General features: G+C 37.2%; 9 protein-coding genes across 12 annotated transcripts in view; 2 read left to right on the plus strand and 7 right to left on the minus strand.

The window, feature by feature from the left end:
* The first annotated feature begins 3,428 nt into the window (after positions 1–3,428).
* Positions 3,429–5,555, plus strand: LOC143551405 (peroxidase P7-like). The gene is made up of 4 exons (XM_077041852.1): positions 3,429–3,689; positions 4,252–4,443; positions 4,583–4,748; positions 5,009–5,555. Exons 1-4 carry the CDS (start codon positions 3,480–3,482, stop codon positions 5,401–5,403), a joined length of 963 nt encoding a protein of 320 aa, XP_076897967.1. The 5' UTR covers positions 3,429–3,479; the 3' UTR covers positions 5,404–5,555.
* A 2,255-nt stretch (positions 5,556–7,810) lies between these two features.
* Positions 7,811–10,898, plus strand: LOC143551406 (5-amino-6-(5-phospho-D-ribitylamino)uracil phosphatase, chloroplastic-like). The gene is made up of 11 exons (XM_077041853.1): positions 7,811–7,992; positions 8,082–8,213; positions 8,356–8,424; positions 8,509–8,613; positions 8,778–8,832; positions 9,094–9,167; positions 9,269–9,352; positions 9,448–9,588; positions 9,671–9,736; positions 10,450–10,559; positions 10,650–10,898. Exons 1-11 carry the CDS (start codon positions 7,915–7,917, stop codon positions 10,816–10,818), a joined length of 1,083 nt encoding a protein of 360 aa, XP_076897968.1. The 5' UTR covers positions 7,811–7,914; the 3' UTR covers positions 10,819–10,898.
* A 2,052-nt stretch (positions 10,899–12,950) lies between these two features.
* LOC143551403 (uncharacterized) lies at positions 12,951–15,388 on the minus strand. Its single transcript, XM_077041850.1, has 13 exons — positions 15,236–15,388; positions 15,008–15,172; positions 14,784–14,906; positions 14,636–14,731; positions 14,491–14,559; positions 14,307–14,403; positions 14,118–14,223; positions 13,909–14,044; positions 13,723–13,836; positions 13,503–13,634; positions 13,340–13,420; positions 13,126–13,242; positions 12,951–13,040 (listed from the first exon to the last, which is right to left on the minus strand). The coding sequence occupies exons 1-13, from the start codon at positions 15,338–15,340 to the stop codon at positions 12,951–12,953; spliced, it is 1,431 nt and encodes a 476-aa protein (XP_076897965.1). The 5' UTR covers positions 15,341–15,388.
* Positions 15,389–16,065: 677 nt separating this feature from the next.
* LOC143551391 (mini-chromosome maintenance complex-binding protein-like) lies at positions 16,066–19,566 on the minus strand. Of its 3 annotated transcripts, none has more exons than XM_077041837.1 (14): positions 19,342–19,566; positions 18,789–18,902; positions 18,586–18,693; positions 18,399–18,512; positions 18,234–18,278; positions 18,017–18,121; positions 17,772–17,930; positions 17,608–17,682; positions 17,403–17,516; positions 17,079–17,281; positions 16,845–16,980; positions 16,535–16,759; positions 16,394–16,461; positions 16,066–16,300 (listed from the first exon to the last, which is right to left on the minus strand). In XM_077041837.1, exons 1-14 carry the CDS (start codon positions 19,507–19,509, stop codon positions 16,183–16,185), a joined length of 1,752 nt encoding a protein of 583 aa, XP_076897952.1. In that variant the 5' UTR covers positions 19,510–19,566; the 3' UTR covers positions 16,066–16,182. The 3 variants fall into 3 exon arrangements, with proteins under 3 accessions (XP_076897952.1, XP_076897951.1, XP_076897953.1); XM_077041836.1 differs by having other exon boundaries at positions 18,387–18,512; XM_077041838.1 differs by lacking the exons at positions 18,017–18,121; positions 18,234–18,278.
* A 1,057-nt stretch (positions 19,567–20,623) lies between these two features.
* On the minus strand, positions 20,624–21,628 carry LOC143551393 (uncharacterized). The gene is made up of 3 exons (XM_077041839.1): positions 21,609–21,628; positions 21,109–21,172; positions 20,624–21,028 (listed from the first exon to the last, which is right to left on the minus strand). The coding sequence occupies exons 1-3, from the start codon at positions 21,621–21,623 to the stop codon at positions 20,859–20,861; spliced, it is 249 nt and encodes an 82-aa protein (XP_076897954.1). The 5' UTR covers positions 21,624–21,628; the 3' UTR covers positions 20,624–20,858.
* Positions 21,629–32,673: 11,045 nt separating this feature from the next.
* On the minus strand, positions 32,674–38,191 carry LOC143551407 (potassium transporter 2-like). Of its 2 annotated transcripts, XM_077041854.1 has the most exons (10): positions 37,705–38,191; positions 37,475–37,578; positions 37,107–37,341; positions 36,241–36,486; positions 36,104–36,157; positions 35,772–36,032; positions 35,505–35,557; positions 34,685–34,802; positions 34,344–34,598; positions 32,675–33,998 (listed from the first exon to the last, which is right to left on the minus strand). In XM_077041854.1, exons 2-10 carry the CDS (start codon positions 37,511–37,513, stop codon positions 32,896–32,898), a joined length of 2,364 nt encoding a protein of 787 aa, XP_076897969.1. In that variant the 5' UTR covers positions 37,514–37,578; positions 37,705–38,191; the 3' UTR covers positions 32,675–32,895. The 2 variants fall into 2 exon arrangements, with proteins under 2 accessions (XP_076897970.1, XP_076897969.1); XM_077041855.1 differs by lacking the exon at positions 37,705–38,191 and having other exon boundaries at positions 32,674–33,998; positions 37,107–37,338; positions 37,475–37,690.
* A 21,820-nt stretch (positions 38,192–60,011) lies between these two features.
* LOC143551394 (superoxide dismutase [Mn], mitochondrial-like) lies at positions 60,012–62,594 on the minus strand. Its single transcript, XM_077041840.1, has 6 exons — positions 62,273–62,594; positions 61,086–61,132; positions 60,896–61,021; positions 60,744–60,800; positions 60,549–60,626; positions 60,012–60,282 (listed from the first exon to the last, which is right to left on the minus strand). Exons 1-6 carry the CDS (start codon positions 62,556–62,558, stop codon positions 60,184–60,186), a joined length of 693 nt encoding a protein of 230 aa, XP_076897955.1. The 5' UTR covers positions 62,559–62,594; the 3' UTR covers positions 60,012–60,183.
* A 1,439-nt stretch (positions 62,595–64,033) lies between these two features.
* LOC143551395 (transcription factor RF2b-like) lies at positions 64,034–66,878 on the minus strand. Its single transcript, XM_077041842.1, has 4 exons — positions 66,435–66,878; positions 65,770–65,902; positions 65,592–65,676; positions 64,034–64,641 (listed from the first exon to the last, which is right to left on the minus strand). Exons 1-4 carry the CDS (start codon positions 66,839–66,841, stop codon positions 64,337–64,339), a joined length of 930 nt encoding a protein of 309 aa, XP_076897957.1. The 5' UTR covers positions 66,842–66,878; the 3' UTR covers positions 64,034–64,336.
* Positions 66,879–68,827: 1,949 nt separating this feature from the next.
* The window catches only part of LOC143551396 (chalcone isomerase-like protein 2), a 1,325-nt gene continuing 586 nt past the window's right edge, over positions 68,828–69,566 (minus strand). Inside the window, exons 3-4 of the mRNA XM_077041843.1 lie at positions 69,181–69,407; positions 68,828–69,082 (exon numbers count right to left, since the gene is read on the minus strand). Coding sequence (XP_076897958.1) covers positions 68,918–69,082; positions 69,181–69,407 — 392 coding nt within the window. The 3' untranslated portion in view covers positions 68,828–68,917. The remainder of the gene's footprint in view (positions 69,083–69,180; positions 69,408–69,566) is intronic.

A 69,566-nucleotide genomic window follows, 5' to 3' on the forward strand; every position in this document is an offset into this window, starting at 1 on the left:
ACCCTCCCATATATATATATATATATATATAGAGGATTGATTTTTTTGAGAATCACTTTGAGTTTTAAGAACTCGAAAGAACTCAACGTAACAATTTTATTTCAAATTTTTTTTAAACATGTGTAATACGTAAGTGTAAGTTGTTTTAGACAAAAATCTGCTAAGGATAATGTATCCAAAATCTGTTTTGTGAGGTTTAGTGCTAAAATGATAACAACGATTATATGAACGAAATAGAGATGAACACCGTGATTTGATCACGAGGGAAAAAACCCTTAACCAAGATAGTCTTACTTCGGTCAAAACTTATCAAGGTAATCGTTGGTAAAATAGCTTCGGTCAAGGATTAATAATATAATCTTTGGTCGAATTACTTTAGTCAATGATCAACAAGGTAACTTTTGGTCGATGAGTATGTGGTTATCGTGGTCTCCGGCACAAAAAACCCCCGGACGGTGAAAACTATCACCCTCGATTACATTAATGACAAAAATCAGGTTACAAAGGTGGAGATATGATCAAAGATTACAAAGAATATCTAAGTGTGTGTGTGTATGAACTGCTAGAGAGAGTTCTTGACAGAGTATTTGAGAGTGTAAGCAGTGAATGAATGTGAACAAGTGACCTAACTTTGATCATAATCTCAATATAAATAATAAATAAAAGCTAACTAACTCCTATTTTTATGGCACTACTCCCACTAACTTAGTCTTCACCATTGACCATGTGCTGGAGGTGCCTTGTAGCTTAATTTTAGGTAGACCACGTCTTGGAGCCGTTAATGTTGATTAATATCAACATTCATATGAGAAACAACCATTAACAACACCAAATACCGAGGATCCATGATCCTGACAAAGCTCTGGAACTCTTTAGAAGGATAATTGATCCAAACACGTCTTCAAGAATAGCATATCCTCAGTACTCAGTTATATGTGACACAACAATAAGTCCTAAAAATCCGCCATTATCCCCACTAAACGTGTTACAGCCATTTGACCACCTGCTTGACAAGTTTACTAGCGAGATATCCGGTGGAAGAAGTCTTGGCGTCGTTATACTTATTAAATAACAACCTACACACAAGAAACAATTGTTAATAATACCAAGTACTGAGGACCACTGATCCTGACAGGATCTGTCTAAGGATAACTGATGCAGGAACATATGTCAGGATAACGTATCCACAGCGTCAAATCTCCATGCCCTAACATAAGTGATGTACAAAAAATTACGGTATTTTTTTACACACCGAATCGACTTTTTACATATGTGTAACTAACGTTTAAACTTGTGTAATTATCAAAAATACTTATTCTCTCTGCTGCTTCATTTTTTTAATTAAATTTAATCTTAGCCACATATTTCATATCATTTAATTTAATGTGTGGTTCAAAATTGAGTTCTCAAAGTTCTTAAAACTCACAATGGTTCTCAAAATAACCCTCCCATATATATATATATATATATATATATATATATATATATATATATATATACACATATATATATATATATCGATCAGAACTCTTAAATAACTTAAGAACTATATATATGAGTGTTTTCGGGGTTCATTTTTCTTTCTATACATGCTGGACACTCAAATTTTAAGGACAAACCTACTTTATCTCCCTCGACTATGCTCGCAAAATGGATATCTACAAGCATTAAACATATAGTCTGTAGTTAACAACACAATAAAGCAGTTATATATAATTTATTGCATAACACCATTGTTAGAGAGAGAGATTCAAACGAATCTCAAATTGTCATGTTCTTTTCTATCCACAGGAGATGAGAACTCTATATTTAAGCATGCCCGGTTTAGGTAATCCAAAGATAGATGATCTCTTGGGAAGTTACCGCTCTAGCAACTAAGTATGTATTTAAGCTTGTTGTGATAAAACGGACAATATTGGCTGCTATAAAAGGTCGAATGTTACAATATATATACGCACACACACTCATAAGATAATAATGATTAGTCGAACCTATTTTTGCTCAATGATAGAATTGGTTCATAGTAAAACTTCATATAGATTCGATATACTTTTATCCTTAAACGAATGGTATGTCATTCAATCAAGGTCGAAGCATATGGTTGACAACTTGGTTAAACGTTGATAGGTCATGAAACTCTTTGGCTTTGCATTCAACTACGTTGATCTTTGTAAAAGATACGTTAGATGCAAGTGGTACCAAATTAATGCCAGATAAAAAGGATATTGATTATTGTTTAATTTTTCAGAAGATGAGGATATTTTTTTAGAAAATGTGTAAATTTTTTTAAGTTAATATGTCAAACTCTTAAAGTTAATAAGTTAAAAGGGTTTACCAAAAATTTGTTACCTAAAAGTGCACTTCTTTTTTCAGCGTACAATATGTCAAACTCTTGCCTTTATTCTCTCTTCATTAAGAGCATTCTCAGCCCATTCCCTATATTTGTGTGAGAAGGTTTTGTAAATTATATTGTATGGTTATGATTGGTTGTTAGTAGAGGAGAGAGAAAATGTTATATGGGAAAGTTAAATTTGGGGTTTTACTGTTCATACCGTATAATATTTTAATATTTTTTAAAAGTGGTTATAAGTGAAAGAGAGAAAAAATAATGATAAAGTATAAAAATTAATATTTAATTAAATAGGAGAGAGAAAATCCAGAGATTTTTAGTATAATATTATAATATATATGGATATATGGTAGGGAATGGACTGTGAATGCTTTAACATAATCTAAGTTTTGTTTTTCTTGGAAGATGATTCATGCAACTACTATATTGCTAAAACGTAAAAGTAAAAGTAAAAGAATGAGTTTCATTTTCTTTTCATTAGATAAATATACTAGTTAGGATTTATATTAGATAAAAAATATTAGTTCATGTTAAATCGATATAGTAATATTTAAGATGGACTCTGTTTTTATCAATTTAATATACCCTAAAATACCTAATCAGTGTCAAAAGATATCACACTTTCTATTATCTAGTACGTGTTGTTAAAAACGAGTATTCTAGTACACTGTTCTTTTCATGTGTGATCTAAAATGATTCTTTGAAATTACTGTAATTCATGTGGGCCCCATCTTTGACAAAATGGTAAACACCCACAAACCATATCTTACCTTGAAGTAGAACAAAAGAAAGACACGAATAAAAGATGTATATAATTGTGGCCATTTGTGGGCATGGTGGCCACGCGCGGTTTCCCACTAGATATTCATTCTGTGGACCAAATCAAACCCTTTGACTTTTAATCTTTCAAACCACACCCATTTAATTAGTAATATTATATACTTACACCGTTATACTATTCAACAACGTTGAAATGCCATGCAATCTGGTTATAGCCTATGGGAGTAGGTAACCTGCTCCTCTCCTTGCATGCATCTAGTACTCTATATATACTCATATCATTCATTCACAATTCTCACAACATTTAACATACTATTTCTATTTCATATAGCATACTTAGTGTTTTAAAATGGGGTTTTCTTCTTCTCTTCTACTAAAGTATGCCCTTGTTATGTTTTTTATGGGAGTCGTTTCGGCTCAACTTTCAACCAATTTTTACTCGAGCTCTTGCCCAAAACTTCTTCCGACTGTGAGATCGGCTGTGCAATCAGCTATTTCGAAAGAAGCCCGGATGGGGGCTTCACTCCTACGGTTGCACTTCCATGATTGCTTTGTCAATGTAACACATTTGTTTTCTTAGCTTTTGAAACTTTCTTTAAAATTCCTATACACGTATATATAGGGCACGTTCAATGCGCACCAACTCTTTTAGTTGAACTACAGAAATACTTAGTACTCGTACATGCATACTCTTGATAAAGTTTAGTGAAAGAGAGACGATTATGCAGCTATATAATTGTCTTATGTTTCACGTTTAAAATAGTAGGGGCTTGGGAGATGTACATATGCACTTCTTTACTTAAAAAGTTCTTTTTTTATTCAACGTGTTACAATATATATATTTAGAAATTACAAAGAACACTTCAATATGTAAGAATAAACCGACACTTGGAGCCTAGTTTTCTAGAAAATCATCATTCAATTATTCAAATATGCTACATGGTGAAAATCACATCTTTTATTTCCTTGCAATGCATGTCAAACCTAACTACCAACATTACATCATAATCATGTAGCTATCAGTCTTTTCATAATTTAATCGTCTCACTTTACTTATATTTGATTATAGTTCTGTTAATTAAGTATTATATTTAATTTTAATTACAACATAACATTTTCAGGGATGTGACGGATCAATCCTTCTTGATGATACATCCTCTTTCATCGGTGAGAAACGGGCAGCTCCTAACTTTAGATCCGCTAGAGGGTTTGAAGTCGTGGACAATATAAAGTCGGCTGTCGAAAGTGTATGTCCTGGTGTTGTCTCGTGCGCTGATATACTTGCTATTAGTGCTAGAGACTCGGTTAACATTGTAAGTTCCGTTTCTTATCATAATACTTATCTAGTATTTAGATTGAAAGCTAATCTATACTAACCATCTAAACTACAGTTATAAAACGTTATTTATGTAATACATTACTAATCTAGAGTTTGGAATGAATTTTATGAAGCTTGGGGGACCTACTTGGGGCGTAAAATTGGGACGTCGCGACTCGAGGACCGCAAGCCAGGCTGCAGCCAACAACAGCATTCCTCCGCCCACATCGAACCTCAATGCACTCATCTCTTCCTTCAGCGCCGTTGGCCTTTCGGCTAAGGACATGGTGGCTCTATCAGGTTAACACCTTTCTCTCTCTTATCCATAAATGTATAATTTCAAGCTCTATATATATATTGTTTAATACAAAATTCATATGTTGACAATATTACAAAAGCTCATATTCTATTTTATTTTAAGTTAATTAAAATCATATAACCAGTCTGACCAGTGAACCAGTAAGATGACTGATTCGACATTTTCTTTAAAACTGATTCAATATTTCTCAACATGTACGTTTATTATAACTTGACTATATATATTTTGCAACTTAATACAGGTTCCCACACAATCGGGCAGGCAAGGTGCACCAGTTTCCGAGCCCGAATTTACAACGAAACCAACAACTTGGACGCCTCATTTGGTGCCCAAAGGCGGAACAACTGTCCGAGAGCCAGCGGGTCTGGGGACGACAACTTGGCACCACTTGATGTCCAGACTCCAACAGCCTTCAACAATGACTATTACAAGAACTTAATCAACCGAAAGGGGCTGCTACACTCCGACCAACAGCTGTTTAACGGCGGCTCAGCCGATTCTACCGTCCGACAATACAGCAGCAACCCAAGTCAGTTCAGTGCTGATTTTGCTGCAGCCATGATCAAGATGGGTGACAATAAGCCGTTGACTGGATCCAGTGGTGAGATCAGGAAGAATTGCAGGAGGACTAATTAAGGATTTTAATTAAAGTTTGGTGTGTTTTGTTAAAGAGTTAATTTTATGATTTGAGATAATTGTGTGGATTGAATGTTCAAGCTGTGTTGGTTTTTGATTATTGTACTTTTTTTTTATGTGTCTAATGTTCTAAAATTATATGTATTTTCCCTTATTTAGATATCAGTATCATGCAATAAATAAAAAATAGTTTTAAAATTTTCTATGAGTTTTGTCATAATAAATATAATGTTTTCTTGTTGAGTAGTTAAATGCGTGGCGCACATAATCATTTCTTTTATTGTGTGGCAACAAAAAAGAATGATGAATGTGATTTTTTTTTTTAATTTTTATGTCATTGTATAACCATAGGTTTGAAAAGGTAAACAAGACGTCCGGTTTGAAGAACAAGCCAACTGTTAAACAAAGGTTAAATAAAACGACCGTTAAACTAAAGAAATGATTAATCTACTACTAATCTATTTGGCAAACACTAAATTGCACTAATGAAGTAATGAGTCTCCCCGTAGTTTAGCACCAATTGAAACTAACCTTAATACCAAAATGGTTGAATTTGCAATTTAGCAACGTTTAAGCAAATCACTTGCAACTTAGCAAACTCAAGCATTCAATTATGCGACAATACCTATTATCTTAGTTAAACAAACTCATGATAATCAATTTAAACTCATGCATTCTATTCCGTGTACCTTTGTTAAAAGTTTTATTTTGGGACCATGCAAGAGAACTTAAAGGGGCACCATTTCTAGAAGAGACTAACATTTGCCAATAGGAAATTCTCCTAAGATTAATTACATATTCATCCAATACTACGTTATAAGTTTAAAGTCAATTATCCATAAAATCGACAAAAATAAACGCGGAGTGTGTAAAATAATTCAAGCTACACAACTTTTAATCCAATCCTTCTCGAGGCTGAATAATATTTCTTCTTGAATCAGACTAATTTACATGAAGTATGCAATACTCGCCTGCAATATTAGCTAAGCCAATCTAGTATAGATTTATTAATTTAGAAAACTGGTACAAAACCTCTTTTTAAACTTTAACCAGAGTTTATGCACATGACTAAGTTCTAATAGTACATAGTCATGTGTTGAGTTTGAAGCACATGTCTATGTTCTCTCTTTATAGATAGTCATATAGATATGGTCATATTTAGGGCAAATTTTAGACTCCATCATATGTCGGAGACAAGAGTTTTGAAGCGTGATTTTGTGATGTTTAACCGTCGATATGTAGATGAAGAAGGGGAAATAAGATACACAAGAGCTTGGTCATGTGTAAACACAGCAATGCTTGATGTTGTTGTATAGAGACAAATAAAAAAGAATATACGAGTAGTGGCATTTTGTGAGAAAAAAGCAATTTCATAATTAATAGTTTTTAATATGTGAACTTGATTTTCCATGGAATGCCATGTGTTAGGCCAAAACCTACTGGTCCATGCCTAATTAGGGGTATATTTGCTTGTAAGTATGACGACTAGGTTCTTTTTCAATTTATATAGAGTTCCATATAATTTATTTTGGAATCATAAACAAGCGTAAGAATAAATTGACAAAGGATACAAACACCATGGTTCATTAATTCCTCGTATACCCTTTCATTGATTCTCGATCAAAAGTTGTCTTAACAATAAAAGCGATTTTAATCCAAGTAACAATTCTATTCCATGCACCTTCATCAAAAAATCATTTTCGGGACCAGGAGAAATCTTAAAATGCATTGTTTCTAGAAGTGGCTAAAACTTGACAATAGGTCCTCCAACAGAACTGTCATATGTTTAAATCTGATCACAGACAAACATGTATGTAAGGTGTGTAAAATAATACAACTTAGCAAAATTTAAACCTAAAACCACTTACATAAACAAAAAACTAACTCAGTACATAGATTAATCATCAACAAAAGTAATATGAAATGATACGCTTGATTCGAGATAACCACTCTTCAAGAAAATAATAGACTAAAGAACGTTCTTCCATGTTTTCTCTAGTTCCAACTGCAAGATCATAAATATTAAGAAAACAACTAATAGAAAAAACGAGCATTAAAGACAAGACTAACATTATGAGGAAACAGTTTTGAGTCCAATTTCAAACCCTTAAATTATGTATTATTGATTATTCTTATTATGAATCAGATTGTGAACGTTGAATTAATGTCCTCAAGATCATATCAATATACCCGGATGATATCATAAAACCTCTTTTAAAAGACTAACATAAAACTAAACTTTATGACTAGAACATATTCTATTGAGTTAGTCATATGGTGAGTTTGTAGCACACGTCTATGTTCTCTATTACTCATATCCACATGATCATATTAATGGGACCCTAAACATAATATAATGCAGGCCCCACATGTGATTCGGACTCAAATCCAATCCACCCGTGTTAATTAAATTAATATTTTAATATTAATTAACAAAACCACAATAAAAAAACAAGTGACCAAATTACTAACCACTTCATCATCATCTTCTTGTTCAATTGTTCCGAACACATGGAATCAGCTTCCGGTTTCCGCCTGATTCCAACTTCATTTCTTCCACACCAGCTACCGATTAACCTCAAATTACCGGTTAATTTTCATAAAGTTTCAATCTTTTTTACTTTTTACATGTTCTTTATCTTATTTACTTGTACCCTGACGAATCTTGTGTTTTACAGAGCTTACAACGTTCGAACTTTCTTGACCCACAACGTAATAGAAAGAACGTGATTAGGGGTTGTTATGGGTCCGATGAAATCGGCCCAATTGATGGGTTTCAGCTCACACCCACCAAGATGTTTACACAAGAGGTAAATATATTAATTCAGCATGTGAAAGTTTGAATCTTTTTGGGATGATTGTATTGATTTAGCCGTTTAGGGGTTAATCTTGGAATTGGGGTTTCTAGGGTTTGGTTTTTGATTGTGGGGTTTATGATAATTGTGTTTTTAGGCGATTGGAGCTGAATATGGAGAAGGGTTTGAGACTTTTAGACCGGACGGGCCGTTGAAAGTTGATGTTGTAAGGATTTTGTTTCATCACTATTTTGTGTGAATTTGGTTGTTGAAGTTGAAGGGAATAAGATTTTGGGTTTTTTGTATGTAGGATTTTTTGAATGATAGATTGCAAGAGGGGTTTTTGAAAAGGATTCGGTATGCTATGAAGCCGGATGAAGCTTATGGGCTTATTTTCTCATGGGACAATGTGGTGGTAAGTGTTTGAACATTTGTGCATTTATATGGTATGATGCAAACTGAGTTAAGTGGTGTTTTTATTAATGCAAATGATAGTTTTTTGTTGTATATTGATTTGTGTTATAAAGCTTTAGCATTATTATATCTGGTTTTTAAGATTAGTTTGTTAATGGTGATCAGGCGTGTACTCAAGCTTTGAAGTTAAGTGCTTGGAAAGAACTTGCACATGAAGAAGGTTTGTCATCATATACTCATATTTGATAAATGTCAAGAAAATTTTTGATAAACGATATTAGTAGCAAGTATAGTGTTTTTACTAGTTTGTTAAAAGGCATGCAATATTAATATACATATTGCATATTGATAAACGAGTAAAAGATGCTTGACGATTATTTTACCAAATAAAAAAATTTCTTTCACGCTTTGTTGATATTTGCATTTTTTTTAGATCTTCGTTAAACCTTTTTTTGCTCATTTTGTTTTGCAATTTATGTAGGAAAGCAAATTCCTGATGATGATGATGTGCAAAGGCTTTTGCTTCATGGTGCTCCAGATCATGTTTTGCAAAAGGTTTTATAATTTTTGAAATTCAAGCTTTCCATTTTCATGATAATCACATTTATATTTATGCGAATTTTATAATTTATTTTTATCATTTATTAAACTCTTAGGTGTTACTGTGGGAGAACGAAGCATGTGAATTGGAAAGACTAAAGTCAAAGATTTCTCAGTTATATAGCAACAATCTTCTCAAGGTTATATTTTTATTTGCTTGATTACTTTAATCATCCAGTTTCTGTAATACCCACAAATAAATTACTCAAAAAGTATGTTTTTGTTTGTTAATTAGCTTGCGGAACCAATGGAAGGTTTAAAAGAATGGCTGGATGCGGTATCAACGGCCCGCATTCCTTGTGCTGTTGTTTCAACTCTTGATAGAAGAATTATGGTTGAAATATTGGAAAATTTGGGACTTATGAAGTATTTTCAGGTATGTATGAGCTTCGGTTTATTGTCTTATGAACCGCTGGTAGTTTTAAATGACCAAAATGCCCTTGTACATGCACTTGTAGGCAATTGTAACTGAGGAAGATGGCATGGATTCCATGGCTCATAGATTACTTTCTGCAGCAGTAAAGGTAAGCTTTATTCTCAATGCCAATCTGTAATTATTAGTACAAATATTAAACATGAAAAATCTTTAAATTTTCGTGTAATTCGGTAGTTATTTATCTTAATACAGAAAATCGACAAAAATGAGGGTGGTATTATATAAGGATTTATGTGAACTTGTTTTACTCTTCAAATTAACACTAATGTATAAGAAGTGGTAAATACCACAAGAAACCACTATACTTTCTTATTTTTACAAAATAGCCCCTCTGTAAAGTATTCATATAAAGGTCACTAAACTAATTTTCGTATATTAAAGTTCCTTGATTTTGTCTAAAATGCACTTAGTTGTGATTTTTTTGTTTTTTTAAATAAAACCTTTTAACTCTTTTAAGTTGGTCAAAATTTGATGAACTGAGATTCCAAAGTTTTGGCAAAAAAAAGTTTGTACCAGAAGAATTTTGACCAACTTAAGAGTTAACAAGTCATTATTTTAAAAATATTTTAAAAGTAGGCGTATTTTAGACAAGTTTAGGGACTTCAATATTCAAAAGTTAGTTTAGTGACCTTTATATGATTTTTTACAAATTGAGGGACTCAGTATACCAAAATTGCGTTGAGTAATTTTTATAAAAACTTATCCCAAATTGTTTTTTGACCTATAAATTATGTGATAATTAAAAGTCAATCTGTTTATCTGAACATTTAGTTTTAACAAATTTTGAAATTTGTTTTACAGTTGGATAGAAAACCATCCAAATGCGTGGTGTTTGAAGATGATCCGCGTGGCATAACTGCTGCCCACAACTGCACTATGATGGCGGTTGCACTTATCGGTGCACATCCAGCGTAAGAACTTAATCAACATTAAACCTATTATTATACTAATCTGTAAATAAAGCAAATTTAAAGATTTATTTCTGCAATCAAATTTTGCAGGTACGATCTGGTGCAGGCTGATCTAGCTGTTGGTGGTTTCAATGAATTATCGGTTATTAATCTGCGAAGACTTTTCGCTCACAAGGGTTCGACTTTCATGGAGTTACAAAAGCAAGTTGCAGAGAAAGCACCTGCAAAAAGGAGACTTACAGTTGACACCATCTTTTGATCATACTTAGATTCTTGTTGTAAATCTTTGTAAAGTTAAAAAGGTTTAATCTTCTTACCATTTTTTTTATGCTTGATGTCAGTTGTATATAAACAGGTTACATGGATATAACTAGAAAGCAGTTCTTAAAACCATGGCAATACAACCACTAGGGGTGACTTGTAGTTTGTTAAAAAAGTAAAAAAATATATATATACATAGCTCAAGTATTATCTTCTCATCTAAAATTTGGGTTTTATTATGTGTCATAATTGTTGTAGTTAATTAGAGAGAATTGATTAGGGTTTTGTTTTGTTGACTGCAAGTTTCTTTTTTTTTTTAATCTTTTTTAAAAGGCCAATTTTTATTAAAAAATAAAACAATAAAGGACCGCTTACCATAAACAAGAGGCCTAAAAGTACAAGAAATAAAGATACAACCGAAAACTAACCATGGAACAAACTACAATTGAAAATTAACAAAATTGAACTGGCTCGACTTCTCCTGCTCTGGTCCCAACCTCTTGTTTTGATTGCTCACCCAAAGGAATGACATGGCTTTAATGTCATTAATTAATTTTTCTGTCGAAAAAGCCTTACTGAAAATCCTCTTATTCCTCTCTACGGCAAGGTGCTGCTCTACTCTTTCCACTTGCCTCCCCATGTATAGCGGTTGAGTTCTTTGCCTCACGGTTTGGCTACTAAATCATCCGACAAGTTACCAACACAAGAGCTTGAATCACTTCACATTCCTTCTTGTTGCTCTTGATGGCAAGTGATACTCTATTTTTTGCTTAAGTAAACCGAATTATTCTATAAGTTTACAAGATGTTTCGTGGTAACTTTCAATTTTAAGTAGTCAGGTTGTTTTAAAATGTGACTTGCTGAAGATATTCAAATTTTGATAATTGATATCTGATGCGACTATTGTTAACCCTAGTATTGATGAAATATCTATTGACTTCATTTTAGTGTCGTACACATGATTAACAAGTAACTCCATAGTCCATACATTAATGGTTTAAAAAAAATTCCTTTTAACAAAAAAAAGTTAGCCATAAAGTTAGATAAGCTTACTTGATGAAATTTGATATCTTACCACAAAGCCATATAAGATTGGTTGGTGAAATAGTGATGATTGTTTGATGATAGTTGATAGGTAACCACAAACTAGACAAGTCAACGGCATATTTAATGTCATTGGTGAAATGTTGTTGTGGAATTATTAATCATAATAAAGAAATAACACATGAGTGATGGATAATGATCTTTAAGGACATTTTTCGTCACATCATCAATCACTTTTTTAGTAAAAAAACATGTGTGACAAATAATCTCTCTTCAATCATTATCGTTTTAAAACACATATGAGTTTTATTTTAAAAACATCCATAACCTTATAATCCCTATAATGTCCCCAGTGATTGTGTAGGGGCTTAATCCGCCCATATAATGCTTATAATACTCCATTACAAATGGCACCCAACTTAAAATTAGATAATCATATTACTTTTGAAAAAAAAATAATAACACAACCGGAAAGACCACTCTTATCATTAGGTGGTAATACAGAAGCGACAACAGGAACACAAATGATTAAACACGCAGTTGCTGAATATATAAATGATACAATAATTTTAATGTGGTTAGGTCTCATTGTCTCAATGAGGGACCCGTATCCACATGCTGCGACCAGGTTATTTCATTATGCTCGGAACCACTAATTACAATTACATACATTTGTTTATATACAGGGAACAAGAAACATGTATATAGGCCCTAATTAGAAGCGTCTACTTTGTGCGTCTACCCATTGACATCCATGAATCCAAAACCGACCCAAAGTCTTTAACAAATCCTAACAATGATGATATCATATGTAGAAAGAGTTTTATCATCAAGGAAAGACCAACTTGTTGGTCTGTGGTATTGTTAACAAATCTCCGGATTCACTTTCATGGAACACACGATTTAACAACTCATATTCGCTTCAAACCTTAAAGAATCGACTCTAAACTCTACAATATTGTACTCATACCAATCCTATAGAATTGTTTTCATTGAAAATATCCCATTAAGGGTTACACAAAACACATTGTCATGTGTGCTACAAAAATAATTTATAAACACTAAGATCATGTCTAATGTCTATGCTCAAAACCTGATAGAGAGATTTTGTGACTTTGCAAGTTGTGTTTGTCGTCTTCCTAGTTGAAATCCTGTTAGTATCCATAAGAAGCAGACCTGTTGTAGATTCAAATTAAATGAATCAGAAATAATATTAAAATCCTTATTTATTAAGATGTTAGCAAAGATTCAAAGCACATACAGGTAGTGCATAGAGAGAAATGGTAGTTGTTTTCCCATTCAAACTGCTATATAACAACCTGTACATTCCGGCTGCAATAGCATCTCCAACCCTTTGAACAAGAACATCTATGCATACCTGTTGCATATGTTTGTCAAACACATGTGTGTAAATTGTTTGTGTGTGGTTTTTATTTTTTTATTTATTATTATTATTTTTTTTGGGGGGGGGGTACCTTAGCTTTGTATTTTTCATCCTGTGATACGACAGTGAAAAGCAGTTCTCTTCCTGGTCTGGTTAGAACATATGTTATCACCTGTAAATTGCATACAGTTACAATCACATACAGTAAAAAGTATCCAAATAAAGTTTAAAAGGGGGTCGATAGCAAGTCGAACCTTCCGGAAAGTCTCCAACAACGCAACTGACCAATAAGTTGGCCATATTGCAATAGCTATCAAATTCAAGAAAGAAAACAGTGGTGTTGAACAAAGAGCTATAGTGACCCCTGCAACGGTAAGAATTCGCCCCTATAACCAAAAAAAGGTAACAAAAAGTTAGTTATTGTTAAAATGTTACTGTTGTATAACTAACTTTCAACAGATATATTTAACATACCGTCAAAGTAAGTTGACCCGTAAGGATAAAAACAGCAACAAAACTATTGATTTGTGCAAATGAATGTCTTCTTTCGGTAGGGCTCGTAACAGTTGAGGCAATTATGGTTACTTTCTATAAACACAAATTAATTCAATAAATTTCATTTCAACTTTTTAAAAATAACTAAATAAGACAAATTTATACCTGAAAATAGAAGAATGAAGTGGTCATTGCACTTAGCCACAGAAACAATGAGACATTCAACAAATAAGTTGATGAGCATATAAGCCTTATTCCTTCCAATAAAGCCCAATACCGAGACTTTGTACTTCCGGTTCTTCTGTGAAAGAACACTAGTAATTTAATTATATTATTTAAGATTTTCATGCTATAAAACTTTGCTTTATTATTACCTGAGGGTAGATGATGATTCTTCAGAATTATGAGACACATCCTTGCTTATCTTTTCTGAAAACCGAGCCGCAAGTTCCATCAACAAACTAGCAACCAAAAGCAGGCCTGAAAGTGCAATAAATGCGTACGATAAATGAGCAGAATAACTGCAAACTTATTAGAGATACGAAGAACACAAGTGCACATACATGGGCCCAAACAAGTCATTGTTGTGGCAAACAAGGACCCAAAAAGCTGGCCTAATGTAGAGCCAGCACCGATAAATCCAAACAATCTTGAACCTGACTGAATTGAATCGACCCGTTTATAAGCAAATGGGTCAAATTAGCCACCTGTATAATGCATACATTCTTGATGAATGAAAACACATACCTCATTGTCCATTGCATCAATAACTCTTGCCCATGTTGAAGATATAGATATCAGATTTAGCAAAGCAACCTATAAAAACACTAGTTATTTACTAATTTAAAACTTATATGCATATACTTGTGAACACAAGATAATAGTTTGGTACCCATAAGAAGAATGCAACTCTAACTGAAACGTAAAACCATCCGTGTTCCTCAACGTTGACTTCCTCTTTTACGGTTGATGATGTGGAGAAGAAGCCCTAAAAATGTTATGCGTGTTCAGTGAAAATGTGAGAAATAGTATAATGAAACCGGTTTATTGTGTGTTGTGGTTGGTTCTATTGTTACCCTTGAATTTGCAGGAGATGATAATATCCATAATATGAAAAACAAAACAAAACTTGCACTGAAAAACCTGTGTATCAACACCAAAGCCTGGAATTCAACAAACAAGTAATAGTATAATTATTTGATATAAATTAAGCAAATAATAACATAAACCTCTAGAAGTTAAACAAATTAGGAAATGTATGTACCTTAGGTTTAGAAATGTGAGGTGATGAGAAGATGAGCGTTGTAACAGGAGCTGCGATCAATGTCAATACCAACGATCCGATAAAAAGGCCAGGGAGATTACGTATACCTAACGAAATGGCGCCTTCGTCTCGTAAGGGCAAGACCACAAAATACGCGCTCAGCGCCTGCATCAAATGAATTTTAGTGATTGTAAAAGCGGAAAGATGATGGAATTAGAGGTGACTTACGAAGAAGAAAGAGGAAGTTGCGTAGAAGACGTTGTAGGTCTCATGAGGATGAACTGTAACGAAGATTGATATCACGGAATGTAATCGTTGCCTGCTGATCATCATATCGATCTTCGCGGTGAACAAGGAAGAGGAGACCTGAATCAATTAATGGAGGGAAATTAAGAGTTTTTAAACAAACTGATGGATGGATTTTAAATATTATCAAGGGTTTAGGATCAGTTGGTTGGTTGGTTGTGTGTGGACAAATTTTTTACAAAATTTCTGTTAACATCAAACGTACACACCAACAATATGCATTCAAATTTAATTAATGGAGGGTAATACCATTATAACGGTTTGATATTCATACAATTTTAAAGGTTGGTTAATCTGTTGGGCTATACCAAAAAGCTCGTTGCAAAGGCGTCTGAGGACTCATGGCAAAGTCATCACTAATTTAAAGGTCACGACTTCACTTCAACTACGTCGCTAGAGAGCATTAAAGATTTTCGCTTAGAGGGGTGTAAGAACGTAAGGCAAAGAAAAACTTGCTTCATAGAACGTATAGCGCAGTAGTGCAATAAATTAACAAACAAATTTGTTACTGTTATATTCTAATCTCTTTGAACCTTGGGGAGTTAAATTTTAGGCTAGATACATTTCCAGTATTCAAACAATTATATGTGAACCGAGCTCGAGTTAGAAATATAGCTCAAAACAAGCTAAGCTCAACTTAAGCTCGTGCTCCTTTAAGTTATAAGCAAACCGAGCTCAACCTCAATGAAAGCTTTATAAACCCACTTACAAGAATAGTAACAAGATATATATGTAACAATGAAAGCCTCAAAATGAAATTAAATATTAGGATACAATAAAGCCATTAATTAAAGAGAAGTCATGTACTCTTTAACAATGGCTACATTTCAAGAACCATCAACCACAAAACCTAACCATCATCTACACGCTCATTTAATAAGCCTTTCTTTTCTTAGCCTTTCCATTTCTTTCACCATTTGCCAATGTTCATGTGACAAACATGTCTCACCAAAGCTCACCCCCATTAGCCTCCCCATAGTAAGCCATCTATAAATCGAAATTACATAAACCAATATCATCACCTAAATCCACAATTAACACGTATAAACTCAAAACAAATTAAAAACTAAAGTACTAAACCTGTTAAAATCTTCGGTCCCCAAGCTTCGATCAACCTGTCTTGCTGCAACCATATCATCTTCTACCACCTGTCATTAATATTATTTTAGACGTTTCAAATTAATCAGTAAAAATTAAAATCAACTCTCACGTGTAATATACCTTTTGCATATCAGCCACAATAGAATGTGGCAATGATTTAACTGTAGCCAAATACCATCTCCACGCGTTTAACATTTGTTCATCCACGATTGTAGAACCCACAGACAATGGATGAAACGGGATAACAATATCAGCCGGTAAAATGTTTGATTTGCCTTCAGAAAGAATTAAAATTCGAACATCCGCATCCATCGTCATTTTATAATACTTAAAATCATACTCCAACTGGAAACAAAATAAAATAGTAATTATTTCCAAACTCATCATATAAACAAATACAAGTTTCACAAAAAAATAATAAAATACATACCTTTTGAAACTCCATTAGATCCTTAAGCAACCGTGTGTTTTCAACACCATTACTGTTTAAAGTCCCTGATTGCAACTGTGTCTCGTCTATTGTAAAATGTGAACCCTCTGCACACTGAAGAACCCCGGGCACGAGTCTGCAAATATGATAACACAAAAAAGTTAATTATACATTTATAATAATGGAAAACTAATAACAGTATGAGATAGTATACGCGCTTTTATGTTATGTTACCTGTTTGTTTGGTAATCTTTCACTGGTGCAAGTGAAGCAGTATTAAGATATTCCACGGTGAGAGGAATACATTGACTGAAAGGTATAAGGTTTTTCAACGCATCGTTAATTCGGTTACCGAACACCGATATACTCGACTTGTCAAAACCGGTGAGATTAAGTGATAATTTCCCCACTGCAATCGAGTCTACCCTTAGATGAACCTGTACCAACAATTCTTGTTAAGTTAAAACAAAGTGTATGCGCGTTTGTGTCATTGTGTGTGTGTGTATATATATACACATGCATATACATATAAAGATATAATAGGTTATAACTGATTACCTTTGATAATAGATGTAATAATATAAAATTAGCTGCTAAATCATCACCACCAAGAATTACGGTAAGATGCTGCAAAAGAGACTGGCGTATTTCTTTCATCAAATGAGGTTTTGGCTGCAAGATCACAACGCTTGAATTAATATTACTTATTTGATTATTAAACACTGAAATGAATAAACAAAATCATATAACTAAATTCATCTACCTCCATTGTTGGTGGTCTAATAATCAAATCATCAGGTGAAAGCTTTCGGTGTACAAGACAATGAAGACGAGGAACCTGAAAACATATTTATAATGTATTAGCCCATTAAGTGTAATAAAATATAAAACTCATATATGTTTTTAAACATAGAGATGAGTGTTGACCTTGCTAGGAGGTAGGTTGACTAATTCCTCTTGGTCAAAACAATGTTCCAGTTCATGTTCACCATTTTTATCATTTTTAACATCAGTGTCAAATGTCAGGACACCGATAAACTCAAAGACATCATTTAGCTTCAAGTCAGATTCTGGTGTGTCGTATATCTACAGAATAAGTCAATAAACACTTAATAGAATTTTATATAAAGTATGATGGTTTAACATTAAATTAAAATGAAAAATAAAATTACCTTCACTAAACAGGGAAAATCATTATTATCAAAATCAGGCACCATAATCATACCACAATGAGTACCCTCGGTCATGCTCTCCGGTAGAACAGATCCACATTCTCGCTGTTAAGAATAAATATTTGCATCAAGTTAATTTAAAATCTTAAAACAGAATATAAAATCATCTTATACAAAGTAATCAAATTGATATATGAAAACAAGACTATTAGCTCACCATCTTTTTAGCACTTGGAGACTCGGGTATCTCATTATTCGAGTCCTGTCATTGACCAAACTTATGTCAAACATGTAAAGCTTTAAACTTTTTCATAATGTCTACTTAAAAACATACAAATATAAAAAACTTTTAACATAGATTCTAACATACTTGCATCTCCACCTCATCAGAAACAGAGCAGTCGTCTCTCTGTCGCTTCTCTCGGCTTGCTGGCGAGGTGTATGTATTTGCCTGACCATCAGAAGTAGCATATACCCATGAATTCTGACCAGGAACCTATAATGAAAAAAAAAAGTAAATAATAGTTTTACATCATAAATGCATACATGATAAACCTAACTGGACTTACAGGAACACAGTAAAGTAACCGACGCTCCCAGACGCGCGTGTTAGATGAAGAACCCATGGGAAATTGAGAAACATCTGTAAACTTATTGGTATTCCATGTATCATTGTTCTGCGAAAAAATGAACCCAAATTAATAAGAATTAAATATACTAAAAAAACATATTCATAATCTTAATCAGAGGTTAAATTCAGGAAAAAAAATACCTTGTAAGCACCAACATAGAATTCATTACCCAACATGTCTTGTATCATTCCACGAAATCGAACTAAAGAGTTTGGTTGAACCCATTTAACCGTTGATGGGGTCAGCATTGGGACCTAGAAATATATCAAATGGTGATCAAATAATCAATTAACAAAGAAATTACGTTAATAACCTTCAAAATCAACCCAATTGAATTTAGGGATACAAACGAGCCAATCTGCTCGCGAACTACTCATGATAGGATAGATAAAAAGCTCGAAACAAGGCAGGCTTTATAGAGCCCCAACCTCAAATAAAGCTCATTTAGTTATCAAGCCCGAGCCTTAAGAAGCCTTGTATTTTTTAAAGTTCACAATTTTAGACTTGTATGTATTAATTTCACACTACATAGTCAAGCTCGAGCAGAGCATTGGCTCGTTTAAAGAAATAATGAAAAAATGTATATAAAATAATTAATTAATACAATATGTGGAAAATAAGTTATAAACCCTTACAAAATGAATATAGAGAATTGACATATAAATAATACAAATACAAATTCATAAACCCTACCTGAGTTAATCCGTCGTTGTCAAACAGAAACTCGCGGAACAGATCGGCGACGCCCCAATCGTTGCGGTCGAAAGAAGCCGGGTCTGAACCGGAAGAGACGGCCTTGTCGAAAGTGAACCGGACGGCTCCAAGAGGGTTTGCCAAGCAATCGTACGGGCGTCCCACCATCTTCTGTTATGTCTCGCTGCTTCTCACACACGCACGCATTCGATAGAATTAGAACAGAAGAAGAAGAGGTCCAGAAGAAGTCTGTGCGGGTGGCTGCTTCCCGCGCTAACACTTATGGAGGGCTGCTTTCCCGCCAAAGCCTCTCGTGGTTTCCCGCGAATTTTTCCAAACATTCGTGTATTTTTTTTTTTATTTATTTTATTACCTTTTTTGTAAAAAAAAAAAAAAAAAAAAGTTACCAACTTACCATACTTATCAAAACTTTTGTATAAACAAGCATGTTGAGTGTTGTTGACTGTGGGCTTGGTTATCCATTGTCCGCCAGAGTAAACTATATTCAGTGTTCACGAATAGATAACACAAGCAATCCATGATGTTGCTAGACATTGAAAAATCTGTTGAGTTATATAAGATGACTGAAATACTCTTGATTATTAAAATTTAATATTAAATTAATTGGGAATTTGACCCACACATAACATATTAGAAACCGACCAAAGCCCACTTACCTAAAAAAAATAAATAAATCATTTCTTCTCCTATTAATCGTTCAAGGGTAAACGGTAAACAAAGATAAGTTAGTTTTATCTCATTTACTCTTTTCGAGTTATTACAAAGTGCATTATGACTTTGTTAAACAGTTTTTTGGATGACAAAACGAATTGTTACAAAGGGAATGTTATGAATTCTCTTGTATGCAAGTCAAGTGGCCTCCCGGTGAGCCAGTGGGTAAGTACACGATAAAATATTGTAGGAAAAACATAATTTAATAAGTTTAAACTTCACGTGTATATTAGTATGCTATTTGCAAGTAAAAAAATATATGAAAATTTAAATGGTTAGGCTGAAAAGGTCAAGGTCGGTTTTTGATAACCATAGTTTACAAAGATATAAGAGTTGTTACACGTGATGCTCATGATTAAACTATAACTTTTCTGACTTAGAATATTTTACATGCTTTCAACTACTACGTTGACGGTATTTGGAGATTTGATAACACTAGCTAACTCATTAATTGAAAAAAAAAATCCAGTCGGGATATCAAAGGATTTATAGCTCCCCTCTACTCCCGACCATGGATCATATTTTAGTCAGTGAAAAGTTTTTGGTGCTCTCGTCGTAACATCACATTGAGGGCAAAACACCTCTGGTCTTGTCTAACATTCATAATTCATATAATTGTAAACACAAATCCGTACTGAACATAAGGAAAAACCTAAAACATTACTGTTTTAGGCACCCTTTGAATTAAACTACAAGGTTATAAACACGATTTAACAATCATCATGTAAATTCAAGATGTATATATACTATTGATTTTCCAATCGCAACAACCAAAGTTTATATCTTTAACCAGAAAATAGCCTAGTAAAAAAGTTTCCAGATTTAGCCTTCTCCAAACATGCCACATGAACATATCTTCCAGCCTTGTCCACTTGTCTTGGCTCACCCCTTGTGTCTTTCTTGCACACTTTACATGTCTTGTCTACCCACCCTTCTTCAACATATGCACCATCCACTAACCAAATAACAAAATCAAGATAAGGGTAAAATAGGTAATTCCTAGTTTCATGCTCCTAAAATTATAGGGTAACTTACCTTCAACATATGACTTGAAGAAATCTTTATAAGTCCCTCCAATCTTCCTCCTAAGAGCCCCATACTACAAACACAAACCATTTACAAAAATTAAGACACATTTTATGCGTTAAAAATTACGAGATTTGGCTATTTGGTTTACATAATTTGTTAATCTTAGATATGAATTCATTGGATAATATAGTCATATTGACATGTTTTGGGCTCATTTTGTAACTCATTTGAAGGTCATTTGTCTAGTAGTCAGCACAAGCCATATTTTACCCGACCTATTAGTTAGCAGGGTATTAGTGGAATCCCATGACTTATATTGTAACATACTCTCACGGATACCAAAAAGTGTTTGGGTTCATAAACAACCCGATTCACGAAAACTAATACCCATCCTATTAGTCCAAAAACAAAAAGAACCCATAACGAACCCGACACCCGATTTAAGAAATCTAAAAACCTAAAACCAATAGAAACTAGTCTAACAAATCGGGTCAAGAATAAAGTACCTGTTCTCTGCTCATTCTTTCTATCCAACTGGTACATGGATGGTGTACAACTGGTTTGAATATTATTTTTAGGAAAATAGGCAAAAATAGTTTTTTAGCATAAGTTATGAGTTAGTAACTGTATGTGTTTAATGTAAACCACAATTAATACTAAGTTTAAGTAAGTAATAAAAATAGTACCTATAGAAGTTTTATAGTATTTTAGATACTATCTAATATTGATTCTCTATCTAAAATTTATTAAAAGTTAATATACCGAAAATCTGTAATTAAGGGGGTGTTTGGGATTCCTTATTTTGCCTCCTTATAACTTATAATTAAGTTAATAGGTTACAAAAGTGTAACTTATGAAACTTTTCCTCTCACAATATAAACAATCTCAAACACCTTATTACCTTTCAATAAATTTATAAGTTATAAGATACTGAAAATAAGCAATCTCAAACACCCCATAACTTTTAATTTGTTTGTTATATATTATTTTGGGTGGAGATGATGTAACTGGAAAGGGGAAACTTTTGGTGGTTATGATATTCTTGGGAGACTGTGACCATCCAAAGGTTGCCACGTGTCACTTAGTAACATATGGTTTATGAGATGCTACGTGGCCCTTTGGCTGACTGTTGAAATTGAGAGGAGCAATTTTGCTTGTCCTGTGATGTACTTGAGGATTGGCAAATGCATTGTGACATGTGCATTGAGAGTTGTACTATTCTTACTTTCTGTTGATCGGCTCGGAACAAATTTACACCACTTCAAAAATGTAGATTCTTGTAATCAAATTAATTATAATTAACTAGTTATAATTCATTTACTATAAACAAGTTCCATACAAGCCCGGCTCTGAGAAGCCAAAAAATATTTTAGGCCTAAAGTAAAATGAATATTTTATTAGTTTAAACAATTTAATTTTTAAATAGACATACTTGTTTATGATTTGGATTGTGTACAAAAATTTTGTATAAAAATAGGCTTAAACATGTCATAAATGAGATTAAACCCACAACCTTTTAATTGAGAGACATACTCTTTTGCCACTAAGCAAAAATAGTTATGTAATTGAGTTTAAACAATAAATATACATATTGTTTTTCATAAAAAAACATATAATTTTTTTTAAAAAAAAATTCGAGCCTAACAGGGTGTCAAGGCGGGGGCCGTCAACCACCCAGCCCTCCCTAACGGACGGCCCTGGTTTCATTTTTTGATCGTAATTATAACAATATGTATAAATAACCTGATGATTATCAGAATGAAACATCATTCATTATTATTTATCAATAAAAACTTTGTTGTTTATGATAACAAACTGAACGGTTCGGGTGGGCTATGTGACACGATTTCAATCAACATAAGTTCAAAGCAAAATGGGCTCTCATTTTAAAAAGTACCAATAAGTTTCATGTCTAAACGACATCTAGTCAAAATAGAGTTGGGTTGAAATCAGACGGTTAAGAAAAAAAAGAACTAAAATAGGTTCACCCGTTATACGTTTTGCGGGTGGCTAGTGGTGACGATTATGAGGTGATGTTGGGTTGGTGGTGGCGGCAACAATGATGACAAAGACGATGCGACGGTGGTGTTGGTGGGGTAACAGGTGACAATGGTGGCAGACGTATCAACGGTGGACGACGGATCGGTGGAAACGGCGATTGTGCACAATTGTAAAGAATCAATGACTATGAGTGGTGTTAACATGTTTGAACATTTTTAAGTTAACAAGTTTTATAATAGTAGACCTATGAAGAAACACTAACCGGACCCCGGGCAGATTACGGATAACCTGGGGGTTAGATAGATGTTTCCCACGAGTGGTTAGACCCGGTAAAGATGGTTCTTCTGATAACCTGCAAAACAGACACCGTGAGCTTGTCACTGAGAAGGGGGGGGGGTCCTCCTTGTGACCACCCTCCGGCGTGAGAATCAGACTAGATTGCTCTTTAAATATAAATGTATATTAAGATATTGCTAGAGCAGATATCAGGTATAATATGATGAGATATGTTAAGATATGATAAGATGAGATGGTCATACCATTTGTGGTATTTATAGCCGAAGGTAGGTTTCCAAGGAGGTGTGGCCGGCTGCAATAGTATTCCTGTTCCACCAACAGTGGCCTACGCACGTGCCCTGCTGGTAGTTGGTGGGTAGGCAGCGGCTGATAGTGACCAGGCCTGCTGTATACTATTCCCTTTCCACCAACTGCCGGTTATGCACGTGGTATGACAGGAGTTGGTGAGTAGGCAGCGGCAAATAGTGACATACAGTACAGGAGCATGCCGCTCGCCATACTGTTGTCCATAAACTGTCGTATCTTTAGTCAGATCTTTTGTCCATACCTCGTCAGGTACAGTATAGAAGATCTTCCTGTATCGTACGGACTGGCTTATTTGGGTGGGAGTATTCCCCCTCCCGCCCTTGTGCGGGATTGTTCCCGGCTTTGCTCATTCCTTCAGGTGACACTGAGTGATTGAGAGCTAAGTGCCTTGTGCGTGTAGCCTTGCTGCGCGGGTGGCCTTCCCTGATGGCTTGTATCCGCAGCTGCGGGAACAGGCAGAGTCCTTCACCATTGGGAGGCATTTCCTGCGGGAACAGCTTGCGTACTGCGCGTAAGGACGTCACGTCTCTGAGCATGGTTGGTCCTGCGGATCCAGTTGGTTTCTTCGCAGACGTCCCTCTTCAAGGTGAGTCTTGCGGGTCCAACTGGGCTCTGCTGGGACCTACCTCTTCAAGTCCCCCCAGTCCAATGTTCTTCTCATTAGTGTTTAATAAAATGAGGTGAACTTTTGGACTTAAGCAAAGGGTTTTGAAAAGGGTTTTTTAAGGTTTTCCATGGGGATTCTTCCCGCGGAAGTCCTTGTCACTTGCAGAAATTCCCGAGTTTTCTGCTTGATCTTTGGGTATGATGCGGGTAGGTCTGTAACCTCCTCGCAAGTCAGGAGCGTTGAGTCCCACTTGTGTGGATTCTCCATGAGGTTTTGGTAGTTTTGAACATAGTGATCAATTATGTTAAAACCACCAATTCCATCCTGGAGCTTCAAACAACGTAGTTCTCGACGTTCCCGCTATGCGGGGATGTCATTTCCGTATCCGCAAGCATTGCCCAGAAGATCCTTCTTGGTTTCAATTCCCTGCGGAGTGCAAGGTATGTGAAGGGTTTTGCCTTAACACTGTACCCGCGCTCGTCTTACGGTTACTTTACTTCCAAGGTATTCCTGGCGTGAATTCCCTGCGGGTGCTAGGTATGTGAAGGGTTTTGCCTTTACACTGTACCCACACCCGTCTTACGGTTACTTGGTTGCCAAGTTATTCTTGGCTTCAATTCCCTGCGGGTGCTAGGTATGTGAAGGGTTTTGCCTTAACACTGTACCCGCATCCGTCTTACGGTTACTTGGTTGCCAAGTTATTCTTGGCTTCAATTCCCTGCGGGTGCTAGGTATGTGAAGGGTTTTGCCTTAACACTGTACCCGCATCCGTCTTACGGTTACTTGGTTGCCAAGGTAAGGGGTATTTTCCCGCTTACTTTTGAATCTTTTTGAATTTTTTTGAAATTCGAAGAGTTGGTGAAAGGATAAGAACAGTCCAAACCTCTGAATCGTCGTGCGACGGTTTCTTCTGACTGTGTCAGGACGTGCAGGAAGTTATGGTGACGTGACAGTACATGGTCATTCCAGACGCTTTTTCAGGCGCGTGGGCGCGATTTTTCGGGCGCGTGGCCGCGAAATTAATGGTACGCGTCCTGTCAACAGCTGTTGCCAGCTTGCTTTTTGCCACGTGTCATAGTTTCATTGCACCTTCAATTTCTCTCTCTTCCGCATTAAATTCATCGCATTAATTGCGATTAGTATATAAAGGGGGAGAGGGTTCTTTGTAATCCATACTTTCACTATTCTCTTCATCTTAAGAACGATTTCCGGCGAATACTCATCTTTCAGTCGAGCATTCTCTTGAAATCGTTTTCTTCTTTCTTTTTGCAAGATGTCGTCTCGTGATCTCGAATCTACAGCCGATGACAAGAGTACTGCTGGCGAGTGCCAGTGTGCTCTGCCTGGCGATCTGTATCAGTACATCGTCAGGAAGTTCATGCTCGAGTCTCTCGAGCCTGAGTTTCCTGAACCCCACCAGACGGTGTATGATGCCCCCAGAGGCAAGATCGGGGTTTATGTTGTATTCTTTGTTTATGGGAATCTTAGGTTCCCATTGACAAAGTTTGTTTACCGTGTCCTTGAGAGGCACGGTGTGCACTTGACCGAGGTGCACCCGATGGCGATTGCCAAGATTCGGCACTTCGAGTGGGTGTGACGGATTCTGGGCATTGAGCCCTATGTTGACCGCCTGATGACCTTCTACACTTGGAGGTGCATCCAGGGGTGGTACACGTTGTTAACCCGGATTAAGGGTTTGAAGATTTGCGCAACCGAGCGCAGTCTTCGCTCGTGGAAGCGAGAGTTCTTCTACATCTCCGCTCGCGCCATCCCCCTTGCCATGAAATTTAAGAACGGGCAAGCACTTCCCAGCCTTCACGCCTCCAACTACGAGGAGGCGGAATGGTTTTCGAAGATATCCCGAGTCCAATCTCCGGTTTACCGGTTTGCGGAGTCCGGGATGGTGATGCTGGGGATGAGCCGGGTGTGGAAGGATGCGGATGCGCATAAGATCCCAATCGTCCTCGAATACGGTTCGAACTCTGTTCCTTACGGTATGCTTTGTTTCTTTCTGTTGATTTAGAATCTCTTCTAACTTTTTTCCTGTTTATTTCAGAGGGGAACGACTTGCAGTCGCTCCTGAACCCGCGGGAGGCTGACGGTCCTGCTCGGATGGGTACTCGCGCTCTAGACGAGAACGAGTTGCCCATCCTAGAACAAACGGCGGATCGGTTCGTGGAGGTCTATCCGCTAGGCCACGAGATCCTTAGCGCCAGGCGGCCAGGTAAGGCGCTATTCGACCATCGACCCCTCAATGTTGAAACCTCTGCTGGAATTCCTTTAATCGTATGTTCTGATGAGGAATCCGCAGATGGTCCTCCGTTGGTGCGGAAGAAGAAGGCTGCCGGCGGGAAGGGGAAGGAGAAGGTGGCCTCCACTGCCGATCCGGCGCCTCGGTCTGATTCGGAGACCGAGAGCGAAGAGGTGGCGGGGAATCCCGGTGGTGATAAGACCACCGCTCCGGAGGCTGCGACTGTCACCTCCGGAGAGCCCAAGAAGACGACGGTGAGCGGCGCAAAGAGGCCGGCTCCATCGGGTTCGTCCCCGCCTCTCCGTACCTTTAGGCTCAAGAAAACCCGTAAGTACAAACTTCATTTATCTTTTCACTTCATAGTTTAATATCATTTAACACTTGTCTTCTTTGTGCAGGCGTGGATGTTGACGCATTCCAGGGTGGAGCGCAGAGGAGTACCTCCCCGCCAATGACGGTAGGCCCGGTCAGCCTACATGAGGCGACGACCCAGGCGCCTGCGCCTGCTTCCGCTGGTTCAGTTGCTCACTCCTTTGAGCCGACTGTTCCAGCTGTGATGGCGTCACCGCCGGCTGTGAGTGCTATTTTTACCGCATCTTTCACCGAGCCGGCGGTTACTTTTGCTGCGGATTCCGCGGCAGCGACCGCGGCGGCTTCTACCATGCCTCCGTCATCGGCAACGACGGCCGATCCGTCAGGTATGCATGGGGCTTTTCGCCAACCTCTGCCTCCTTCCCATCTGCCTGACCTCTTGGATGGATTTCCCTTGGGTTCAGGTGATGGGTTTGGCGGCTATCGGCCTGTAATTGACCCTACAGGTGCGTAGGGTTCTTTTGGCCCATTTTATATATATTTTTTCTTTATCATCTTTTCCTAACTGCTTTATGTTTTTTGCAGTGTCGGATTCCAATGAAGTGTATGTTACACGATGGAACATTCGCCGAGGAACAACCCTTCGCACCCCTGTGGAGTGCGTGGAATGGGCTCGTCACGCTGCTCCCAGGGGTGCGTTGGGGGAAGCCATGGCTAGCTACCAGGAGGGTAAGCTAACCAATGAGCTTCGGGTTCTCCTGGCCCGGATGCAGCCGCGCGTCGAGCTGCTTTGTCGTGAAAACGACAAGTTAAAAGCAGCTCGCCTTAAAGAAGTGGCTCAGGCGCGGGCTGTCCGGGAGGAGAACCAAAGGCTTTCCGCAGTGGCTGCGGAAAAGGAGAAGGCCTTCAAGGCCCTCGAGGTTGAAATTCAGGCTTGACTCGAGGCCCGTTCCAAGGCTGCCCAAGCTGTTAATGAACAGCTTCGGCTGGCTAAGGAAACTGCAAGGAACGCAACCGAGAGGGCCACCAAGGCTGAAGCTGTTGCTGAGCCTCTACGCGTGGAGAATGAAGAGCTTAAAGCCAAATTAGAGGCTCTCCAGCAGGCTCATGATGCCTTGGCGATGGAAGACGCCAAAAAGCTCCAGGAGATCTTGGACCAGAGGGGGGGTGCTTGACCATACTGAGCGGAAGCTAAAGGGCGTCGAAGAGGCTGCGGCTAAAGAAGTGTTGCTTGCCAACCTCAACAAGAGTGAAGCCGAACGCGCCCGTAACGAAGCTCAAGCTGCCCTCCAAGAAGCTTTGGTTGCCAAAGAATGGCTTCTTCGAGAAGCGTTGTCTCAGGTATGCTTTTCATTTCTTTACGCTTTTCTTTGTAGATAGAAAATGTTTTGATACTTGTATATTTTCTTGTAGGTTGTGCATCGGGTCTTCTCAGAGACCTCTTATGATGATGCTATGAGCGCAGCCCTCAACGCTTCTCACGAGGATGGGGAAATGGTCGGCTTCCTGCTTGGTCTAGGGTTCGTTGAGAAAGGCATCCCGCCTTCCAACTTCCTTTTGTACAATGTTGATACTGAAGCTGTTTACGACCAAGCAGTGAATCAGTACGCCGCCTTCCCGCATTCGGTGGTGGAGAAGGTGAATCAAGTTGCTGCTGCTGATGATGGGTTAGCTATCCTTAAAGCTTTCCTTGAACTGCCACGATCTACTGATGGTGCTGGTCCAAGTGGAAGTGGCCCTGAAGCTTGATCCTGAAGATCCCTTCCCACTGCTAGGATAGATTTAGCTTGTATAGATTTATTTTCTTGTAGGCGGGTAGTTACCCGGCCATTCATGTAATGAATATTATGAAATATAAATCTTTGTGCGGGTAAGACCGCTACTTTCTCTAGATTCCTTGCTTTATAAACGTTATATGACTTGCATACTTTAGTTTAAATTAGCAATTTTCCAAGTGTAGAATAAGTTAACCTTTGAACGTGGTAGATAATAGGTTGAAGTTTTGCTTCCTCTTTCGTGATTGTGCGGGTAGGACCGTCACTTGCACTTAGTAGGATGGCTAAACTTTACCTACATCTGACCTGCGTGGAGGTTTTCCTCATCTTTTCTGAGGATAAGTTAACCTTTGAACGTGGTAGATAATAGGTGTGAAGTTTTGCTTCCTCTTTCGTGATTGTGCGGGTAGGACCGTCACTTGCACTTAGTAGGATGGCTAAACTTTACCTATATCTGACCTGCGTGTAGGTTTTCTTCATCCTTTTTTGAAATTTCTAAGTGTTTAGGATAAGTTAACCTTTGAACGTGGTAGATAATAGGTTAAAGTTTTGCTTCCTCTTTCGTGATTGTGCGGGTAGGACCGTCACTTGCACTTAGTAGGATGGCTAAACTTTACCTATATCTGACCTGCGTGTAGGTTTTCCTCATCCTTTTGTTAGAAATTCTGTTTTGAGTAACCGTTCGACGCGCGGTTGTTAATAGGTTAGTGTTCAGTTTCCTCTCATGATTCATGCGGATAGACCGGCACTTTCATTTAGTGGGACTGAACTTTTCCCCTTCAACTGACTTGCGTGAAGGCTTGCCGTTTTTTGGGTTTATGCGGGTTTTGCCGCCTTCCCCACGCAACGACTTTCCACGTATTTATGCGGTGAAAACCGGCATATCCGTGTTGAATAAATTAACCGTTCGACGCGCGGTTGTTAATAGGTTAGTGTTCAGTTTCCTCTCATGATTCATGCGGATAGATCGGCACTTTCATTTAGTGGGACTGAACTTTTCCCCTTCAACTGACCTGCGTGAAGGTTTGCCGTTTTTTGGGTTTATGCGGGTTTTGCCGCCTTCCCCATGCAACGACTTTCACACTTGTGTATGCGGTGAAAACCGGCATCAGTGTTGATAATTCGTAAAGTATAAATGTAAAATCATCAGCGTCGATGTTTTAAGGAGAATCATTTCCATTAGAAGTGGCTCTTGGCCTTTTCTTTACAAATTTGGAATTGATCTACATGCAAACTGTGTAATTGAGCTCCCTTCCATGTTGTTGGGATGGGAGTGCCATCGAGCCGATACGCATCTGGTTCGGGATCTCGTTCTTTACGCAGCATGTAGTCTCCACATTGAAGCTGGAATTTTTATTCGTGTTTTCCCCAGCTGGGGTTCTACACGCATCAGCCTGCTCAGCGTTCATTGCGCCACGAGGTGCGCGAGCGTCCCATCTCTGACAAATGCTTCGACCATGTCCTTTACGTCTATGCATTCTTCGGTGTTGTGGCCTTTTGTCCTGTGAAAGTCACAGTATTTACTCCGATCAGCATTGTGACGATGTCGGATTATTTGAGGCTTTGGCCATGGGAGCTCCTCAGTAGCGAATATCTCGGTGACGCTTTTGGTGAGCGGCGTCCATCTGGAGTTCTTGTTTGACTGTACGTTATCCCTTCCGCCTAACCGATGCTGCAAGCCGGATGAGGTGTCAAAGTTTACCCTTGACTGCCAAATGCCTAGCTTCCGTTTTTTGTTTAATCGGGCGGTAAGGACGTTGTCTTCTCTTGTTTTCTGGGTGTAGAGGTTTGTGCTCTGTGGGAGATCTCTACCCAGTTGCTTCTCCGTTTCCGCAAAGCGTTTAGCTGCTGTCATGATGGCATCCCATGTGGATGGCATGCCATCTTTACCCGTTAAGGTGCGGATGAGCTCTGGGTCGTTCGCGCCCTGAATAAAAGCAGCGCGAACAAGATCTTCGCTAATGTTACCCAGACTTAGCTTCTTCGAGTTGAAGCGAGTGATGAAGTCTAGCAAAGATTCATCTTCCTCTCGAATGCATTTGAGGATTGTCCATTGCTCCTCGGTATACTTTCTTTGCTGGCTGAAGTGTTGGCTAAACTTCTGTTGGAAGTCTGCCCAGTCGTAGATGTGGTTGACCGGTAGACGATCGAACCACGCTCTAGCAGCCCCAACAAGTGTCATTTGGAACATGTAACACCACGTAGGTTCCGTCCAACTACTGACGGTTGCCCCCGCTATGAATCTGTTCAAATGATCATCTGGGTCAGATATACCATCATATGTGCCTATGCTGGACATTTGTTTGGCATTTTTTGGGGCAATTGCTTCCGCAATGTCCCTTGCAAATTTGGACGTTCCCGCATTTGCAACGTTTGGTCTGAATGTTTTGGAGAAGTCACGTGGACTTCCCTCTGTGTTTTTTGGTTTGAAGGCTTCTCCAAAATGCCTTCTCGGTTGGGAGTCCGTTTCCTTACGCTTCCCTTTTGCCCTATGGCGAGGGTTTGCGTCGGAGTCGGATTCCTCCGAGTCATCGTCCAAGTATTCTTCGAATTCGTCAGCCTGTTGGACGGAACGCAAGCGTTCGTCCAACTCAGCTTGGAATTCCCTCTGACGTGCCTCCGCCCATGCCTTAACTTCATCGAGTGTTTGGCGGGGGAGTCTTGTTCGTTTCTCTAACTGGGTATCGGTGAATCCCAGTGAGCGATTATTTACTGCACTTGCCCCAGCTTGGGTAACTGGGTTAGTGTTCGTATAATTTACTTCACTCGCCCCGGCTTGGGTAACCGGGGTAGTGTTTGTAAAGACTGTGTAGCCGGTATTCCCCCCAGTAGCTGGGGTTGTGGTTACCGGAATTTCTTTGATCATCTTTCCAAAAGTTTGAAAAAACTGGAGAAAAATGAAGTTCTAGCTTTTATGCACGGATGGCGCCAATGAAGAAACACTAACCGGACCCCGGGCAGATTACGGATAACCTAGGGGTTAGATAGATGTTTCCCACGAGGGGTTAGACCCGGTAAAGATGGTTCTTCTGATAACCTGCAAAACAGACACCGTGAGCTTGTCACTGAGAAGGGGGGGGGGTTCCTCCTTGTGACCACCCTCCGGCGTGAGAATCAGACTAGATTGCTCTTTAAATATAAATGTATATTAAGAGATTGCTAGAGCAGATATCAGGTATAATATGATGAGATATGTTAAGATATGATAAGATGAGATGGTCATACCATTTGTGGTATTTATAGCCGAAGGTAGGTTTCCAAGGAGGTGTGGCCGGCTGCAATAGTATTCCTGTTCCACCAACAGTGGCCTACGCACGTGCCCTGCTGGTAGTTGGTGGGTAGGCAGCGGCTGATAGTGACCAGGCCTGCTGTGTACTATTCCCTTTCCACCAACTGCCGGCTATGCACGTGGTATGACAGGAGTTGGTGAGTAGGCAGCGGCTAATAGTGACATACAGTACAGGAGCATGCCGCTCGCCATACTGTTGTCCATAAGCTGTCGTATCTTTAGTCAGATCTTTTGTCCATACCTCGTCAGGTACAGTACAGAAGATCTTCCCGTATCGTACGGACTGGCTTATTTGGGCGGGAGTATTCCCCCTCCCGCCCTTGTGCAGGATTGTTCCCGGCTTTGCTCATTCCTTCAGGTGACACTGAGTGATTGAGAGCTAAGTGCCTTGTGCGTGTAGCCTTGCTGCGCGGGTGGCCTTCCCTGATGGCTTGTATCCGCAGCTGCGGGAACAGGCAGAGTCCTTCACCATTGGGAGGCATTTCCTGCGGGAACAGCTTGCGTACTGCGCGTAAGGACGTCACGTCTCTGAGCATGGTTGGTCCTGCGGATCCAGTTGGTTTCTTCGCAGACGTCCCTCTTCAAGGTGAGTCTTGCGGGTCCAACTGGGTTCTGCTGGGACCTACCTCTTCAACCTAAAAATCAGATGTCTAATTAGACCCAAGTAGAACACCGTCTAATTTGACATTTTCTAAATAAATTTTTAATACGATTTATATTTTCCAAATCAACCACGTCACTTGTATAAATAACATATAGGTTTTTAAAGAAAAACCAAGGCTTGAATTCTTCTATCTAAGCTGAAATGGTGAATCTAGAGCAACATACAAGTTATTATAGCAAAATTTAAAGCTCTTTCAACCCAAAGAAATGTACAAAGCATGTAAGAAAGAGCCTTCTATTAACATTAACTCAAAAGCTAGTTCCATACCCATATAATCAGTAACCATAAGTTTTATACAACATAAACCATACCAACTTCCAACAACGACACCGGAGGCACCTTCAACACCACATCCGGTCCCCGACAGTTCCGCCTCAGAAAATTATACCCGACATTAATCGCCAGCCTCTTCCAAACCGAAGACCCCTGTTTTGCTTTAACATGCGAGTGCCCCAGTATAAACGCGGTCCCACTCTGCTGAGCATCCAACAGATCCTGAATCTCTTCCTTCATTTGCAAGTCTTCTGGCCAACCACAAATATCATCATCAACCGCAAATGTCACGTGCCTTCTTTTTATTGGCACGTGCATTTCCACGTCATCCACGATGTCAGCAACGCTCTCCACCGTTTGAAAACTACCCGACACACTAACTTGCTGCAAACTATCCTCGTATTCAAAAGAGTTTGCGTTCCCGATTACCGCAAGCCGACACTCTCCTGGTGACCGAGTCGACTCATCTTCGTGGCCTGGGACGGTGCTCGGTTCCGGTTCGGGGTGGGTCCAATCATAACGGATGAAATCAGCAATCCGGTTCACGAGTTCAGTCTCAAACGAATCAACATCCTGATGAACGTCTCGGTACCCGTACCGTATGATACATCTATACGATCGAAGACTAAAGGGTCCCACACGACCAATAAGGTACCTCTCGGCTGGAGGGATGAACGGGACAGGCACAAATTTCACGCACACGAACACCAAGATACGGTGAAACGCGGGCAGATTAGTTACGAACCGTGAGAAGTTTGCAGGGATTCCCGAGGTGAGATCAGTGAATACAAGCCCGATCCCAGGGACCCGAGAGATACCCAAACTCGGGCCTAGAGCTAGTAGCCATTCTAACGAGACCTTATTTTGAAGGTCGTATTCATACTTTTTGGTAGTCGCGTAATGCCAAATGAACATTATCGTTACTAGAATAAGCGCTAAGAGAATCGGGAGCCAAGCACCTTCACGGAATTTGACCAAAGAAGCCGAGAAATATAATAACTCTATCGAACCGAAAAACAGCAAAAAGCAAAGGGCTAAAATTGGCGGTTTATTCCAACAGATAACAATCACTAACGATGTTAAGCATGTTGTAACCATCATTACAGCCATAACCGCTAGCCCTGCAAAAAAGTCAACAAACGCAACTATTACAACTCGGTTATTTTTCTTTACTCGACCTGTTTGAGATAAAACACAGCTCAAATCAACAAATTCATAAGCGAACGGGTCAAAAACCACCTCTGCTCTAGACTCTGACTTTTGAGGTCAAACCTATTATTTTTCAAATTCAAATTACATTCATATTTTCACAAATTTGACATCAAGTTGTTACTATCATAATACCTCTTATAAAGTTGAATATTGTAAAGCAAAATTCTCTCAAAAACTTGCTAAATTTGCAAATATTATGAACTCAAAAGGTAGTAAATCTGACTGAATAGGGAGAACAAAATTTTGTCACCAACCTGAAGCGTTTCCCATATGTTTGGTGTCTCTGAACCCAATAGTGACAACAATGCATAGGATCATGAGAATCCAGTTGACTTCCGGGATGTAAATCTGACCATGTTTTTTGTCAGATGTGTGAACAACCTTAACTCTTGGAAAACAACCAAGTGATTGACTTTGGTTAATGATTGAGAATGTTCCACTAATGATTGCTTGACTCCCGACAACGGAGGCAAGAATGGCTATAATGAGCACGGGCCACCTTACACTTGCTGCATATGTTTCAACATCATGTTATTAAATATAAGCAATTATTATACAAAAGTAACAAAACTTATGACCTCATAAAGAAGAATACCTGGTACTGAGACATAGTAACTAATGTCGTGTGCTATTTGATGATGTTTTGATAAATAAGCGGCTTGCCCCATGTAACCTAGGATTAGTGCTGGATAAACAAGGAAAGTGAAGGCAATCTGCAAAAAAAAAGTGAATAAACAACATAAATCCCAGTCCCGCATAATGCAAACGAACCGGACGATGCATGTTCATGTGCATTTGTTTGACTTCAATCGAATAAACGATCGAGCACGATCAACTAAACAAACGCATCTTTCTTGCTCGTGTTCTTTCGTTAAAAAAATTCACGTGTTTGTGTTCGTTTATGTTTGTTTATTAACTCTATAACTGAACGGTTCACTAACCTAAACGAACAAAAATGAACAAACATAACTGAGCATAGATGAAGGAACATATTTGAGCGACCACCAAATATAAGTACACGGGGCCATCTGACCAGACCATCTACCTGATAGGCCTAAAAGGTTAATAAAACTACACTAAATTGTAACGATTCATACTTAATTTCATAAAATTAGACTTAGACTGTAGTGAGCCTAAACTTTTTTTAATTAATATATAAACAAACGAACATCAACAAACAAGCATACATGAACGAACATAAGAGAACGTAAATGAGCGTTAACACATGTCTCGTTCTTTTAAGTAAATGACAATTTTATTGTTCATGTTTGTTTGTGTATTAAATAAACGAACATAACCGAACTTCATGTCAAGCAGTTCATTGAATGTTGGTTCGTTTACATGCCTATATGCCCACAATGCCAAATAAAAAACATTAACGAACACAAAATGTGATACAAGAATCTTAAAGGTACCTGAATTGCAGCATACGAGAAATGACCAAGGTCGGCAAACATGGCTTCTGAGCCTGCAAGCAAAGTTAATAAGTTATCCCCACATGGTATCTTGAATTTGGCCATTCCAATTCAAAGTTGACATTTTTTTTTCTTTCTAAATGCAGTACGTGTTAGCAGAGTAATTCAATTATCAAGATTTTTATCAACAAGTGGAAAAAGTTTGAATTTTGAAATTATCAGATTTTATTTCAAAAGTCAAAAGATACATAGTTCATGAAGTTTTACCTGTAATGCATAATAAAATGCCCCCTAAAGACATCCATCCTCGTTTTTTTGTCTTCTTTAAAAACTTGTACATGTAGTAGGGCGAAAGAGCTTTGTAAACATATGGGTCCCAGTAGAGTATATTATATAACCCGAGGCCACTGATGCATAACAGCCATAGTAGCACAATTGGCGCAAAAATAAAACCAATTTTATGTGAGCCATAATGTTGTATTGCAAATAAGCACACTAATATGAAGCAGGTAATCGGAATCACAGCATCTGTAAATAAAAAAGAACTTTTAAAATGTGCTTTAAACACAATTATATTGTATTAATAATCTAACACTCACATTCATGGTGCGCCTTGGACATTGATAGCTCGAGCCCAGAAACAGCAGAAAAGACTGAAATTTTGAACAAAATTTGTTAATGATGCAAATATTAAATGAGATATTTCATAAGTTTGGAAAATGTTATATGGTTTTACCGGAAATAACAGGAGTGAGTAGTCCATCTCCAATTACCATACAAGTGCCAAGAAGGACTAAAATTAGTAAAGCTGTATGCAAAGTTTTGTGTTTTTCAAGCAATTCTTTGAATTTTGACCCATTTTCTCTTTTTGGAGGTTGCTCGAGCTTATATGTTGAGAGTGATTCATCGGCAGTTTGTCTGTTTGGCAGCAGGCTTACTCTAGCATGCCGACATATTAACGAATAAAGTGCAAATGTTCCACCTATAGATTCATCAATAACATGCTTCAATCTAGATTCTGGAAACTAAATGCAGTTATTTAAAAAAAAAGGCTTGTCCAAAAAAAGCACTAACTTGTCAATGATTCACACAGGCATTTTAAATTCCAAAAATGGTCATATGGGTCGTATGAGATGGTGTTGGCCAAATCATACGGCATGTATCTGACACAAAAATGACTGACGTGACCACTGGCAAATTCATATGGCTCGTATGACCATTTTTACCCCTACAGAACATATGATGTGACAGGCCCGGGTGTGTAGACTTGATTTTACATCATATAACCCATATGACATTACATGACCTATATGATGTGACAGACACGCTGGTGTACATATTTAGGGATGCTGCCTCTTTAGCAAGAAAAATCGTTCTGCTCAAACTATACAACTTTCAAAATTATATTTGAATATAACTATTTATTAGAAAATCAAAGAACCTTGACAAAAAGTGTTTTTGAGTTAATCCAACTCGACTCCTTTTGACCCGTACAAAAATGTAGCATGTTTTGGACACACGTTAGACTTTTGGTTAATGAGCCAAATAGTGTTACTCTTTAACGATCTGAAATGCTAATTACTATAATAAACTTAAGTTTACCTTCGCCATTATCGTCAGCTCGAAGAACGATGAACACGTATTTGAACAAAGGAACGAGAGTTAAAGTCCAGAAAACAAACGAAAGCACACCGAAAATCTCTTCATTTGTTTCAGAGTGATGAATGTCTTCTGCAAATGTGCTTTTATAAACATAAATTGGGGAAATGCTGAGGTCACCATAGACCACACCAAGACTTTGATAAGCTAACACCAATGTTGTCCTCCAATTATCCTTCTAAAGACAGTTCAACAAACATATAATCATTTTCTTCATAGTTTTGCATTTTAACAGTAGTATGATAACACAACAAAAAAAATCAATATTTTGCAATATACAAACCAATAATTCCAAAATCTGGTGGGCATACCTTAGAATTTCCCCAACATTTTTTATCACCAAGATCCATCCTTTTCAAAAATCAAGATTCTCTTGAAATTGCAGATGATGAAACAAGCTAAATGTAGATCTCAGCTGCAATAAAACACATACAAGTTAGCATTTTTCTTGGAAACAACTACTAAACCAAAAAGAGGGTTAAAAGACTGATGACAAAAACATCAAGATTCAAGTGACAGCAACCAAGAAACAGCGACTCACATGACTGATGAACCAAAATCTTGAAAGCCCATCAACTATAAAGTGAAACATCAAAAGGGGTTCAAGCGGAAAGACCCCATGAGGCAAAATCGAATAAAAAAGATTGTATTTTTGAAAAAGTAAATAAAAAAGTTGCAATTTTATCAATAAAACACTTTCTTGAACAAAAGTGAGTCTCAATGTTGCAGAATATTTGACAAAAATGGTGATTAAGATTTAACAATTAATCAAGATCTTAAAAGTTCACTTCAAAACAAAAACAAGAGAATGTTGAGGACGGCAAGAAAAACAAGCACAAGGAAAATAACGTGACTCCAACAGAAAACTGTATTATCAGTAGTCAAAATAGTGTACACAGTTCAATGTAAGTTTCAAGGGCAAATTAGGGATTTGACTCACACACACACATAAGACATATAGTGTATACACGTGGGTTGGTGACAGAATAAATATACTCACTAATGTGACAAAGCACCGAATAATAGTTAAATAGTTTATTAAAGTTTGTAGAAGTGGGTAAGAAAATATATCCAAAAGGATACCACAACTTCCAATGTTGAATAAAACATATAACCAACACTCAACTATATTTGTTAAAAAGGATTTTACTAATAAAATATTTTGGTAATAACCAACACTAAAATATATTAGTAAAAAAAGATTTTACTAGTAAAACATTTTGGCAATGTTTTGATAATCTCATATCTTATTATACATGTTACTCATTATCCATTACCCACAATGCAATCTAAAAAACAACTAATAATTCGACTTAAAATAATAAATACTCAATTACACTTTTACAATACTATAATTTTAACAGTTTATGTTCTTTTAACATTTTTCATCTATTATATTCTTTATATATTTTATTATGATGCGAATAAATGTGTTCGGATAATAAGTCACATATCAGTCAACACCATACTACGGACACTTTTTACAAAATTTTACTCAACAATCCATCCCAAATGTGTTCGTTCATCAAATATTTTTAAAATCTTTAAATGTATTGGAAGTAGTTGGTTGGGACAAAATGCGCCTTATTTTATTAATTTGGTTATCGATGCGATATGAAAGAATGATCCAAATTCTTTGGATCAGGTTTTTATTTTTAAATAAACATATTTCTTCTCTAATGTTCAACAAGAAGAAGATTATAATTTACAATAGCATTTTCTTAAAACATTAATTGCAATAATAAATAAATAAAATCATTATAGGTGAAGGTTGATCTTTGTGGGCCAAAATAAAATTGCTTATGATGTCATTTTCAACAACGACTGTTGAAAAAGCAAAAGATCTCTCCCTTATTATTATTAGCGGAATTAGAACAAAACCAAAACGTTTGCTTGCGCTCAGACAACGTCAGAAAGAGCTTATGAGGAAAAACAAGCAGCCCCAACCCCAAGTAATATTAAGTATTAACCTTTTCGCATTTTCCACATAATTAAGCTTATTTTTAATATAACAAAATAAGAAGAAAATGAATGAATACAGATTGTAAGTCTATGGCATAAGACATCCAACATTGTTGTTAGTAACGCCATTTCAAAATGCGGATGCAATCAACATGAAATGAAAATTAAACAGTGATGGATAAGAAGAAGACGGAGAGATTACAACTTACTGGTGGTATATTATATGAATCGAGTAACTAAAGCTGGAAAGAAGAGATAGTTGATAAGTCAATGTGTGTAGTGATGTAGTATCCTGTTTATGGATTATTAGGGTTGAAAACTGAAAATGGATCCACCTTTGCGGATCTTGAGGAGTGGGTGTGAGTGGCCAACACGAAACGGGAATCCCTGGGCTGCTGTTATATCTGCTGCCAAACATGGGCCGAGGATGGATATTCAGGGGCTGCTTATATATAAAACCCTTCAATTTACTATTATATTATTACTTAATTTTTTTTACTTTTTTTATCATTCATTTCTAGTTTTCTACGTATAATATTTTATGTTAAATAATAATAATAATAATAATAATTATTATTATTATGTTATTCTTATCATTGTTGTTGGTACATGGCTATGAGACAGTGAGGTTGGGTTTAATAGCGTTGGCAACTGAGAGTGGACATAATGATAGTGATCATGATGGCTCCGAGGGGTGAGGGCAAGACGTCGTGGCATATGAGACGACAGTGGGTTGTTAGAGGTTTTGATTTTTCTGATTGAATGCATTCAAAACTTTAAAATGAATTACTTTACATGAAAATTTTAAGCGATACAATTTCATGTATGATACATAGGATGCGTTGGGTGGGCAACTGTATACAGCCTAATATAATAAATCAAAATACATCCATAAACTTATACGCATACTAATCAATCTACTATCAACCAGTAGAGTGATTACTTTAACATTATCAGATGTCAGCCACTGACTTATGTGTTTGTGATTCAATTTAATTACACAAACATAAAATTTATGTAAAATCAACCGTTTATATAGATACATAATTTACAATTATTCAAATATATAACAATATGTTTATAATTTATTCAATGGAATGGAATCATTCATTACATATGAAATCCCATTCCATTAAAACAATTCCTTCTCACCCCCCCCCCCTTTTTTTTTCATTGCATTCATCTCTCACCCTGCTTTCTCACCACCACCACCACCTAACAACAACCTGTTGATCAGTTCTTCATGTAAGTAATAAAAAACATGATAAATATTAAACCTATGAACATGTTACAGCATGAAGAGTAGTAATCGCAGTAGGGTATGATGTAGTCGACATGCTTGCCATCTTGATCGAGTTCCCCTTTAGGATGTATAATTAAGGATGGTTAGGGTTCTTGAGAGATTAAGAACCCGGTTTAGAAGAGAGAGGAGACACATGATTTACTTATGTGTGAGAGATTAAGTTATGATGTTAATTTCTCTCTATATATACACCCAAGGGGAAACCCTTTATTAGTTAGTAAGGGTAATATGACTCATCAACAATTACCAAACTAATATATAATTAGGTATAATTAATATTTTGATTTATTATAATATAAATGATTATAATGGCCATATATAAATATATATAATTATATATTTAATCTTACATTCTCCCACTTGGCCGAGTAATCATTTATTATGAGTATTAGATAAGCCTGATCAGGAGTTAACACTCATTTTAGCTTTAAACTTAAATTGGAGCAGAGAAATACAGTCATTGAATTGAATATCAGCTCAAGACCCTTATTAATCATACTGCAGTCCTTATTTAAAACCTAAGTAGCTTCAATATTTTCAAGTAAGCCCTTCAGAACGTTTGATTTGTATATTTAATTCGTCTATATGTCATTATGCATGCAGAACATATTAAGAGAGTTACAAAATCAAAACTGATGAGGAAATTTAATAGTTAATTATTCATAGTACGATATGCAGTTGTACGTGGTCATTAATAAACCCCTCATGATTATAAAAGCTTTCATAATACTTATGGGTGATAGACCTTTAGTTATAGGATCCTTAATGTCACACCCCCGTCTAGGGCCTAGGAGCGTGACCCAATAGTTGGTATCGTATTTGTAAATAAATTAGAGTTACGTTAATTTGCGGAAGACTTATAAAACTTTAAGGATCGAAATATAATATTTACATAAAAGACGGGATTATAAAATACCCGTTTGAGTTAACAAAAGATTACTTGTTTATGTTACAAAACCATCATATATTAAGTTTTACAAAATAAAATCTGAGCCATCGGATATATAAGCACTTCGTCACTCCAAGTGCTAAACTTGTTCACCTACAAAATGTAAGGAAATACGGCAGCAACGAATGCTGGTGAACACGTTGATGCAAAATAACTTCTTTTACTTTATTACCCCTCGAGACTACGTCTGCCTCGGCCCAACGTGGCTTAGGAATAACAAAGTCAAATAACACATTATAAACTAGAGCCTCTACGCTAGTCACCTCACAAACACCGCAGCGTTTGACTTAGTTAAGTACCCGTAAATAAACACATAAGGTCGTACTCTTTGCAGGAGAGCTTCCTACGACCAAGGGTGGTGCGATCATGCCCATACATCGCATAGTACCACCTATGTAAGGATCCAGACATACGTATACCACAGCCTGAGGGCTAGGTTTATACCCATAGTTATAACGGTTTTAGGAACACATAGTTCCTTGTAAACAATTTCACATAACAAGTTGACTCATTTTGAAAACAAGTTTAAAAGTTTGGGGGCGTATTCACCTTATCTCTTTAGGATCAGCTTCACTCACCGTCCAAGGGTCTTTCCCTTTTCTTTATCTCGAACCTATAGTTACGAGTACAATATTTGTTAGTCGGATACACGATCCGGCTTAAGACCTTTAGTCTTATATCTCAATCCTCGATTGAACCTTTAGTTCAATTCTTATTTACTTGAAAACCTCTTGTTTAAAAGTAAATTATAAACCTTTAGTTTATATGAAAACCCGACGTTTCTTCTTCTCCAAGAAACGTAATCTTTTTATTATTTAAGAATACTCTTTATTCTTTAAATAATATATTCATAACAAAGAATATAATCATGTATACTTACACACATATATATGTATCACAATATTCAATAATCAAACTTTCATTCGTTTCTTTGTTATGTTTTCTTTTCTTTTCTTTTATCGAGGTATCGAGTATAACCTCGATTTAAGGCTTAAGCCTTTAATATAATATTGAATTATATTAAGTTCGATATTACGCCTAACCTCAAGTGGCGTATAGAAACTCTAGGGACTCGAGCAGCATGTAACACCCCGACCAAAGGCGGATTATACATCGGGGCGCCACATATTGTTTCATTACTCGTGACACTATTGGTGTCAATATTTATTAATACACATTTTATCGCGCACGCGCAGCGGGGAAAATAAAGAACATAAATCAAACATAAATCAATATATTATAAATTATAACATTCAAACAACATTAACTTGTCTTGATACATTTTAATTCTAGGTCCAAAAGTAAAAACGTCCTACGTGTCCACAAGCTCCAAAACAGCTACTGCAAACCTGAACATGTGTTAAAATAAACGTCAAACACTTGCGTGTTGGTGAGAAATCAAGTTTAATACAATACATAGATAACAATAAATCTGCGCGCAACATGTGTATGTCTGGTTTTCAACAAGGGTGTAATCTGATCGGGACCAACTCTAAGAGACAAGACTGCCAGTGCTCACAATTGAGCTCACAAACAAGACTAACTGTGCATGTGTAAACAAAAGAGAAAATCATAAACGAATGTTCTCCCGTGTTCATCTAATGGTACCATGAAAACTGCGGAATAGACCGTCCATACGGTTAATGATCCACACATACAAATAAACAGCCAAGTCTACGTCCTCAACACATGGGATACTGCGCGACTAAAGTTCATAAACAGTTTAAGACTCAAGTTTTGTATGAACACATGAACATCCCAAAGCATTTAAAATAAAAAGGGATTAGATACGAGATAACTCACTTGATAAACGATGCGGTGTAAGATAAAGCAAGAACCAACTTTAAACAAGCACAAGTTAACCTATAAATAAGATTATTGTTTTAATGATCTGTTTTAAGTCTTGATTATAAGTTAGCATAATTAATAAGTAAATTATTATATATAATATATATTTATTACCGGAAAAGCAGGGAAGAACAAGGAGGAAGACGGAGGCAAGAGAGGAGACGGCAGGAGGACAACGGCAGAGAGCAAAAAGGGAGGAAGAGATAATAAGAGAGATTAAGTGTTTTGTGTGTGAAGTGTTAGGAAAATATTATTATTACTTATAGAGAAACCCTAGGAGACATAAACCCTAGAAAAAGGGGAAAAGATCTCAAAAAGTAAAAGAAAAGATATCAACGGTAAAAAGTTCTGAAAAGTAAAGATATCAAAAGATATGGCAGCTGCAGGGGGGCAAGATAAAGCTGACAGGGAACAGTAAAAAGCATGGGCGGATCAGATAAAGGTACTGGTCAAGCATGGCAAAAGCAGATCTCAAAAGATTATGCCAGTCACTTTATCTGTCAACCAATGGGGTTGGTACGCATGCTGCGCCGAAAGTAACTATTCAGACATTAGATGGGTTAGGTCAACGGCTCAAAAGATAAGACAACACAAAAGCAAACGGCTAGATTTAAACAGAAGATACAAGGGTTAAGCGCGGGAAGGCTGAGTGCGCGAGCGCGAAGGCTGGCACAACAATCCTTAGCGCACTGCGGGAAGAATCACATCCTTAGCGTGCTGTGTGAACTAGAATTCTAAGCGCATCGCGGGAAGAACATACATTCTTAGCGCATTGCGGGAAGAACATGCATTCTTAGCGCGCTGCGAGAAGAGTTCTCTTCACGCATCGCAGGAACAAGATGTCTTCACGCAGGCTTCCATGTAAGGAGTCTGGCGCGTGGAGCTGCAGACATCCTTAGGCGGAAAGAACCAAAGGACAAGCATAGAGGAGGGAAACAAGGCTTAAGGGCGGGACGGCGACAAGAGGGAAAAGAAGGCGGAATGAGAGAAGGAAGAGGGAGGGGACGGCGGAAAGAAAAAAAAAAGGCGGGAAGGAAATATATTATTATTATTAAAAGTAAAATATAAGTATAAATAAATATTAAATCATAAAAGAAAGAGATCGGATAAGGGAAACGGGTACCTGGGTCGGGTCGGATCAGGGCAGATGTCACAGTCTCCCCTACTTTAAGAAATTTCGTCCCGAAATTTATCTCGAAGTAGGTTGCGCAGAGAACAGGTGCGGGTACTTGATCTTCATTTGATCTTCCCTTTCCCATGTAAACTCGGCTCCGCGCTTGGACTCCCAACGAACTTTCACGATAGGGATACGACTGCGCTTGGTTTGCTTAACCTCGCGATCCATAATCTCAACAGGCTTCTCAACGAAATGCATAGATTCATCAACTTGAACTTCATCGAGTGAAATGTGAAGGTTCTCGTCAGCTAAACACTTCTTGAGATTGGATACATGGAACGTTGGATGCACATTACTGAGCGCGGGCGGCAGGTCAAGTCTGTAGGCAACTTTTCCCACACGCGCGAGAATCTTGAATGGACCAACATAACGAGGAGCAAGCTTACCCTTCTTCCCAAAGCGGACAACACCTTTCCAAGGCGACACTTTGAGGAGAACAAGATCACTAACTTGAAATTCGAGAGGCTTTCGCCTACGATCTGCGTAACTCTTCTGTCGGCTTCTGGCAGTCAGCAGATGATCACGGATCTTGGCGATTTTATCGGTTGTCTCTTGAACAAGTTCGGGTCCTGTGATTTGAGCTTCACCCACTTCGCTCCAACAAATCGGGGAGCGGCATTTACGACCGTAAAGTGCTTCAAATGGGGCCATACCGATACTGGAATGATAGCTGTTGTTATAAGAAAACTCGATCAAAGGCAGGTGCGAATCCCAATTACCTCCAAAGTCAAGAACACAAGATCGGAGCATATCCTCAAGAGTTTGAATAGTTCGCTCAGACTGACCGTCAGTCTGAGGATGATATGCCGTACTCATGTCCAAGCGAGTTCCTAGCGCAGATTGGAGAGATTTCCAAAAGCGAGATATAAAACGGCCATCGCGATCGGATATGATGCTCAAAGGAGTACCATGGCGGCAGACAATTTCCTTGACATAAAGCTGCGCGAGATGCTCAACACGGTAGTTTTCACGAATGGGCAGAAAGTGAGCAGACTTAGTCAATCGATCCACTATTACCCAAATGCTATCATGTTTGCTTGCTGTCAAAGGTAACTTGGTAATGAAGTCCATCGCTACACATTCCCATTTCCACGTAGGAATTTCTGGTTGTTCGAGCAAACCAGATGGGCGTTGGTGTTCAGCTTTAACTTTAGAACAAGTCAGGCACTTAGCTACGAACACAGCAATATCCTTTTTCATGCCAGGCCACCAATAAGTTATGCGCAAATCCTTGTACATCTTATCAGCGCCAGGATGAATAGAATATCGAGATTTGTGCGCTTCACTCAGGATATCAGCGCGAAGATTCTCATCACAAGGGATCCAGATGCGACTGAGATAGCAGAGAATTCCACTCAGATTAGGGACAAAGAGTGCTTCCGCGCCACACGCTAACTCGGCGCGAAGGTTACCATTACTGATGGATGCGCGCTGCGCGTCACGAATACGCGATTCAAGGTTGCTTTGAATCGGCGCGAAGTGAAGCTGGGTGCGCGGCAAGATACAGTTAAGTTGGCAGGGTTTCCGGCTGAGCGCATCGGCTACCACATTAGCCTTACCAGGATGATACCGGATCTCACAATCGTAATCGCTGATGAGTTCGTTCCATCGGCGTTGCCTCATGTTAAGTTCCTTTTGATCAAAGATATGCTGAAGGCTTTTATGGTCAGTGTAGAGGATGCACTTAGTACCATAAAGGTAGTGTCTCCAGATCTTCAAGGCAAAAACTACTGCACCAAGCTCGAGGTCGTGAGTTGTATAATTCTTTTCATGAACCTTGAGTTGCCTTGATGCGTAAGCGATAACCTTGCCTCGTTGCATAAGAACACAACCGAGACCTTGGTTGGATGCATCGCAATACACGACAAAATCATCATTACCCTCAGGTAGCGCAAGAACAGGAGCTTCACACAACAAACGCTTGAGCGTTAGAAAGGCTTCTTCTTGCTTCGAGCCCCAAATATACGGTTTACCTTTGTGCGTCAGAGCTGTTAAAGGCAAAGCGATCTTCGAGAAGTTCGAAATGAAGCGCCGGTAATAACCAGCTAAGCCCAGAAAGGAACGGATCTCAGAAGGAGAGGATGGCGTAATCCAGTTCTTGATTGCTTCAATCTTGGATGGGTCGACATGAATACCCATCTTGTTTACAACATGACCAAGAAACTGTACTTCATCAGACCAGAATTCACACTTGGAAAGCTTAGCATAGAGCTGCTCGGTTCGAAGCTTCTGCAACACCAACCGAAGATGTTGCTCATGCTCGGACTTGGTCTTAGAATACACCAGAACATCATCGATAAACACGATCACGAATTTATCCAAGAAAGGCCTACACACCCGATTCATTAGATCCATGAAAACGGCGGGTGCGTTGGTTAGACCGAAGGACATGACCAAGAATTCAAAATGGCCATAACGAGTTCGAAAAGCAGTCTTCGGAACATCTTCATCGCGGATGCGCAACTGGTGATAGCCAGAGCGGAGATCAATCTTCGAGAAACAAGAGGCACCTTGGAGTTGATCAAAGAGGTCGTCAATTCGCGGTAAGGGATACCGGTTTTTAATGGTGAGTTTGTTCAACTCGCGGTAATCAATACACATGCGAAACGATCCATCTTTCTTTTTAACGAACAACACCGGAGCACCCCAGGGCGAAGAGCTAGGGCGAATGAATCCTTTAGCAGTCAACTCTTGAAGTTGGCTGGCCAATTCTTGCATCTCAGCGGGTGCAAGACGGTAAGGAGATTTAGCCACGGGGGAAGCACCAGGGACAAGATCAATACGGAACTCGACTTCACGAGCGGGAGGGATACCAGGAAGATCATCAGGAAAAACTTCAGGGAAATCACGCACAACAGGGATATCGCGAAGCTTCTTCTCTTCAACAGGTTTAACCACATGGGCTAGAAATGCAATACACTTCTTCCGCATGAGTCTTTGGGCTTCGGCGCATGACATAAGTTTAAGACCGCGGGAGGGTTTTTCGCCGTAGATGTAAAGATCACCATTTTCTCGAGGTAGGCGAATCAATTTCTTGGCGCAAATAACTTCGGCGCGATTATGCGTAAGCCAGTCCATACCAATGATAACATCAAAGCTTCCAAGAGGCATAGGGATGAGGTCAATCAGAAAATCGTTTTCGTTAAGGTTAAGCGTACAATCTTTAATCACTGAGTTAATTAAAACAGTTTCACCATTAGCCAATTCAACTGAAAAATCTTCTTTTAAGTTATCGCGCGGTCGCGCAAGCTTCTGCTCAAACGCGCGAGAGATAAAACTTCGATCGGCGCCAGTATCAAAAAGTACAGAAGCATAAAATCCGTTAAGCAAAAATGTACCATTAACTACGTCATTATTCGCTTGCGCTTGGTGCGCGGTTATGTTAAAAGCTCGTCCACGCGTTACTTGGTTTGAAATCTGGTTCACCGGATTCGCTTGCGTAATCTGAACTTGTAGTCTTGGGCACGCGTTCCGGAAATGACTGGGATCACCGCAGTTAAAGCACGATCTGGGTCGTGGGTTTTGGTAGGTTGGTTGTGGATTCTGCGGGTAGACTGGTGGTGTTGGCGCAATTGGATTGGCGAGAAGGACTCTACAGTTCTCAGCAGTGTGACCAGTACGGCCACATCGGTTACAAAGTCGACACGGGGTTTGGGTTGGGTGGTGAAATCTACAGGTTGGGCAAAAGGGATGGTTTCCTGTGTAAGGTTTCTTAGTTGGCGGGGCAGGGAGTGCTGGATTGGTTAGGGCATAGTTGTGAACTACAGGGGGAGTTGGGTAAGCTGACAGAGGGTTAGGCGCGTAAACTGGGGGTTGGTAAGCGGGTTGCTGGACAATGGGCGGGTTGGTAAGCGCATAGGCCTTGCGCCTGCGCTTGAGGTTGTTACGGTTTGAGGGTTCTGGTTTGGTTTCTGCGGGTTCAGGGACAGTTTTGGTGGTTTTGGTCTTCTCAGTTCCCCGCAGGAACAGAGTTCCTGCTCTGACATGGTTGTCGCTGAGCACAGCGGCCAACTCAATGGCGTCAGAGAGGGTAACTGGGTTTCTGGCCCATACAGAATCTTGAATTTCCATGGGGAGACCCCCAAGGAATTTCTCGATTGCTCGGCGTGAAGGGGTAAAAAGGTGAGGGACCAGTAAGCTTAGCTCGTGGAAGCGCGTCGCGTACTCGCGCGCTTCACCGCTGTATTGCTTAAGATTCCAAAATTCCTCCTCCAGGCGCTTAACTTCGTTGGGAGGGCAGAATTCTCGCGTAAGAATTTCCTTAAATTCCTCCCAGAGCATGCTGGAAGCAGCTTCTGCGCCACGCGCATGAGCTACTCCATTCCACCATGTAAGCGCTCTGGATTCCAGGACACTGGAAGCATATAGGGTTCGTCTTTCTGAGGGGCATTGGGTATGGAGGAAAGTGTTTTCAATCTTTTCGAGCCATTGGAGCATCACGGTGGCTCCTTCCAGACCTGTGAACTTCGGAGGGTTACCCGCATTAAAGGACTTAATGTTATAACTCGAGGTGTTGGTATTGTTTTGGCTCAAAGCTTGGGCTATTGCGGCGGCCATTTCCTGGGAACGTTGCTGTCTACGCATGCGCGAGGCTTCTCTTCTCTGAAATCGGCAAGATAGCGGAGGCATTCTATAAAAGTTAATTTTAGTTAATATCTTGGTTTTATCGCAAAGTATAACTTTATAAAGCTTGGTTTCGCAGAGTTAGATACTATCAAAAGTTAAAGTAGATTAAATGACCCTAAATGCAGACTTAATAAAGGTAACAAATTCGAATCAGAAATCGACAATTCATGCATCACCATGACTTTCCGAATTCCCAATTTAAAATATACGAGTAAACGAGTATTGGAGATTGACGATTCATGTATCACCATGACTTTCCAATCTTCAATATAAAATATACAAGAAAATGAGTATTGGAGGTTGACAATTCATGTATCACCATGACTTTTCAAGTCTCCAACCTCAGAACATAATCGTAAATGGAAATTGAAAATCAACTATTCATGTATCACCATGACTTTTCGGATTTTCAAATCCCACAAACGAATATGTAAGTAAAATCAATAAAAATCGAAATTCAACCAAAATCGAAATATCGCGAAATAGAACATAAAATCATATACTGCGCAAGTGCGAGCATATTCATAAATAACGAGTAATTAACAATAAGCGTGCAAACATGAGATTTCTCTCATGCGCGAGAAGGGACTCTTAGGTATTCTAGGCCGTTACGTCTAACCACCTATCCTAAGTCAACGAGCTCTGATACCAATCTGTAACACCCCGACCAAAGGCGGATTATACATCGGGGCGCCACATATTGTTTCATTACTCGTGACACTATTGGTGTCAATATTTATTAATACACATTTTATCGCGCACGCGCAGCGGGGAAAATAAAGAACATAAATCAAACATAAATCAATATATTATAAATTATAACATTCAAACAACATTAACTTGTCTTGATACATTTTAATTCTAGGTCCAAAAGTAAAAACGTCCTACGTGTCCACAAGCTCCAAAACAGCTACTGCAAACCTGAACATGTGTTAAAATAAACGTCAAACACTTGCGTGTTGGTGAGAAATCAAGTTTAATACAATACATAGATAACAATAAATCTGCGCGCAACATGTGTATGTCTGGTTTTCAACAAGGGTGTAATCTGATCGGGACCAACTCTAAGAGACAAGACTGCCAGTGCTCACAATTGAGCTCACAAACAAGACTAACTGTGCATGTGTAAACAAAAGAGAAAATCATAAACGAATGTTCTCCCGTGTTCATCTAATGGTACCATGAAAACTGCGGAATAGACCGTCCATACGGTTAATGATCCACACATACAAATAAACAGCCAAGTCTACGTCCTCAACACATGGGATACTGCGCGACTAAAGTTCATAAACAGTTTAAGACTCAAGTTTTGTATGAACACATGAACATCCCAAAGCATTTAAAATAAAAAGGGATTAGATACGAGATAACTCACTTGATAAACGATGCGGTGTAAGATAAAGCAAGAACCAACTTTAAACAAGCACAAGTTAACCTATAAATAAGATTATTGTTTTAATGATCTGTTTTAAGTCTTGATTATAAGTTAGCATAATTAATAAGTAAATTATTATATATAATATATATTTATTACCGGAAAAGCAGGGAAGAACAAGGAGGAAGACGGAGGCAAGAGAGGAGACGGCAGGAGGACAACGGCAGAGAGCAAAAAGGGAGGAAGAGATAATAAGAGAGATTAAGTGTTTTGTGTGTGAAGTGTTAGGAAAATATTATTATTACTTATAGAGAAACCCTAGGAGACATAAACCCTAGAAAAAGGGGAAAAGATCTCAAAAAGTAAAAGAAAAGATATCAACGGTAAAAAGTTCTGAAAAGTAAAGATATCAAAAGATATGGCAGCTGCAGGGGGGCAAGATAAAGCTGACAGGGAACAGTAAAAAGCATGGGCGGATCAGATAAAGGTACTGGTCAAGCATGGCAAAAGCAGATCTCAAAAGATTATGCCAGTCACTTTATCTGTCAACCAATGGGGTTGGTACGCATGCTGCGCCGAAAGTAACTATTCAGACATTAGATGGGTTAGGTCAACGGCTCAAAAGATAAGACAACACAAAAGCAAACGGCTAGATTTAAACAGAAGATACAAGGGTTAAGCGCGGGAAGGCTGAGTGCGCGAGCGCGAAGGCTGGCACAACAATCCTTAGCGCACTGCGGGAAGAATCACATCCTTAGCGTGCTGTGTGAACTAGAATTCTAAGCGCATCGCGGGAAGAACATACATTCTTAGCGCATTGCGGGAAGAACATGCATTCTTAGCGCGCTGCGAGAAGAGTTCTCTTCACGCATCGCAGGAACAAGATGTCTTCACGCAGGCTTCCATGTAAGGAGTCTGGCGCGTGGAGCTGCAGACATCCTTAGGCGGAAAGAACCAAAGGACAAGCATAGAGGAGGGAAACAAGGCTTAAGGGCGGGACGGCGACAAGAGGGAAAAGAAGGCGGAATGAGAGAAGGAAGAGGGAGGGGACGGCGGAAAGAAAAAAAAAAGGCGGGAAGGAAATATATTATTATTATTAAAAGTAAAATATAAGTATAAATAAATATTAAATCATAAAAGAAAGAGATCGGATAAGGGAAACGGGTACCTGGGTCGGGTCGGATCAGGGCAGATGTCACACAGCACTCCAACGCTGCTTTACTTTGCTCGACACGCTAATCGAGAAACGCCAAATCTTCAACACTTGTTGACACGACTTTCGAGATTCATCGCCATTATAACAAACACCTTTGATCGTATGTGGGTAAAGGGTGGCACAACTTCGAGGAAACGTTGTTACACAATTGAGGGATCGGGACACGCTTAACGACGTATTAAGGCACGTTTATCGAGGTAAAGCTAGAGAGAGAGCAGTGAGGTGTGAGAGCAATGTTGGTGTGCAGAAATGAGATGCCCTTGGCCGCTATTTATAGACCAAATCTTGGGTCCCATTGCGTACCGCGCCCGGCTCCAAAGCACCCCGTCGCGTACCGCGGCGTAGGGTTGATGACGCAGAGGTGTAGGACTGCCACGTGTCGACACGTGGCAGTCACCACTCCATGTGGCGGCAGTGTTGCCACGTGGTGACACGTGGCAGCACATAGTGCCACCGTGGCACACGTGTCACACTGTGTCAGACTCCCCATCGCGTACCGCGATGGGAGTCTCTTCTGACCTGTCGCGTACGGCGATGGGTCAGGAAAATTAGATTTTACAATTTAGACCCTCAACTTTGGAATTTGGCAGTTTTAGTCCCTAGACTTTGGAAAGTTGATACTTTGAACTCGAAATTTTCACGGTGTTACATTTAAGCATATCATGAATGTATTCGATATGAAAATTTAGATTCCTCAATTCGTTCATAAACGAATAATTAATTTCATATCAAAATTTAATGCAGCACCTCTCAAACTGTTACTGTTTGAGAAAACATGGTAGCTGACTTTATCACAATAAGTCTTCAATATATAATTTATATGGAGTTTAATAAAACTTATGAGTCCACTAATAAATGTTCAATAACATTTATTGACAACAACGTTGTAATTAATCAACATATTATGTCGTTACGACTTAGGTTGTTTTTTTATCAGTTCATTATGACTCCTCCATGAGATAGATTTCTCTACTGACATAAGAATATATCCCGAAAATTACATTTTCTTATATCTGAATATGACAAAGTTTAGAGTAATCTACCGGTTTGAATTTTCACTTCTTCTTTTAAATTATAGTCATTCGTTTCTTTTAAAGATATTATAATACTCTTTTAGATGTTTCACATTAATCTAGGCATATCTAGTGTGTTACAATTTTGAGTAATATCTGAACGAGTATAGACTTGAACCTACATAAGACTTCTACTTAATGAAGCATAAGGTAATAATCTCAATGATCCTATTATCCTCTAAATAGAGCAATATTGTTTGTTACATGTGTAAGGACCCATTTAAGATAAAACTTATAGAACAAAACTAATGTCCCTTTGGGTCTACCTCAGAATGTTATGATAACTATTATGTAAGAGACATCTTTGAGATATTTCATATCAAAGTGTGTGAACAATGCTTTGACTTATGTAACATATACTTGTCAGAAGAATGTCATCTATATAAGGACAAGTTTGTTTTTAGTTGCTCCTACTCATCTTGAGGTAGGTACATTAATCCACTTGGTTTTTGATGAAAATAATTGTATAAATATTTTATCAAATTTTGATGTTTGCATTAACCCATATATGGATTTTATTGACTTATAGACTAAATGTTCATTAACCTTCAGTTTATAACATTTAGGTTGTTTTATGAGCATGTAGATATGTAAGTCAGTTATTAGGGAAAGTTGTTTTAATGTTCTTCTAACATAGCTCTTTAACTATTATAAGCTACTTGAACAGTGATGATCATCCTCAAAGAAATGTTTTATAATATAGGTTATAAGATTCTTTGATGATTTATTCCCTTTTGAATCTAACATTTAATAATCAATTATGCTTCTTAGTGTCTTAATGTTTGTGTTAGGATTTAGTTTAGTTATGAACACCTTTAGGTGATTCAACCAAATTCTCAAAACGTTAGCGACTTATGGAGTTAATTATGATTGATGATAATGGTTTAATTATAAGGGGTATGATCATTAAACTTTCTAACATCCAATTCAACTTTAGTTAGGGAGGTTACATAAGCATCAAATTTAGTAGGTTTTAAAACCTAGATGGCCTCCTAAGTTGATTATTGGGTAATTTTAAAAGTCTTAGTTTTATGGATTAGCTCTTAGTTAGGTTGCTATCATTTTCAGGATTCTAAGTGTGTAAGATTTGGCGCAGTATGGTGTACAAGAGGTGTAATTGGAGTAAAATTTAATATCTCTCTTCCCCCCGCCTCTTGTACTTCTAACAAGTCATTATAAAGACTTATACTGCTCTCATTGACCTTGAAAGCCTTTAGGAAAATTTGCATGCTTAGGGTTAATATTTAAAGACCAATAGATTCTAATAGAAAAACGAGTTAATGATGTAAGTCGTCGTAGTTTCTCTTGTGAGGATCAATTTAGTAAGAAATCTGAATTTGTCCACGCTTAAGCAACAATGAAACTTTTGTAAGAGTAGTAGTAAATTCTAAAGAGATAAATTTTGATGGAATAGTGTTATGATGGAGCAGTGTCTTGTACAAGAGGTGTATTTGAGATAATATCAAGTTTTCACTCCCCCACCTCTTGCAAATCTTGTAAGTTATGATTGAGACACTTAAGGCTCCCACTGATCTTTAATATCTCTAGGAAAAATTCAAGAGAAGTTTCAATGATGTACATGACGTGGGAATCTGTCATATATATGTTAGACTTGATTTGATTCCATTAACGTCCAGATGTCATAATAAACTTAAAGGACATATTTAGAAGAAATCGGATTAAGTATATATGAACGGATATCTTTAAGACCGCGGACCATAGAATACTGATGAGATACAAGTAAATAGCATTTTAAATGATAGAAGAATTATGTCTGAATATTCTGTTTGAATAAGTTTCACGAATGTCAGTGAAATATAACTTATGGTTGACCCATACTTATTCCTTAAGCCAAGTAATGTTTAGGGCATTTAACACATGATTTAAAATCACTAAGAATGAGATTATATGAAAAATCACCCTTATCAACCATGTCATGATTTCTCATGAAATTTGGTTTTGATAGATGAATATTATAGGTCTCATTTGTCTTTCGTTAAATTTTTATTTGCATTATAACAAAAGTTGTGAAAGTATACGTTATCATCTAGTTCTATTTTATAAATGTTTCAATCCAGATATTGAAAACAAATAATATAAGAGTTTAAGGTAAGAGTGACTTTATGTTGGCTATGCAAACCTTATAACTATCATAATGTAACTTAAGTGTTGATACTAAATTCTGATTAATCTTCAGAATATTTAAGGTATCATAAAGTGTAATTAAAAGACAGTTTATCATGGTTCTAATAACCTTAACATTTAAATTTGTCACTAACACTCATGTTAGTTATTTTTTGATTTCGGGTAAACATATAGAACCAGACTCAACAAATCATGTGTTAGTGGGAATATTAGGATTAGTAGACTTATATATAATTATTATACAACTATCAATTTTAGCCAGTTGTTCTTTTGAATTATGGATAGTCTTGTAATGTATATGCCTAATCTAATGACATATTTTTGCAATGAGACTTCTCCTTAGAGAACTTAAAGCTGAAAGTAATACTTGTATTTTTTTCTATGAACCTTAGAATTATCCTCTTTTAGGTTTTAGTGTCAGTTAGTTGAATAGCATCTTATTTTCCAGTACCGGACGTTTCTTTTCTTGTACATATGTTGCTGATCAACACACTCATTTTCCTTTGGTACTTTTGAGTGTTATAGTTGATTTTTAAGGCACCAAATTGTACTATTGAAAATTTTAGAACGTAATGTACTAGAAAATTGTACTTATTTTCATATGTGATCCCTTAATTTTATAGGTCACGTATTGTACATTATGATGTATTCAGTAATGCCACTTAACCTTATAGTTAGAAATTTTAAGGAGTGCATGAATCTTAGGAGTTATTTTGATTAGTCTTAGGAAAAACTAAATCTAGAATAACTCTAATGATAACATTTATTTATATAAGTTTTTGATTATCATTATTATAAGAGACATTATGATTGACGCATCCCGTTTGTTATGCTCTAGTTTTTAATATAATGATTGTTATTAAAAAGAGCAGTAGGATAGCCATATCCTGTCTTAATGAATAATCAAAATTGAGAAGATCTAAATGTTATTAAAACTCTTTATGAGACAAAATTCAATTGTATTTTAAGATTAGAGTGGATGATTTGGATGAGATCGTTATTTATGGAAAAAAATATAGTGAGTAATATTATGGGATATTAAGATAATATAGATTAAAGTTTATGATCATTAGATTAATGAAGGATCATTAATATGAGGATCACTATATTTTATTGAAGATTTGATATGTCTATTATTAACATCAAACTAATAGACTATAATTAATAGTTCTACTCAAACAAAAAATAAATCACCTTTGGGCAGAATTAAGATTTATTTAAGTATATGTGCAAAACAATTGTAACACATCACCTTTGGACAGAAATGAGACAATTATTTTAATTATGCACGGGCTAGTTTTGCTAAATAAAAATGTAATAAATCACCTTTGGGCAGAAGTGAGACATTTGTATCATGTTAGGTAAAACTAACAAAAGGTTTTCAGTTATACTTGAATGATAGGGTAAATGTAACACATTACCTTTGGGCAGAAGTGTTACATCAAAAGTTCATTCAAGTTAGGCCTTTATGTTTTGTAAAATTTTATAATATTTAAGGTTTACAAAACATTTAATTAGTTAATAGTGGAAAATGTTTAGAGTAAGGATTTTTAAGTTTCCGGTAAGACCTTATTTCGCGGAATTAGTTCGGAAATTTTGGGTTCCCGAGAATTGCCAGTTTCCGGCTTTTAGTGGGTTTTTCAGTATTTGGGTGTTTACATAATTTTATGGAGTTTTATGGAAAATGTTGATTCCGGTATTAGTGAGTTTTCGGGTTTATGGGTTATGACTCCAAACCATTTTAGAAACTCATAAACTCTTAGAACACATAAGCTATTTTAAGCCCATAATACATGATTTTTAAATAGCCCGTAACCCGTAAACTGGTTTAAGCCCTTAACCCATAATCTTTATTAACTAAATTAATAATGATAAGATTTGGTTCAAATCTTTTTAATGATTAACAATTATATTTGTTTCCTATTTTAAGAGGATTCAAATATTTTAAAAAAAATATTAAAACTTCTAAGTTATCCAAGATTCGAAAAAATATTTCCCTAAATAATCATTAACAAATTTTAATCTAGACTTTGAACCAACATATGTATAATTTTCGATAATAATGATGAACACGAAGAAGATCATCGAAAATTTTAACAATTAAACATAAAAAAAAACTTGGAATCGAAATCTTTAAACATGAAATTAACAGATTTCAAAAATATTAGAGTTTACTAAATATAAATTATAGCGATTTTAAACAGTTTCATGTATTGTTTTCGTAATAGAACATGAAAAAAAAGAAACCTAAAAAATTAGGGGTTATCAAGTTTTAGTCCATGTCTTCTAATTCAATTCCAGATTTACAAAAAACATAAAGAACTGATTAATCAACATCACTCTGATGCCACATGTTGATCAATTTTTCATGTAAGTAATAGAAAACATGATAATATTAAACCTATGAGCCTGTTACAGCATGAAGAGTAGTAACCGCAGCAGGGTATGATGTAGTCGACATGCTTGTCATCTTGATCGAGTTCCCCTTTAGGATGTATAGTTAAGGATGATTAGGGTTCTTGAGAGGTACCCTGTTTAGAAGAGAGAGGAGACACATGATTTAATTATGTGTGTGAGATTAGGTTATGATGTTAATTTATTCTCTCTATATATACACCAAGGGGAAACCCTTTATTAGTTAGTAAGAGTAATATGGTCAATCAACAATTACTAAACTAATATATAATAAGGTATAATTAATATTTTGATCTGTTATAATATAAATGATTATAATGGCCATATATAAATATATATAATTATACATTTAATCTTACACAACCACCACCACTACCATTGCCACCACCACAACCTAACCGTCACCGTCGCCACCACATCCCCCACCATCACCACCACCACCACTTTACCACTAGCGCTACCACCGCCACCTGACCATAACCACCACCACCAATGTCGCTGCCTGACCACCACCACCGTCATTGCCACCCTACTATCGCCATAACTACCAATGCTACTACCCCCACCCCACCACCACAACCACCCCGCCTAACCGCCGCCACCACCATTTTCGTCGCCGGAGCTACGACCACCACCGTCGCCATTTCATTTTTTTAATTTTTTTGGTAGAAAAAATATATTTTGGGATATATTTTTATTTCATTCCTACAATTTTTTTGGATACCAACAACATAAAGTAATTATTCATTTCATTCTCATAGGTTAACCAAACAAGACAAAGGAATGGTAATGATCCATTTAATTCCCTTGTTCATTCCATTCCCCTTCATTCCATTACTTCCAACCAAACATACCCTTAATGTACCTCAACGAAAGAGTGTTGCCTTAACAAGATTGTGATACATATCCTTTGTTTTTTGTTTTAACTTAACACTGTATGTGACGTTAAAGAAATATCACTTATGGTTTCAAACATGAGACATCCTTCGGGTTTGGAGAAGGTTTTGCCAATTACTATCACTATTGTGATGTTTATTATATAAATATAAAAACTAAATAGTTTAGGAATGACCATTTAGAGTTTCGTGTGGCATACAAGTCCTTATTTTAAAATTTTATTTTTATTAGTTGATATGGCCTTCGATATATCAGGAACGACCCTAGACAATTTTTATTTTATTTCATAAACTCTCTACTAAACACTTTAAAAATAAAATTGATATTCCAATTCTAACAAAATCTGCGAACCAGACACATTAAAAAAGGCGAATCTCGAGGAGTACTATTGGGTCTATATATGTGATTGAATGATGCAATTCATATAACTAAGCAATTTCTGGTAAGAGAGAAGATGGTGAACTTGATTGCGTTACTACGCAATAAACGATGGTTAGAAGAAGGAAGTTTAATGATTAGTATACTGAGAAGAGTTTCAAATAAGAAAGGAGGCATCTGCCGATTTTGGGCGACGATAACTAATCTAATAGTAACAACGGTCACGAGAGCCATTAGAGTTTGTGACAACCAGAAAGGAGAGGGGCAAGGAGGATTTAGTGATTTACAATATCAAACTGAACCCATATAAGGCTTACGAAAATTATCAAACAAACCATTTTAATTTAAAAGGAGAAACTACACATAGTAGATAAAGTATAAATTTAAATGATAACAATAATCTCAATCTGTCAGTTTTGTAAACGATAATAGCTTTTAAGCGAGCTGTAGAGTTGTTTCATATGGAATCTAATTAAATAGTAAACTAAACATACTTAAAGTTGTTTATATAAAGAACAACTATCTGTGTGACGAGGGCCTTCTTGGGCTCAAACCGCCCCTTAGGGCGCTATGGAAGCTTTTTGAAGCAAATTTGGTTTTGTGCGTATTGTGTAAAACACTCCAAATTCACATTTCTAATAAAAAAAATGTTTCAGCTAATACATCACTACACCGGGTATTTTCATGAACCGGTTCCGGACATGGTTAACAAAAGTCAAAATCAGGTTCGGGTAGGAACCGGTTCCGGGTATTGTCAGGTATTGACCGGTTCTACCGGGTTTTTTTGGGTAAGGTTAGTTGGGTTTTGACCGGGTATTGGCAGAACCGGCTCCAGGTCAGTTCCAGGTACAGTTCCGAGGGAAACCCAAAGCCTGGTCTATACCCACAGGTAGGATACGGTTGGATCCAGTTCCGAGTAGGAACACAGGGTCGGTTCCGGAATCGTGTTTTTTTTTTCACCTCTAAGTCTCTAACCACACCCTTATTTTGTTGATATCTTAAAAACTGATTTTGATAGGTAGAACAAAACCCACTAGGCCACTACCACGTGGCATGCAATCAATCAAAGATTTTGTTTCGATGATCAATTATATATTTGGTCAACTACATATATTAAAATAAAAAAGGTCATCGATTTATGAAGGAAACAATATAAAAACTTATCAAATATTAAAATGTTATGCTCAAGGAATCAACTAAAATCATTGAAGGTTTCAATGAAAATTGCATCCATTTTAAACAAGCCGTATACACAGAAGTACAGAACCTGTCCCTTAACCTTTCTTATTTATATATATCAAACTAATGATCTAAAAAACAAATCCCAGTTTAAACAGTCAAAACAGAGCTGGTAAACTGTCGAATCTGTTACTAGTTTGTCGTTTCCTAAAGCGTAGCTAGCTCATTCGGCCCGTAACTACCGTTAAAACCGGCCAAACCAAAGGCCTCCATATTATACTGTATGTTTCTGACAGTTAAGCCAATGTCACACGAACATACATTTTTATTTATTCTTTGTAAAAAGTGAAACTGAATAGATATAACAAGGATCAAATCAACAACCTTAAATGTAAACAAACTGTCGAACAACTCTTTATTCTAACGGGAAGGAAGACTGGTCTCAAACATTTTCTTACACTCCTCGACTTATTGCACTCAGCCTCGAGGGCACTCTTTCTCATAGATTTCACTTGCATATTTCCAGTTAATCACCTTCCATATGTTCTTCAAGTAATCTGGCCTCACGTTTTTGTACTGCAAATAGATATAAAAAAGTTGAAACACAAAAAAAACTATATACTACAATAATAATGACTATTGTTTAAAAAAGATTTAAGAGGATTACAGATTTTGAAATACACTTTAGGTGGCTTTCAAGTTTCAATCCGTGTCTGTTAGTTAAAAAGATTTAAGACTTGCAAATTCACCCTTTATAGATAAAGTATAAACCCAAATTGACCCATTTCCCATAAATTAGTCAAAGTTGCAACTCAATAAAAAAAGACTTTTTTTTAAATCACCTGCAAGTAGTATGCATGCTCCCAAACATCTATGCCAATCAGTGGAACCAAACTTGCACCTTTCGTAACCAGTGGATCCTACAATATAAATTCATATGAACAATTTGATTAGTGAAAGTAATAAGGAGGATGATAGTTTGTTTAAATCACTCAAAGCCAGGAAATAAGAAAGCCTCTTTAACCAACTTAATGTACCTGGTTTGCTGTGGTTTCAACCACGAGTCTCTTTAACTCTTTGTCCACTGCAAGCCACTGCCAACAAGATACAATTTAAAGTTTAAAAACTTGATGATATGCGAAAATAATATTAACTGTGCGAAAAATCAGCAATGAGATAAAGTGCATACCACCCAACCAGAACCCTGCACAGCTGCACCTTCTGCATTAATCTTAGCAATCAACTTTTCTATTGAACCGTAGCTCTCATCAATAGCCCAGCCCAAAGAGCCATGTGGTGGCTCACCACCCCCTGCCTACAAAAACATTCACTTTCAGCTTTGGTCAGAATTATCACTTAGATCTTAAAAATAAGCTTACATTGGTGGGAGCGAGATTCTTCCAGAAAATTGAGTGATTCACATGACCTACTCAGATACGGAAAAGGAGAGAGATCAATAGTCATGATAGACTTGTAATAAATACACACATAAAGTAGTAACTAAACAAACTTATAGTGGATCAGTAATTAAAAAATACTACAAATTATCATCACATATATCATATCATTAAGCATTACTTGCAAACATAAAATGAAACTGAAATCATCTGTGCTCACTGAGGTAGCCTAGTTCAGAGATATGAACCTCAGTCTTCAACTTTCCATACAGTCGATACAATTTGATTAGGGTTTACAATCATTCCTTTCGTTTCATTTCAGAATACTTCTTGTATTCTAATCAATATCGATATCATTATCCTTCTAGCATCAAAGCTGCTTTACTTGCTGCATATCTATAGTATCTAGATGTGTAAACGAGCCGATCTGGCTCCGATCTCGTCTAGTCTCAAGATCGGCTTGTTTCGAGCTCAATTCATAAAGCTCGAGCTTGGATATTGAGTAGTTTTTCTCCTTGGGCTCAATTTGTTTATTATTAATTACTTTAATTATACTTCTACATTATTTCAATTATAAACTTTATATATAACCTAATCCTAATACATATTATTTACTTAATTTCGAGCTTGTTTCGAGCTCAATACATAAAGCTCGAGCTTGGATATTGAGTAGTTTTTCTAGCTCAAGCTCGCCTTGGGCTCAATTTGTTTATTATTAATTACTTTAATTATACTTCTACATTATTTCAATTATAAACTTTATACATAACCTAATCCTAATACATATTATTTACTTAATTTTATCATAATTTTATATATAAATACAAGTCATATAAATACACATTCATATATTAATACATATATAAACAAACAACATGCTCATTAAGGCTCGCCAGCCGGCTCAAACTCTGGCTCGTTTATTAAGCAAGCTTATATTTCGGCTCGAGCGCAGTAGCTCACAAGCAGCTAGACTTGTTTTCACCTCTAATAGTATCTAAAATCATCCAAAACCTAAATAGACCTACAATTACTTCTCAAATAAAGATTAACAGTGATATCATTTTCAATTGTAATTAAGGACAGTCTATTCAACACCTTCAAATCAACTCATTTCCAGTGCAAATTAGATATAAAACACTAATAGAAATAATAAGATATAAGAATTTAACCTCCGCCGTTGAATTTAATGGCGCTCTGCAATTTGACAGCGGTTGATGCATCGCCTTTGGAGATAGCGTCATCTAGCTGCTCAAGAGCCTTGTTGTAGTTAGTGATGTAAGTCTGGTGGTGTTTCTGGTGGTGCAGCTGCATGATATCGCCGCTAATCGCTGGCTCCAGTGCGCCATAGTCGAATGCGAGATCTGGAAGAGTGAATGTCTGCAGTCCACGCAGTTGTTGTGGGAACGTTGATAGTGCGCTTAGGGTTTTACGGCTCGCGAATGTTCGTAGAGCCATTTGGTACTTCTGGAAAAGAAAATGAATGGATGGATGGATGGCGTTAACGGGAGAAGTTTTGTTAATTACAAAAGAGTACTTTTATTATGAGGTTGTTCTTTTTTATATTGCTTGCTATATTTTCAAACATTATTAGTTTGAATGTTTGATACTAGAGTTTGGAACGTGGTGGCAATGAAATCTGAAATATCTGGGACGGGTAAAACCTGTCTTCTCTTATTAGGTATGAGACAGGTTTGAGATTACTTTTAAATTTTTTAATAAACTAGCAAGCATATCTGAAACTCGTTTGTTTGTCTGATACCAGACGAGTAATTACCTGGAAAATACTTGATGGGTTTGGGATGGGCTTTATTAACGGAATATGGATTTGGGAATGCTTGAACCTTACCCATTGCCATCCCTAAGTAAAAGCATCTCCAAGGCCGGCTTCCGAATCCAACGTGGAGCGGAGGTGGAGTGAGAGAGGCGAAGGAAGAGAGAAGGTGGAGTGTGTCCGGAAAATCAAACATACAAATGGGTTTTGTGACGGGGAAAGGAGAGAGCGGAAGGTGAGTTCGCGTTGCGGATGCTCTAGGTCTTAAGAGAGTAAACTGTGAAATTTTGTATATGTATTGTTTTGGTATATTTCGAATGACCTTTGTAGTATTTGTTTTGGATAGATAGTGTGTTATGGTTGACATGTTTAAGGGATCCTGGCCGCAACTACTAACATTTTGATGGAGTTTTAGCTTATTCTTTTTTCTTAATTTTATACAAGGTCTTTTAACGTTGTTGTATATAATTTCATTTTATTTCTCTTGTTTCCTGGTTACGTAGGATTTTACATTTATAATTCATTTAATTGGTTTAATTTTCAGTGTATATAACAAGAAAAAGAAAACGAATATTGAAGAATCCCGTAGAAGTATTTGGATGCAATCCTAGGTTAATCTTTGTTTGAACTTATTGTGGTTCGATGTGACATAAATACAACGTTATATTATATTTTTGGTTGGATATTGAAAGTTCTAGTTGGTGTTACATGGACTGCCTCATTTTCTTTATTTGTCAACATTTATATTTTGTTTTAGCCTGTTCGTGTTTCCTGTGAAGATACGGTTGACATGTTGCAAGAAATTTAGAAAGAAGACAAAGACTACGCTTTATATGATTTCTAGTTAAATACAAGGCTTGGCTTGTCACGCCGGTTGTTGGCCATTTTCAAGTTTAAAATTTCATTTCAGTATTATTTTATTACTAATTTAGTGATACTATATGGCCTGCTTTTACTTGTATCGTGTTCTTTATAGGTTCTTGTTAGTATGTAGTCCATGTTTTAAAGGATATTATTTCATTTATTCTAAGAGTTTTGCCTCACATTATACATTGACATGCTAAGCTAATTATAATACTAACTTACTCTATGGAGGGTGTTATAATAATAAAATTCAAAAAGGACTTCAAAACTTTATTACTTTAGGCCTTGAAAAACCTATACTCCAAATGAGGTAATAACTAGAATAACTCTGTAGGGAATCAACACAAGAATACCATTCCATCAGTCCAATAAACAAATTACAATTCACAATGAGCTACAACACAAGTTTATAAATGTTACAAGAGAAACACAACATAACCATCGCCACCCCGACTGATTAAAGACTAAAACATTAATCATGTAAAACAAATCAATTAAATTTAGAAGAAGAAAAATATATGGCGATTCTAGCCCTAACAAGGTGTCAGTCAGTCTATGAACAAATATAAATGATGCACAAACCAGGAACATTTAATAATCAGAATGTACCACTGCTTTCACTGGCAGAGACCGACACTCCTTCAGACTTGATAGGACGAGAGCCGCCTCTATTGTTGATATCAAGACCCTGGAAATGGCCAAGAGGGTCCCCTTGGGCGGCGGTTGCTGCAAGTAGACGGTGATTTGACTGGGAGGGGTGGTGGTATTGTGGCGCCTCTGTTTGTTTCTGGTTTCCGAAGAAGTTTGGTTGATTATATTGAATCCCCAGATTGCAACCATCTGAACTTTCCCCTGTTGCTATTCTTAGCCTTTCCACTTCTTGCTTCAGAGCCTCATTCAGCGCTGCATTGTCAAACCATAAATTTGAAGTTTTGGTTTGGCTTGTCATACAATCACTTTTTTCTCCATTTTTTAAATAAATCTTTATAAATAATAAGTGCTTTTAAGTGATTGTAAAAACTATTTTATTGCCATCACAATCTAAATTTTCTAATAAAGTGATTTAAAAAACACATCAAGACACTTTTATTTGACTGGTTTAAAATAAAACTATATTTAAATCGACCCACTCATAACTAAACGATTCCATATTGCAACTTCTACCAAAACAGGACTAGCGTTATTCAAATTTCAATATTTAGAAACATTTTGGTCATTATAATGAGGCGAGATTAGACCTACGAACCGAACATTTACTGAACAGTTCGTAAACTGTTCCACGGGAAGTTCGTTTTTTTAGTAAACGAATGAACATGAGCGCGTCTAGTTCGTTCATTAAAACATATTAATATCTGTTCGCTTACATTCATTTATGCTAGTTTGTTTCAATTTGTTTAAGCTCATTCGTTTATGTTTCTTAATATATTCTATTAAATATTTTTGACCCATTACAACTTGGTCTAGTTTTAAGAAACTTTTAAGGCCCGACACATTACTTTTAACTGGTTGTAGCTAGTTATATCCGTTCAACTATCTTCAGTTATCAGTTCATTCGTGAACCGTTCGTTTATATCGCTAAAGAGCAAACATAAACGAATATGAACATCTTCATTTTCATATCAAACGAACACGAACAAGAAAAGCCCATTCTATTAATTATTCATGTTAGATCATTTGTTCGGTTAAAGTTAAATGAACGAACACAAATATGCTCCGTTCGTGTTACAAGCCAATGCAAGAAGTAGATTCGGGCGTTCAAAAAATTAATAAAAAACTGAGAAGTTAAAAACTAGGATGCCTAATTAGGTGCAGTCAAACTTAACATAGCAAGCATCATTCAGGTTTATACTTACCATCACTTAACTGAGCTTGTTGTTCCATAGCTTGTAACCTTAGTTTAAGCTCCGTGTTTTCAGAAGACAAGCCAGCAGTATCCCTCTGTTTATAAAACAATTTCAGTTCACTAATTATAAAACTATACATAAATGATAAAACATCGTATTTTCTATAAAATTAGCATTCATTGATAACCTGAAAGAGTGCCAACTGTGCAGAAAGGGTAGTTGCTTCTGTTTGTAGGGTTTGAACTTTTCTCTCAAGCTCAGAGATGTAACGTGCTTTCCTCTCCTTCGAACGTGCAGCAGATTGTCGATTTGCCAAAATCCTGGATAGTACAAAGCAATCATTATCCAACAAATCTCAAACCGACAATCAACTACAAAGTTTACTAGTAAATAGTTTTACCACAGTTATAGTTACTCTTATAATTAACTAATATTCACTAAGCCCAATTTTTCTTAAGAAATTAACCGAACCGAAACATTCATATTGTCATATACTTTCTAAGCCAAAATTTTTATCCCAAGTTTGGTTTTGGTTATAAATCGAACCAAAAACCAACAAAATAGCTGAATAAACCGAACCAATTAACCAAAAACCAATTGGTTAATACTATAGATTAACCAATAACTTCGGTTTCAATTGAGGCTAATAACCGAACCGAACCACACCCCTAGTTGTTATCATATATTCTTATCCAATTAAAACTATATCACCCGCCTCCTATAACAACCAATATCATATATAAATCAAACATTCAACTAATTTTCCAATAAAATTATAAAACATAGATTTGCAATGTCTAATTAGTTTTGCAAATCACAACAAAACTAAACAACAATAATAATATAAATTACCTTTTGGCCCGTTTCGGGTCAACAGTCCACAATTCAGCAAGCTTATCAGGCGCCATAGCCTTCTTGGCTTCAATAATATCCCCAAAACCCGACCCATCAACCGAATTACTATACCTATGTCTAACTTTCACACCATCATCACCTTCACCGGCAGCATTGCTGATCTGGCCACTATCAACAACCCCACCACCACCGGAATTCAATATAGATCCGATCTTGTCAATGTTCATGTAGGTGTTGAACGGATCTTCCTCAGATCCGATGTCTTCGAAGCTTCCGGACGGTGGATCTAGGTCTTCTTGTAACCGAAAGTTGACCTCGGAGAGTGCACGACGGCGGTGGGATGGTTTGAATGGAAACGGTGTCGTGTTGGGTGGTTTTGAGCTTGGGTTTGATGGCTCTTGCATTGTTGTGATTGTTTTAAGGTTTTTGCTCAGTTTGGTGTTTGTGAAGGTTTTTTTCGTTGGAGAAGATGAGTAATAACGTACATACCGTTAGGAGTTAATGATTAAAATAATGCAAGTCTTTTCACACGATAATGAAGTTACTAGAATGTTACTTTTTTAGTGCAATCGAGCTGAGACGACGCTCGAGCTCGGTTTGTTTTAACTTGAAAGGGCTTGAGCACGGCTTGATTCAAGCTAAAGAGCTTGAGTTTGGCTTATGAGTTGTTTCTTTAAGCTCAGGATCGACTTGCTTAGTATTTAGTAATTAATTTACATACGATTTTTATTATTTTTATGTATCCTGAGAAAACAATTTAACGAGCCTTAGCTCGACTCGAGCTCCTGTAGTACCTTAAATGAGGCAAAGCTCGGCTTGAGCTCGGCAGTACAGTGTAACTTTAATATAATACATAAAGGTCCAAAAAAGAAAAAAAATCAAAATTACACAAGCTCGACGAGCCTAAACGAGCTTCCCATATAAGGATCGAGCTCGGGCTTGATAACTAAACAAGCTTTATTTGAGGTTTGAGCTCGATAAAGCTCGGCTCGTTTCGAGCTTTCTATCGATCCGTGCTCTAGTAACTCACAAGCAACTCGACTCGTTTGTATCCCTTGTATCCCTTATCTAAAAAATAAAAAAATGTAGTTAAATACTATTTTTGACTTATATTGTGCTATGGAGATCAAATTGATATTTTCAATTCAGCTTGATTTGATTTACAATCCGAAATAAGGGTCCTTGTTTGCTACAACTTGGTTTCGGATAATGAGATGTGATTGCGCGCGTTCTTCACCAATTAGATGTGAAATACCTTCTTTTATGAGAATTTATTTGAGAGTCTGGCTCTACATACCTGGTTTCATCGGTTGTTGATTTCTCTTAATGTTATGTATACGGTGACTCGGATTACCAACATTAAAAAGTTATCTTGCATATGCTAGTTTATTTAGTCAATATCATTGTAACTGGTAGTAATTCATTTCATATCGATACATTAGTTTGCTCTTGTAGAGTTGTAGGCATAATTACTCATAAGGACTTTGACCCACTTTATTCTTTTTAGCAATTGAGGTGAATCCATATCAGTTTTGTATCGTAATTTTTCGAGAACAATACAAATTTTATTTATTACGTCATACGGATTTTTTCGATGCTATATAATGTCCAAATCTAAACTACATCTAATGGCTCCCATTACCAACATTAACTAATGAGCATTTTGGTGCTCTTTAAGGTATGACCAATTGACCATAACTTGGTTGTACGTGCATCATTTCTTCATCAACAAGATTCATCAATTGACATATCAACCTATTGTTAGTGAAATGAAATGAATCATCCAGTGTCTTTAGGACATTGTCCCAAGTTCTCATCATGTGACCTGTCTCATCTTTTTTCATTGTCACGGTCCACGGCTGCCTATTGCAATGCTCACATCCATACGCAAGCAATTGAGGCTCCAACTCTATGGAATAACAAGCTTAAAACAAGTTATCTTTCAACTAACTGAATAACATATGCATCCACTAAACATATAAAGATTGACTTGTCTCCTCAATGTAAGTTACATGATTCTAAAATACAATACCTATTACCACAAGAATACCAATGATCAATCAAAATGCAAATCAACTATCCAGATCCATGAAAATCAACATTTGTAGTTCACCGATCGTTACTCGTGTATAGTGACGAATCTTAGACGAAAACACGGGGAGATACTCAATACATATAAAAATTTTCATTTTATAGACGGGAGAGCTAGGCTCAATAATTTTGGCTGACGCGGGTAAAATTACAATACCGAGTCAAAAAGGGGTGGTGGATTATAAAACTTCGTCCCTGCTCATGTGGTCCATTCTCTATAAGCCCATACTTTGTTTCTCACATGGGTCTACTCAATTAGACATATCTAATTAAACATACTTTAATTCCAACTTAAAACATACCTAAATCAACCTAAATTTCGAAAGTAAATTATTATTTTGAATCATCCAAATCAGGGATACACACAAAAGAGGATTAAATAACCATTACTATTTAGACAACTCCAAAGACAAAGTGTTAGCCAAAGATGAAATGGTTGTTGGAGAGCAAGCTGTGGTGCCACCCAAGTACCATTTCTTTAGCATCTCTACCACATTCCCATTCTCTACTTTGATTGTCTTTGGCTCTTCTTTCCCTTCACTTGAAAATCCAATCTATCAAAGCAAACATCAAACAACACATATTAAACATGTATGTCTCACGGGCCCCACCAATACCCTACACTATATATTAAGGTAGGTGTGACACCTACCTCAACGGTGTTTGATGCTGCCGAAAAGCTATATGTAATCACTGAATCCTTTTTAAAGTATTTTGACTGGAAAAACTCGACAACTTCCTCGAGGGCAGCCTCCTCCTCATCTTCGTACTTGTCATCATTTACCAATCGTTCCCTCACTGCGGTCTCGAGTTGTACCCCGTATTGTGCACCCTTGATCTCTTTGATCGACACAATCCTCAAGTATTTATCCACAGGTGCTGCATAGATTCACAATCATCAAATAATAATAATAATAATAATAATAATAATAATAAATTGTCAACCGAGTATATTAATTATTTTTGAGTTTGTTTGTTAGTCATTAATATTTAATATATCTCTATTTTAGATATTACGATAGTTATTAATGTTTTATC

The sequence above is a fragment of the Bidens hawaiensis genome, unplaced genomic scaffold, assembly GCF_021521415.1.
Source record: "Bidens hawaiensis isolate Kalapana, Puna unplaced genomic scaffold, B.hawaiensis_p1.1 tig00016386_1, whole genome shotgun sequence".
Taxonomy (NCBI): Eukaryota; Viridiplantae; Streptophyta; class Magnoliopsida; order Asterales; family Asteraceae; genus Bidens; species Bidens hawaiensis.

Excerpts from the sequence above, each read along its gene's own strand:
- LOC143551405 (XM_077041852.1), top strand. The coding sequence starts at position 3,480 with ATGGGGTTTTCTTCTTCTCTTCTACTAAAGTATGCCCTTGTTATGTTT. Across the intron at positions 3,690-4,251 it reads TCCATGATTGCTTTGTCAAT|GGATGTGACGGATCAATCCT; the intron begins GTAACACATTTG and ends TAACATTTTCAG. Across the intron at positions 4,749-5,008 it reads GGACATGGTGGCTCTATCAG|GTTCCCACACAATCGGGCAG; the intron begins GTTAACACCTTT and ends AACTTAATACAG.
- LOC143551406 (XM_077041853.1), top strand. The coding sequence starts at position 7,915 with ATGGAATCAGCTTCCGGTTTCCGCCTGATTCCAACTTCATTTCTTCCA. Across the intron at positions 8,833-9,093 it reads AGAACTTGCACATGAAGAAG|GAAAGCAAATTCCTGATGAT; the intron begins GTTTGTCATCAT and ends CAATTTATGTAG. Across the intron at positions 10,560-10,649 it reads CTTATCGGTGCACATCCAGC|GTACGATCTGGTGCAGGCTG; the intron begins GTAAGAACTTAA and ends CAAATTTTGCAG.
- LOC143551403 (XM_077041850.1), bottom strand. The coding sequence starts at position 15,340 with ATGATGATCAGCAGGCAACGATTACATTCCGTGATATCAATCTTCGTT. Across the intron at positions 14,732-14,783 it reads CCACAACACACAATAAACCG|GGCTTCTTCTCCACATCATC; the intron begins GTTTCATTATAC and ends TAACATTTTTAG. Across the intron at positions 13,837-13,908 it reads CTTCATTCTTCTATTTTCAG|AAAGTAACCATAATTGCCTC; the intron begins GTATAAATTTGT and ends TTGTGTTTATAG.
- LOC143551391 (XM_077041836.1), bottom strand. The coding sequence starts at position 19,509 with ATGGTGGGACGCCCGTACGATTGCTTGGCAAACCCTCTTGGAGCCGTC. Across the intron at positions 18,694-18,788 it reads TCTATGTTGGTGCTTACAAG|AACAATGATACATGGAATAC; the intron begins GTATTTTTTTTC and ends ATTTTTTCGCAG. Across the intron at positions 16,760-16,844 it reads ATCTAATGGAGTTTCAAAAG|TTGGAGTATGATTTTAAGTA; the intron begins GTATGTATTTTA and ends TTTTGTTTCCAG.
- LOC143551393 (XM_077041839.1), bottom strand. Across the intron at positions 21,029-21,108 it reads CTTCAAGTCATATGTTGAAG|TGGATGGTGCATATGTTGAA; the intron begins GTAAGTTACCCT and ends TTATTTGGTTAG.
- LOC143551407 (XM_077041854.1), bottom strand. The coding sequence starts at position 37,513 with ATGGATCTTGGTGATAAAAAATGTTGGGGAAATTCTAAG. Across the intron at positions 35,558-35,771 it reads CATTTTATTATGCATTACAG|GCTCAGAAGCCATGTTTGCC; the intron begins GTAAAACTTCAT and ends CTTTGCTTGCAG. Across the intron at positions 34,803-35,504 it reads TCTCGTATGCTGCAATTCAG|ATTGCCTTCACTTTCCTTGT; the intron begins GTACCTTTAAGA and ends TTTTTTTTGCAG.
- LOC143551394 (XM_077041840.1), bottom strand. The coding sequence starts at position 62,558 with ATGGCTCTACGAACATTCGCGAGCCGTAAAACCCTAAGCGCACTATCA. Across the intron at positions 60,627-60,743 it reads TTGAAACCACAGCAAACCAG|GATCCACTGGTTACGAAAGG; the intron begins GTACATTAAGTT and ends TTTATATTGTAG. Across the intron at positions 60,283-60,548 it reads AGCATGCATACTACTTGCAG|TACAAAAACGTGAGGCCAGA; the intron begins GTGATTTAAAAA and ends ATCTATTTGCAG.
- LOC143551395 (XM_077041842.1), bottom strand. The coding sequence starts at position 66,841 with ATGCAAGAGCCATCAAACCCAAGCTCAAAACCACCCAACACGACACCG. Across the intron at positions 65,677-65,769 it reads CACAGTTGGCACTCTTTCAG|AGGGATACTGCTGGCTTGTC; the intron begins GTTATCAATGAA and ends TTTTATAAACAG. Across the intron at positions 64,642-65,591 it reads ACAAGCTCAGTTAAGTGATG|CGCTGAATGAGGCTCTGAAG; the intron begins GTAAGTATAAAC and ends TTGACAATGCAG.